The following is a 72,089-nucleotide window of genomic DNA, read 5'->3' as shown; positions in this document are numbered from 1 at the left end:
AGAAGTGACCTGGGAGCCTCGGCAAGTACGGGGGCGCTGGGATCACGTCGGGGTCATCTATTGAAGGCAAGTCCCTGAACGCTCACACCAGAGAGAATACAACCCGCTAGGGAAGAAAGGCCCAAATCAATCTTGAAAGGATAACAAGTTTTAATCTCACACACAGATAAGAGCAACAGCAAAGAACTCTGATACTAAGAACGTCCTGCAAAAAAATGGTACAAGCAGAATCTTAAAAAGAAAAACATCATCATATATGATGCAATACATAGAGTAAGATCCTACGTTGCAGGTTGGTGTGCACCTATAACAGATCTGCCTGCCCCATAAGGGATGCCAGGTCATTGGTTCCAGACCTATCCATCCGTCTTCCGTCATGTGGGTGCTGCGGTGATCATCTTCTCATGTCGAAGGTCAAAGAACAAATTAATTATACTCCTACCATACGACTACTTTATCACTCATACTGTGCACTTGGCAGGACTTAAGATGGTCACAAAGGAGGTTCTGGAGCACTAATCTTCACACACACAATTCACTCACTCCCTTCCACGCCATCCGGCTCCAAGGTCTCCACCCTCATTGTGAACTATAATCTATCCCTCCCAGTACCTCACATTACAAATCACATGGATGTCGCTTCAACAATGTGCCCTGTCCGTCCTCTTTGAACATTTCAAGATTTTTTACTTTGGGGTAGGTGGTCAAGGGGCACCTGGTGCCATGGAATTCAAGGGTCTTAAGTTTTAGTCAGTTATATGAGCTATAATTCATGGTCGCCTGGGGATGGGCCGGGTCATGCTTTGGCCAGTGTGAGATAACATGCACACCAGACGCTGGTCTGTGATCACAGCCTTGTAGGGCACATTCTTCTCGAGCATCTTTGCAACACTATTAGAACAACGAATAGGCGTTGTGGCTGTCGTGGGTGTGGGCTGTCACCATGGGAGCTTGGGCATGGCTGGAGATTTCCCTTGTCTCGCAATTTGGGCCTAGTGCAAACAATACCACATTTGCCATGCAGGCATACCCTTCTACCTCTGGTTACTAATATCTATGCAAAATAGCAATGCTGCTCATGCCCTATACTGTTCTATGTGGATAGACAATATTTAGTTATATTGGAGTGGGGTCCTTTCATGCTGGGAGGTGGTCTTCTCACCATCCCCCATTCCCCATGGCCCATCATAGTGGTTTGAATGCATCTCTTCTCACTCTAGGGGTGTGGGGCGGGGCTGCCCCCTTCCCAAAATGGTTTAGAGTGTCACTAAGAAGTCACACTTCCAGATCCACTTGTTACTGCTTTACCTAAATATGCAGCACAAAGTGGGGGAAACCGTTGCTGTGGTGCTCTCATAACTGGATTACTGTAATAGCTTATACCTGTGACTTCCTTAAGGCCTGGATCATAAATGCCAAAAAAGGTGTGCTAGGCTGATTCTGGGGCAGAAACCTAGAGATCATATCAGCCCAGCCCTCGTTCTGCTGCACTCATAGCCTCTGTAAAAACATAGCACATTCAAAGCTTTGTGTGATATCCACCGGTCTTACTGGGGAGTTGGACCTGCCTATCTTTAACAGAAGAACATCAAACACTGCCAGGCCAGAGAACTATTAACTCTCCCTTAACTCTGGTGCAGGAAAAAGAAGTTTGGAGTAAAGTTACTAAAGACGACTGCCTTTGTCTTTGGAACAACATCCCTGTCAGCCTGTGAGCTCTGCACAACCACTTAATATGTCTTAAATAGCTAGACTTATCTTTCCAAATGCTCCTTCACCCTAAGTACCTAGGCAAGGAGGACTTCAATGACCCTCGGTGCGCAACCTGCTTCTTATTGCACTTAGGCCACTCCACGGGCAGGTATATAGACATGTGTTGTCAGTGCTATGTGAATTGATCTTATCTTAAAAGTCTCAAGAGAAAAAAACCAATTCACTTTGACCGATTTTCTTTTGATCTGAAAACCATCTTTCTACAGGTCTTTTTCTATTGAGACATTTAAAATGTGGTTTTGCCCCTTTTTTGGTATTTGGGGGGTTTCAACCGACCACCCCTCTGTTGTTCTCCCCCAACCCACCCTCTCCTGTGGGATTTCACGCGTGTTTGCTAATGAATGTTCCACCCATGTGTTCTCTTTGTCGAGTAGCGATTGTAGACGAGGCTGACCAGGTACAATGCTTAACAATTTATTATTAAAGTGTGTTTCCTGAATATTCAACTCTGCCAGATTACAAACAATCATTAAAAAGAGGAACACGTTAATCAAATGGCATACACTTTCGTTTAACACCTGAATATTAAACACTGCCTGATCACCAAAACATTATTAAATGGGAAAAATACTCGTCAAGTGGCATTAGTTTGGACCATTAATCAGCACTAATCAAATTCACACCAATAGGAACCTTACATTCTAGTTCATAGAAATAAATCACACAGTCACTTAGATTAAACTGATACTACATTAGAAAAAAGTGTATAATATGTGTACTTCCATACTAGCTGGCCAATTGTAATATGACAATCGGGGTCATTTTGACCCTGGCGGTAGGGGGTTAATGGGGCCGGTAGAGCTGCCGGCCCTGTTAACCCCCTACCGCCTCATTACGAGTTCTCCTCGCAGGACCCACTAAGGACGAGCATCCTTAGCGGGTCCAGCGAGCAGACCAGCATGCTAACAATGGGCCCATCATTAACGGACCGTTGTTAGCATGCTCCCCATTCCCATTGAGCCCTATGGGGGCTCGAATGGGGATGGGTTCCTGGAATGGGGAAATACCGGGCCCTTCCGACCTTGGAGGGCCCGGTATTTCCCCATTCCAGGAACCTGGAACCGGTACCCGGTACGGGGGTAGCCATTCCGCAAATAGCGGCATGACTACCTCCAGGGTCGTAATGACCCCCATTGTCTTGAAAAAGCCTCTATAGGCAAAACATATGTCGGAACCATCACGAATAGGACATTCTCTATTAGTGTTCATTAAGATCAAGAACTTTAAACAAATGTTTGTTAATAAATGAATATCTATTCGGATTGTTTTTATCTAATAATTAGCATGTAGCGTGAACTCTGAGTATTGCTGATAGTCAAGGGTTTTATTATGATTTGTCCCCTCCCCCAACTTGTCTGCCCACAGACTCTTCACTAACCCAGGTGTCCATAGCCCCTGGTTAGTTCTACCAATTAGTAACTCCTACAGTCTATGATATTTGCTTGTACTAGAGGTGGCCTCCCTAAATGTAGGTTATCTTAACTCCCTTAGGGACTTTCCCTCCTCTAACAAAAGGTTTGTGTTCTAAAAGAAGTTGGGATGGTGCCTCGCACTTGTTTTGTGTTAATCAGGCTGTATCAGTCACGCCCACTCACCTCTGCACTTCTACTATCACTACCACTCCCTATAAATTACTCCACCCTCCACTTATTCCTTCCTCTGAAGTTTCACTCCTACTACTCCTGCCCTCCACCCTTTTATTTAATCACTCCTATAATCCACTCAGCTATTTCGTCCCACTACCATCCTCCTGCTTCCCACTACTACTGACCTACTCCCACTACTATACTCCTCCCCGCTACTACATTTCTCCCTCCAACTACACAGACATTTTTCTTTCACCCAGCATCTTTCACTTCAAATTCACTCCTTACACTAAATGTTTTCTATTCACTTGTCAACCAATTGAACACACTTGTCAACCAATCGAGCACACTTGCCAAACAATCACGCCCACTCCTTCCTACTCCTGCTTTTCCTTTGGTCATCCTCCACTTCCACTTCTGACCTCACCCGGCAAACCCACACTTTGTATTTGTCCTCTCAACTACCCCTTAATGCTTTTGTATTGGTTCCCTTTCCCTAACCAATCCAGGCTGCTTTCCCTTCCCCAGGATTTGTATGTGCACAGGAATTCTTTAAAATGGAGTCTGTTAGAATAGATTTCTAAACTCTGTTCCGTGGAACAGATGTTTAGGAGGCCACCCTTGTTTAGTGAAACAGGGAACACTTCCTGGGAAGATAGCCAGACCAATTTACGGTAGCTTGGAGAGCAGTCAACGCTAAATCGTAGGAGGAGTGGGGGTTATCTGGGGTCTTTGATGAGCACACACAGTTAGACACCAAGAATTCCCTTTAAACAGTAGTATATGAAAATATACAATCTATTAGGCCCAAGAACAAACACAAGTTAATAATGAAAAACACACTAATATCACCACTCAAACACACACTGTGTAAAATATATACAGTCACTTTTGGCCAATGCGGTAATGTGCGGAATTCCACCGAAACCTGTAAGGAGAAAAGACAGGCAAACTTTATAACATTGACAATCTTCAGAGATGTATAACCCTAACTTTATAAGTCCATCCCTATGATGAATGGAGTGTCGTGCTCAGTGTTAGATGTGTGCGTAAAAGCGATCGGTTGTGTGTAAAGTCACAAAGTTCAATATCCAAGGAGCTGGAAAGGTTAGAGACTGGATTCTGAAGTGTGGAAAACAGGTTCCAGGAGTCAGGGGAGGATCTGCTGCAGAGAACAAAGATAATCCCAACTTTCAGAGGGTTTTAGGAAGCTGAGGCTACACAAGCCAAGGCAAGGACCACAAGGGATCTTTTTTGTGTAGAAATGCAGTGGATGAACTAGCCCATTGGTGAGTGGCTTCAGTTCTCACCGTCCTTAGCTCACTCCGGGTTCAAAATTGGCAGCTCTGGAGGGAGTCACCTGGAGTACGATTTCCCACCATTGATTTGGCTTCAAAGTGCAAAGCCGCTGCGGGTGTAGATGCGGGTCCGGTTTACACCAGGAGCTGTATCTCTCTCCTTGATTGCAGGACAAAGAAAACACTGATGCAGCTGGCCTCAGGTCACTTGAAGAAAGGCGGGGAAGTCACCAGCAGCAACTGTCACTGTCTCACAGTGACACAGCAGGTCCCAACTCTCAAGGTTTGACGATCGCTTCTCTCTCGTGGCCCAAAGAAGCTGGGATGACAATATTTGGCAAGAAGATGCTTTGCGATGCAAGCTAGTGTTCCCCAAAGCTCGAGACAAAACTCTATAGGACAACGCTCCTGCATGGGTGCCAAATTTCAAGCTGGACAGTTCACCAGATGGCCCAGGTACACTTCTGAGAAGGCTCTTTTGCAGGGCAACCAGGAAGCCTCAAGAAAAATTGGTCTAGCCACTCCAAGGGGTTGAAGCACCCTCATAGGTGTTCAGATATCGAGCACAAGGCAGGGCACCACCGGGACAACAGCAGGGTCAGGGTGGCAACCTTCTTCTGCATGGCTCCGGATAGTCCTTGGGTCCTCGTGGATCTTTTGGATATTTGGCTCTGTCTGCAGGTCAATTTGGACCTGTTGCTGACCCGCAGGTCTGCATCCAGGACCCCTCCTCATATCCACAAGTCCAGTGATGGCTCACACCAACTGGCCAATGAGGAGATCTGCCCCACTCATGCACGCCAGCAATGGTTCAATCATATCCTCGTGCACACCAGACATCCTGGAACCAGTAGTGTGAATTGGCACCAGACAGTACCAGCCCATGTTCTGGGTGCCGTGGCTTTCACGGGCAACTGCAAGCCCAAATAAGGAATTCCTGGGTCATAAAGACCAGGGGTAAGGCCAACTGGCAGAATAGCCAAAGGAGAATACAAAAGACCTTGTGGCACAACCATGACAGACACTTGCCACAGTCATGAGCCAAACACGGTAAGTGTGGTATGGCTCAGTAAAAGTTTATACAAATACATGATATGCTTTTGCTGCCACCAGTCTACTCATAGGCACATTGTCCAGTTACCAAAAAATCCTTAGTGGATGACTAGAGACCGGAAACGCAAGGACCCCATTGTGTGGTACAGTAATGTACTTTGCGCAATGAAATATATTTGCCAAAAGTGGCAACAAAGTCAAAAGACTAAGACTAACAAAGTTGGTCAGTACTGACAGTCTGAAGGACGTGTCAGTATCCCCATAATGATGAGCGAAAGCCCAGTGGAGTGCAGCAGAATGGTGTTCTCCACTGGTAAAGGTCAGGGCAGGAGGCTGCAACAAAAGCAAAATGTTTGAGGCGAGGGTCCACAAATACAGAGGTAAAATAGCAGGAAGTAAAATCTTCCCTAGGAGTCTAAACCCCACCCATATTCTTCATACAGGCTTACTGCGTATGGTCCATGGCTGGGCACCAAGTCCAAAATGACAGTTCATGTTCTTGTTTGTGGCATTAAGGTAGGATGGGTATGTAGAAAAACATTTGGTCTTTGGTTAATCCCTGGTGGTTTACGGGTGATTCTCTGTACACGGGACACCGCTGGTGCTTTCTGCCAGTCCTGTGCCAGACCTTTGATTTCTGCACAGGTCTGCGCTTTCCCCTGCAGCTCTTTCTCTTTTCCTTGCTCTGCTATCTTTTTTGTGCTTGCTCCCTGACTGCTGTGCACGCCTGCAGCTTTCTCTGGTGTCTCTCTCTTTCCTTTGGACAGCAGCCAGCTTTGTGCTTGGTCTCTGGAAGGTTTCCATCATGAGAGTGCGTAGTTACAGCTCTTCAAATTTCTTGGTGCTGATTGCCTGATGACCTTGACCGGCTGCTCATCTGAAACAATAAGAGAAACACTGGAAAGCATGTTGGTCAAGAGGCATGGTTGGAGATAAGGGTTTGCATACAAACATGCTGGCACAGCGGTAGGGTCAGGAATTTGTGCTTGCTTTATTGAATGTTCACCTAATGCTAGGGTTAGCTCTAGAGTGCCCCTTCACCTCCCGAATTCCATGAAGGTTGACTTTGTCCCCAACCTGACGTAGTCAAGTCCTTGGCCTTGTCACAGTATCCACACAGAAAGTCATGGAAATAGGGTTGTTATACCCCACCTGCAATAGGTTAAAAAAACATCTTAACCCCCTGGGCTCTGAGCAAATAGTCATCACTGTGAATTCTGGCATATTGAACACCTTTGACAGGCTGAGAGAGGCGGATCTGAAAAAGAAGGTGAATGCACCACATCCCAAACCCTCACGCCTAGTGGTAGATGACTTTGACCAAGAGGATGAAGGCTTGGTAACCCCGATCTAGGGAATAGATATATTGAGTCCCTTGACCCACCAGAGGAGAGGTCTGGCATACCACAATAGGGGTCAAACAGAGAACGCCCCCCAAGGTATGTCCATAGATACAGCAAACATGCAAGTGTTCATGTTCGAACCAGAATAATGTTTTCATCTGATGTCATCTTACTTCACTCCATCGCCAGAGTGATGGAGTATCTCAAGACAAGACTGCAGAAGGCACTCAAAAATCAACTTTGCAGTACCCTTAGAGTGCAATGTCCACAGCCAGAAATGAAAAAGCATCAGCAACTCCAGAAATAAATGTGAAAAATATCCCTTTCATAGGAGAATGTGAAATATCCCAAAAATGGGATTTATAGGGAGTATCACGAGCATCAGGATTGCTTGATGATGAAGGGCCATTGGCCATGAATCTGGACCTTGCAGACAAGAAGTTGACACCAGAATCCTGGTAGTTCCACATGTATTGGTAGGATGGGTGCAATGCACCTTCTGCTTCCTGGGGATTGCAAACTGTGGCATCTTGTCAGAGAGATGAAAGGGCATTATTTTTCAGATTGACGCTAAGCTACGAGATGGTGTCATCATAAGTAGGCTCATTCACACAGTGGCTCCTCTTTGCTGGCCCCTATTGTGAAGGAAATGTCCATGTTCATGGAAACCTATTCAGTCCTAGAGAAGAAGTAGTCATTCATAAAAAGGGTATTTTCTAATACGTTTTTCATCAGGCTCATGAGAAGCCGGGGCCACTCTTCTTGCTGCTATGCACTGGACTGCTGGCCTCAAATGAACTGAGCAATGCTGAAATACTAGCTGAGCCATAAAGTTCACACCTTCTTTCCAAACAGAGCGTGCAGAGGTAGGAGACGTGCATAGTGGAGGGAAGCCAAGCAACAAGCTCAATCCTCAGGTGAGTGCAATATGTGTAGCCACCAGTGGGAGACAAGACAACAATGTGTATGCAAGAGTGGATGCATCATAAGGCAATCCTTGGGTACAACTGACCATTAGAAGGTTCTGCCTGCAAATCCTCACAGAACCACGGCAATGCAGACACAATATTCCTAGTGCATTTTTCCAGAAGGACAGGACAATTATAGACAAAGAGGTTTCTGATCTAGTGCTCAAAGGTGAAATACATGCTACCTCCTGACTTCCACAGGGTTTTGTCAGCAACTTCTTTCTAGTGAAGAGGAAAGTAAAGGTCATCTAGACCTGAGGGATGCTTATTTAACAGTACCGATCTTTCAATCACATTTTACCTTTAAACTCTTGCCAGCACCTCAGTGTTTTAACGTTTTAACTGCCATAGGATTCCCCCCCCCCCCAGTGCCAAGGCCTTTTTAGGTGATGTTGGTATTTCACCATTCAATGCCTTCTAATGTTTTCTGTTTCATTAACCCCTTAAGTGTCAAGGACGAGGTATCTCATCCTTGGCAACAGGGAGGTAGTCCCAAGGATGAGATACCTTGCCATTCACACTAAAACTGATGAAGCATGTAGTAGTCAACCTCAGGGAGAGAGCTTATCATTTATTTAGAAGAACATTTCTGATATCACAAGATGGACACATGCTTCATCGACAGGAAGAGGTGGTAATGAAACTTCTCCAAGACCTAGGCTTATCTCATAAACTGGGAGAAGTCGGAGTTCACAAAAGAACAAGTAATGGAGTTTCTATGTTTCTCCATAGGCACAATGCAGGCTCCCCTCAAACTGCCAGCAGAGAAAATCAACACAATCAGGAGGGATATCCACCTGCTTCTCAGAAAATGAGATTGTTCTCTCAGAGAACCAGCCAAGGTGACCGGTCCGCTATCATCCTCGATCCAAGCCATCTTCTGTATGCCCTTACAGCACAGGGCTCTTCAGAGACTGAAAGGAGTGCACCTGAGGAAGAATTATGCTTGCTTTTAACCTGTTGCTTTCTCTCTAGAAGCAAGGGCAGTGCTACATTGGTGGTTTGATCACAGGGCGCCCTGGAATGTCAGAACCATCTTAGAGTCAACACCCAATCTGGCCAATGACTCAGATGCAGAAGAGAGGTTTAGGGCGCCAGAGGCGGAGAACTAAGATCAGAAGGGAAGTGGTCAACACATAAATTGTTTAGAGCCCTTCAAAGGCTCTTTCATGTTTTGAGCATTCGCCACAGACAGAGTGAGCTGCTGTACACTATTAAAAATGTATGAGGTCTCGGCAGTGAGAAATATAAATACTCATGATGGGGTGAGGTCAAAGATGATTTCAGAGTGAGCCAAAGACTTCTGCATTACTGCCTGTTGGAAAACCAGATATCAATCATGGCAGAATATCTTCTGGGTCTTTCCAATGTGGTGTCCGTTTGGCATTGCCTAGATCTACTGGATGACAGTGATTGGAAGCTGGACAATAATACATTCAAGAGATTGCAGCATCATGGGGGGGTGCAATTTTGCAGAGAGCTTTTTGCTTCATGTCTCAATGTACAATTGCCTTCCTTCTTCAGCTGGGAACCGTACCTGGAGGGAGCAGCTTCAGACACCTTCCTTCACGCATGAAGACCAAGGACAAATTAATGTTTTCTCACCGTTCATCTTGGTAGCATATGCACCGGTGAAGATCTATCACAAGTAGCTGGATGCATTATGTTTGTCTATTGGTGGACAATACAAGCATTCTTTCCAGTTCTACTGGAACTTTGTATGGATTTTCCAATCAAACCTCCACACAATCTTCACCTTCTGATGAGTGCCAAGGGAGACCAGCACCTGTTGGCAATCGGTGGGTTGCTGACACAAACAACCTGCTGGATTTCAGGACATGTTGGAGCATGGTGGCATTTGGACAAAAAATCCAGCCTCATCAGAGAAAGTTGCGCTCCTCCCACATCCAAATGTTACACAGCAGTTTCTGCAGTCTGGATTCAAAGGTGTATGCATGGAACAGGAAGCTTAATCCCATTTCAATGCTTTTAGCGATGCTCCTAAATTTCCTAGTTTTACTTGCTGAGATAGGTAGAGCATACAGGACAGTGTAACTACCACTCTGCAATACCTGTTAGTCACTAATAAGTGGAAACAGATCTCCCACACATAGCATTGTCAAGTAAATTGAGTGTCTTACTGTAGGTAGTATTCTGCAGAAGTATATAAGACGCACACACCATAGATTTAGGGGGAAGATATTGTCCAGATGGGGTGGTCTTCCACATCTCCAAACACACACAATGTAGGTTATGTGATTGTCTCATCCCAATTTCCCTGATCATCCTAAATTATACACAGTTAATTGCATTAAGGCATACAAGGATTCCACAGCTGCCCTATGCAGGGATCCCAAGGGACAATTGCTCATATCAGTGACAAAGCCTCGCAAGGCAGTAACCTCTCTAGCCCATGCTCATTGGGTGGATTGGGCTTTATCTTAGGCAGGAGTAGACACTAACTGCTTCAGCACCCATTCAGCTAGGTCAGCAATGCAGTCTCAGGCCTTTCAAGTGGGTGTACACTTGGAGGGTGTCATGAACATGGTTGATTGGTTTGGCAAATTAGTCTTTTGAGATGTTAATCTCAGACCTTTCAAACAGCCAGCTTTGCTAGTGGTTAGTAAGCTTTAAACTAGCATAATGCTCGCCTCCTGTCCTGTCATGGAATTACAATTTTCCTGAAGAACCTGCAGGAGGGTGACTGTGGAAGAAGAAGAAGAGATGTAGTGCAGTCGGAGTGGAGCGGGAGAGAAGTAGAGCAGAGAATGGGGAGTAGAAGAGCAGAAAGGGGAGAGTAGCAGAGCGGAGAGGGGTAGAGTGTGGAGAGGTGAGTAGTAGAGTGGAGAGCAGTGGAGCAGTGAGGGGAGAGTGGAGCATAGTAGAAGGGGGGAGTAGTAGAGTAAGGGAGCGAAGTGGTATATGGAAGGACACCGAAGGGTTAGGGAAAGGGAGAGAGAGGGAGAGGAAGAGAAGAGGGGAAGGATGAAACAAGGAGAGTAGATGGAAAGGAAAGGATGTGATAACATTAGGGCAAGGAGAATAAGAGCGTGAGAGGAGAAGACTAAGTGAGACCAGGGAAGTCAATTGAGGGTCACCAGGGGTTGCCCCCTTGAGGTCTCCCTTGCTACCCCTGTGGTCTCCTTTGTGTTTTAATTGAAGCTCCTGGGCTGTTGCCAGCACCATGTGTCTCTTTGTTTCTGAAGTGGCTGGCTTTCTTGTTAAGGCCCCTTAAAAAAAACAAGGGGTTCCACAAGTGTAACACTCTGAGCAGTGACCCTAAATAAGAAAGAATAGGAATAACAAATAATGTGTCTTTCTGGAATTCCATCCAATAATTGCTAGACTCATTAAAGGTTTATGTCAAGCCCACTTCAGGGGGTGAGTCACTGATTTGGTCTGTTCTTAAACACCTCAAATTCACAATGCAGACAAAAACTTCCAAAAAGCATTTAGAGTACAATAAGCATCCATTTCGGACTATGTATTTTGCTTTTTGCAAGTTGCAGTTATAGCACGTATTTTTCTGCTGTTGTCTCTCTTACGAACATCACAAGACGTTCCATCTCGGTGTCCTCGGTCACTTGACAAAACCCTTGTGCCTAAAAGCTTGTGTACAGTGGAGAAATATTTGACCGTAGCACATAAAGTGGCCCTTGATTTAATTGTGCCACAGTTAATGCTTTGTTGTCATGTCTCTATCTTTCCTATCTCCATGGCGTTCTGTTCAGGATGTTTGTTTGCGTGTATGAGGTAATGAGTGACCAGAGTATGGGGATCCGTGTGAGTGCGCTGCTTTCCCTGCGCTACTCTAAATTCTTTAATACACAGTTATGAACCCTGCCAATCGTATGTATTTTGCCAACCGATGAAGCCTGAAAAGTAGATCCTATCAGTCTTGATATGTGGGCAACTTTGCACCAGACCTGCAGATGAACTGACCTGCTGGTAAATCAAAGTTACCAGTTTAATGGTATCCACTCCAGAGTGTAATTTGCTTTCTGACTTTGAGAACACTCAGACATGTAATTGCAATGCAAATTCAGCATGTCATCCTTCTGAGATTGATAAATGATCACCAACACAGGTTGGGTGATATTGTATGTATATTTGTTCTATATAAAGCGATTAAGCATAGGTGCTATATAATAACACATCATCCTCTGCCCTAGGACATCTGCTTGCATTCACAGTAATATGGGATCATAAACACTGATATTAACGATACATATGGTGATCCATTCTTGTATGAAATGTATACAACATTACATTAATATCATAACCCTATTTTTTTTAATGTACTCAGGAACAATGCTATGTGATGCCACTTCCTGTTTTGTGAAGGGGTGACAGGTTGTGTTCCATCACTTCCTGTGATGTCACTTCAGGGTGGGGCCAAGTGACATCACTTCCTGTGTTGTCATCAGAGGCCAATGGACATGTGATGTCACTTCCGCTATCCCTGGCATTTTGGTGAAATGACTTCCCTGAGTGAGACCTGAGTGATTGAAAGGCAAAATTACTATTTTTATTGTGGGCCTGTGGTCAGGTTAATCCTAGAAGATCCCATAGAGTGTAAGGTAGATACAGCAATTACCTTTAAGCCCACAACAGTAGCCAGCCAACTCTTAGATAATAGGGGTTACCGATCTCTCGTAACTACCTTAGGATATAGGGAAGCCTGGATTAGGGAGGAAACGCCTACGGAAGAGGAAAGAGGGTGGGATGGGCAGCCTTTCGTGAGCCCCTTCGCAAACACTCTAATAAAAACCTTGGGACTGTCTTCGAGAGTTGCTGTGTCCTTGAAGCCGTCTGTGACTTCAGCTCCTGCGATCGAGCATTGCAAGCACAAGCCTCATATAAAAACTAAAACTGAAATATGCTGTATCTCACTCTTGTTAATATCCATGACCAGAAAACTGCCTGTTTCACATTTTAAGTAGGTCACAAAGAAGATAAAAGGCAGAAAACTGAAAAGCTACAAAACAGGACTTTTTCATAAAACTGGATCATAAAAGCGCACGGTTGCATAAAATACTTTGAACTTTTGATGTGCAGTAAAATCTGCCAGATCGCGTCTACGGCATCTTTTGTAATGCTAGTCAGGCAGTTCATTGGGTTAAAACATCTGCTGCTTAGATCGTTATGCGATACATTCGAATCGGATATGTGCTGACTCTCACTTTCATCATTCTGGATATGATAAAAGGAGTGGTGTAGTTTTACTCCAGAATGGCACCTGACATTTCCAGCACTATGAAATGGCATCATTGGGGCATGTCACAGACCCACCTACATTTGAAGTTCCCAAAATCCTCTGATTTCTGCTCTTTGCAGTGCGCACCTTACACTGCCCATAAGTATTGAAAATTCTGCCGTTGCTTCATTACAGGAGAAAAAAGCGGGTCGTGTGTCTCTGTGTCTGTGTTTCTCTAAACATACAGAACACGTGAACTACCAGGGGCTCATGTTCATGAGAGTCGTAACATTAATGAAAGGCGTAAAAGCTCTGCGTAAGGCATTAACTTCACAGCTAATTTTCAAGCATTTGTATGGCGGAAAGGGGGGCGGACGCAACTTGCATTTCCGCCGCCTCCTTTCCTCTCCACCATACAAATGTTCCAGCATTTGCGCATGCAGGAATGTTCATACCTGCGCAAATGCTAGAGATCCTTATGCGGTCTGCAGCTTAATGCACCAGCTGAAAGCAGGTGGACCCCATAGGGATCCATTGTATGTGAGCACGGCATAGGGATCCAAGCATGGGAGGCAGCGTGTATTATTGCAATTAAACCTTGCCCGACATGTGTGCATGTTGAGCAGCGTTTAATTGTAATTGTGAGTGCCGCTTTCCATGCTCGCACGGCAAGCAGTGTTCACAATTAAAAGTAAATGCTGCATGGTGCAGTGAGAAAGTGCAGGACAAAAGGCAGCATACACGTGTGTATGCCACTTTTGCCCTGCATATTTGCACTCCACCATACAAATGACAAACATTTGGCAGGAGAGGCCTGGCTATGCCTGAGTTCAAATGTACCAGGTACCGCCGTCAAATAACGCATTTGAGCATCATGAGTTCCCTAAACATTTAACAATGAAATACAATGGGCAACTTAGTAGAGCATCTATATATATGCATTATATATATATATGTTGTTCTCTGTAACACCACATAGAGGTATGCCTCTCACCACAGTCCATTTATACTCCACACCCAACTCACAATCATATTGCAAGGTACAGAGAAATAAATGGAAGTCCTACAGAAACAGCTGAAAATGCAGCCCAGAGACAGGAGAGAGTATTTGGTATACCAAAGTTCTCAGTGACTTTGAAAAAAATAACTGTCTCCTGTGGAGCAAAGAGAAGGTGCTAGAGAGTCCCACACGTGCTGGCAATAACTGAGAAGTACCAAACTCAATCCTAAACTTTACAGACATTGGCAGCGCACAGGCTGAGTGAACCCAAGGATTTCACTTCACGCAGAGCGGGCATTGTAAATTCATTTCTGGCAAGAGAAGAGTGCGCCTCTGCCATAAAATATCGATGTATAAGTCAGACAATGGTAAATTTGATATAGGACATCGCAGGAAAGCAATGGAATCTGGGCATAGGTTGAGATCTCTGATCTTTCTGGCCGTGTTTTACACTCTTTGCCAGCTCCATCGATTAGGGATGATTAAGCATGCTCCTACGGCGTAATACCATCTCAAAAGGACAAAGGACATCACTAGGCTTACTCTCTGTAAGAAGGCCAGATAAGGGAAAAATATCCTAAGAGATACCATCTGCCAATCTTCAGCATTATGATGACTTGAGAGGTTCAAGGTCAAAATGGTATCAATTATGATCCCAAGATTTTTTCACTTGGATACTTGGGAGAGGGAAATCAGCAAGTTCTGAAGGCCATAATGAAGGTTTCCACAGACTGTGTTTGGGTACCAAAAAATCACCTTAGTTTTAGAGGGATTTAAATGAAGGGTGCAGGCTTCAGGCATTGCTAGCACTCTTACATTAAGTGAATTGCTACTGCTCAGAAAAGGAATTAGGCGAGTGGCTGACAAGACCAAAATATTCTGTTGGGGTAATCAGCTGGGGTAAAAAGATATTAAAGAAAAAGGGCGACTTTGTGTATCCAAGAGGAACCATGCACATTACCGTGAAAAATGTTGTGGTTAAAAGGGCTCAGGTATACAGCAGAACAACCCTGGGCAAAGAAAGATATTCAGCACTCAGAAGCGGTACAGGACAGAAGTCTTGGGCACTGAGTCTGTTTTCCCTTTCTATGGTAGCCTTCGGGAGCAGACACGCTGGGGACAGAAGTGTTCCCAGCGTGTTTGCTCTTGAAAACAGAACAAAAAGAAGGTAAGTGGGGTTGGGTGGGTGGGGGGATCGTTTGGGGGTTGGAGGGGCAGGGGGTGGGGTGTCAAAAACTCTTACCTGAATCCCTGGCAGGGGAGGATGGCAGCCTCTAGCCCTCTGATGGCTCGGAGCGGGGCTTACCCTGTTCCAAGCCTCCTCATTGATTGAGGGGCTGACCCCCCCCCCCGCAGGGGATGTGAAGGTAGATAAAGCTTCAAGGGATTCTACGGTGGGTATGGACCGGGAAAGAGTCAATCAGATTGCGTGTAACAATCTGCCTCTCGTCTGGTACTAATGGTAAGTAACATCTGTTTTACCACTCTGCCTAATTATGGGCTTGGAAACTGTAAGGAGCCAAGAATAAGACGCGGACACAGGGGATTGATGGTTTTGGCCAAGGACTTTTATTAAAATGAAAAGAGGTTGGGAAATGTCTCTATGGGGCTCATTACGAGTTTGGGGGCAGCCATGCCCTTAAAAAGGGCATGGCTGCCCCCAAACTCGGGTCCGGGTTCCCTGAATGGGGAAATACCGGGCCCTTCCGACCTTGAAGGGCCCAGTATTTCCCCATTCAGGGAACCCGGACCATCCCCATTCCTATTCGAGCCCCATAGGGCCCAATGGGAATGGGGAGCATGCTAACAACGGGCTCGTTAATAACAGGCCCGTTGTTAGCATGCTTGGCTGCACACAGGACCCGCTAAGGATGCCTGGTTAAACCAGGCGTCCTTACCGGGTCCCGCGAGGAAACCTCATAATAGGGCGGTACTGGGTTAACGGCTCCAGCACCTTTACCAGCGCAGTTAACCCCTTACCGCCCACCTGGTAATGAGGCCCTATGTCCCTACTCTAAGAGGTGTTACCCTACCTAAAACAAAATTAATGGTCTGTCCAATGTCAAGATATTGGGTAGCTATATTATTTAGTGGTCAGTGTACTTTTGTGTTTGCGGAAGTATCTTGTGTACCTGGCACCATTTTGGGCTGTTTTGATGTGGAAATAATGCAGCATTTGTGAGTGGGTGATTATTAAAGTATACACTATGTCTTGTTCTGCGCCACAAGTGTTTAGATTTCATTGTGTTCCTTTTTTATTCTAATATGTACATTTGTAGGTAGGAACAGTCCTACCATTTGTGAGATGTCCTCTGTTTTACAGGTATGTTTTGTAGTTTGATTTTAACTATGTTCAATATCCTTTTCATGTAATAAGGTGTGTTTTAGGGGAACCATTTATGAAATGATATCAGCATCAGCTCTAGAGGTGTAGTTATGTTTTTTTCTGGCCAGTGGAACGTGATGCAACAGGTTTCAGTCAATAGTGTGTTATGCACAATTTGCCATATGTCTTACATTTCAAATTATTGCTTTTCCTACGTCCATGAATGCAGGAGTTTGTCTTGTTAGATTTTTGGTGTGTTTTACATCCAGGCCTTCCTCCCACCATCAAGCATTGTTTTTATTAGCTGAAGGATTCCTTATTTTGAAATGGATCAAATGATGCTCTGTGTGTGCAGAGATTACTTTTTCATCCATGGGTGAAATTATGTTCTGTCTGTAGCGAAATGAATGTTTAGGGGAAGGCAGGTTTTATAGTGACTCTGCAAATCAAATATTGCTCTGTGTGTAGCGAGAACTGTTTTTAGATAGTTATAGTTTGTAGAAGATGCACAAATCAAATGATGTTCCATATTTGGCAAAGTACTGTTTTTCATTAACAAGTACTTTGCCCTTTATGTATTTTTGTATACATCTCATTTTCTTGTTTTTATTTGTGTTTTATATATAATGTACCTGTGTGAACCTTCCCTCATTTTGTTTTCAAAATTGAGCCTTAATTATAGAGTTCATCATATTTGTTTGATGATGATTACAGTCGACTTATTGTGGCACTTTATGACTGTCAGGCTTTACACTGTTGACACATGTTGCTACTTCATCTTGCCACTGCAAAGTGCGATCTTGTTTCAAGAACTATAGAAAGACTAAAATGTTTGTTGAATAATGGCACAGGAAGCATCGCTGTGCATATTGATATTTTATGTTTCATCCATTGACAAGAATTGTATGTATTCACTAGTTTAAGTAATGTTTCGTTTTTTAATTTGAACTGTTCACAGATACTGAGTGGAACAATTGTCTGTTTGAATGTTGTGGCAGTGTGTGTTATCCATTGTTTTTGTAGTAAATGTTTCTGATGTGAGGCATGCTTTATTTTAGTGGTTGGTGTAGTTAGTGTATTTTTTTCGTAGTGCTCAGTGGTTTGTTGTGTGTTTAGAGTGAATGATATATTTGTTTAGGGAAATGTTCCTACAAGATGCCAAATGTTTTTACTTGCGCAGAGTACTTGCTTGTAAAATGGTCAGGCATATCAGGGAAATTACTGCTGTGGCTGTTTTTACAATTTGGGGAAATGGGACATGCCCACACTGAAAAGCGCAAGGTCCCTATAGGTACTGCCTAGCTAACATGTGTTGGTCTACAGGGGGTTGTGCTTGTGTATTGTGGGTATCTGAGTGGTTTACAAGTGTATTAACGTGTTTGCCTTGGTCAACATCGCTTTAATAGATATGGTTTTTATATCGTATTTTCTGTTTCAGTAGTTTGGATTATTCACAGAGGGGAAGTCCTTAAACGCAGAAAGCTGATAGCAGCCTTATGGCTATTAGCGCCATGACTCGCACCATTACCGGTACCGTGTCGCCCTGGTTCAATGGGGACTTACCTGTCTAGTCCGACCTTTGTGGGACCGGTAAGTCCCCATTGAAAATACCATTCCCCATTCCCATTTGAGCCCCCAAAGGGCTCAATGGGAATGGGGAGGGTGCTAATAACGGTACCGTAAATTACAGTACCGTTATTAGCTCTGAAGTCCCTTTGCGGGTCCCGTCTTTAACGCCTGCCAAAACCAGGCGTTAATGAAGGACCCGCAAAGGGACCTCGGAATAGGGTGCAAAGGGATTACTGGCAGCGGTGTCATTACCAGTGCCCGGTATCCCTTTGCGCCCGGGTCGTCATGACCCCCTCTGTCAGCAAGATAAAAGTGGATCTGGAAGGAGATATGTTTGTGTTCGCCATGATACTTGCTATAGTTTTTTACCCGGTTAATGTGTTAATGTTTTGTATTTTTTGTATATTTTTCTTTTTTCTTATATACTTACCACTGGTTTGTTGGGCTGCTACTCACTTTTGGTAAGTAAGTTAGATCTTGTTTTGCCTACTTAAACAGTTGATATTTTTATTAATACAGTGAGGTGTTTCTACTAACACTATATGAATGCATGTTTATCATTGTAATTTACTTTGGAGTTCTCCTGTAGCAGATTATGCTGAGTGAACCTTTTAGCAACTGAAAGGTGGCGGTCTTCTCAATCACATTGCTGAGGAAAAATAGATGCATGACTTGGAGATAGTTGGCCCGGTCATCCAGGTTGCGTGTCGGTTTCATCAGCAGGGGTAGGAATTTCCCCATTTTCAGCGCATCTGCAACAGTGCTTTGATAAAAGGGAAATATTGATCACATTGTGAAGTCGAGTCGTATGAGTGGTTCACCTTTGATATCATCTCACTGAAGGAGGGGAGAATGCCATTGTGATGAAATGACGACTGCCCTTCAGGAGTACAGGGATGAGTAGGGGCTAAGCGCTGCACTGTTTCTAAACAGCAGTAATCTAATCATAGTGGTGAAACAGGCACAGGCTGACAGGTATTACTTTTTCGGGCTTTTGGAAATGTGGTCCAAGGGCAGACTATACTCTTCAGCAGGAGGGGTGTGAGCAGGCACAGTAATAACCCATACAACATATTACAAAAAATGACAAAATAAAAGGTATGTCCAGTCATATGAAAAAAGGGACTTTAATTATAATACAAACAACTAATAAAAACACTAATAACCCACCATGTAAAGGAATACAAAGAGAATGAAGATTCTGGAATAAAGGGGAACTCTGGCTTTGAAGACAGGAGGAGGACAGGCAAGAATTGCAACAGTAAAAGTTCATGTTCAATGAACATATCTTTTAAAAGGTAGAGAATTCGGTCTTACAAGTCACTAGGGCCCTTTAAGGCAGGCCAGGGGAACAGTACCATTTCAATTACATTGAGTTCTTGTTCAAGCACTAAAAAATGCTTTCAATAACTTCCTGAGGTAGTGATTCGATGTTGGGTTAATAAACCGGTGGAGTGGTTCCAACATGGGGTGCGGTCCAAGCAGCAATGGCATGTGGCAGGAAAGGGATGTGTAGCCCACACACTTTTTGAGGTGTGAATCAGGTGCCTGGGTTGTTCCTTGACTTCTCAGTTGCTAGAAGAGCCTGTCCAGATTCTCCATGCTCCTGGGTAGCCCTTGCCCTGCACTTCTAGGGCAGGGAGGTTACCAGAGAGCACCTGCAGGAACTGCTACTTGCAGTGAGCAGGATGCTGTTTCCAGAGTTCAATCAGTGGTTACATCCTTGATCGGGACATCAGCTTTACCCAGATATGCCCTTGGGATGATTGGGGACAAGATATTGCCTCTGGCTTGGCGGTCCCTGGTCCTTACCTGTCTGGCTGAGGACTGTAGTCCAAAGCAGCTTCTAGGTGAATCTTTCTTAGTCAATTGTCCAAACATGAATCAACTATGGGGGGGGGGCTCCCCCATCTTATACAGCCAAAATACTACAGCATATAGGTCCAAAGCAAACCTTTAATTAAGGGTCCCTACCAAAATCCTAGATGGTGAGCAGCATCTCTGGTCTGGATTAAGGTCACTCCTAGGCTATTGTAACTCTGGCCTTTCTCTGTCTGCCTGGTTCAAAAGGACACCAGTAATCATAATCCTGTAATAATATAGTCATCGATTTGAAGTGATAGGGCTGTCATTCCCAGGCGATTTCCCAGGGTGTGTTCCTATTCCCTGGAGGGAGGTGACAACCCTTCTCAATGGAATTAAAGAGAGGGGTTCCCGTACTGGTCCCAAGATGGGTTTCGTAGTTACACCCAGCTCAGACAGCTTAATACACACCATGATCTAACATGAATGAGTAATAGGGCACCAGTTGACAATAATATGACATCAGCTGTTTATGACTATATAAATGTGTAATGATTTTAGATGTCAATATTAAATTGTTAGTCAATCATGTCATCCAAAAAGGAGCTGTTATTATAATGTTCAAATGATAATTGTTCTCAAAAAAAGAATTTCCAAATGTTTTGTTTTAAGTTCTGGTTCTTTAATGCAGCTCGATGGATTCACAGTAAAGTAATGCTAGCATTGAAAAAATATTGACCCAGCTGATAATTTAAGTTTTGAAGGGAGGGGCTTTCATTAATATACCTTGCGCACTAGTTCTGCCAGAATTGTTTATGAATTTTTCCGGCAGTTTCCAGTTTCCATCTGCAAAGGGTTTCTATGAAAGAGCCTAGGAGGGGTTTGCCCGCTGCAGAACGTTTTGCAGCCAGGTGATGCCTAGTTTCCATTCTCCTCCTAGGTGACTTTTTCCACGTAGGGGGGTGTATTTTGTGTTCTTTTCCAAGCTGTCTGCTGTAGGCCCTTAGGCCTCATGAAGAAACGTGGTACACAAAATAGGATTCGGTCGGTCGGGCAATGCACAAGATGGGACATGGATGCAATGAGCTGGTAAGTGAGAACGTAGGGCATGGAAATGCGAGGGGACAGAGCTCACTTTAAATGTTAGCATTGTTTCAGAGCCGTTGCCTTTCTTTGGATAGCACAGAATCATAATTTCTCGGACTGCCATACCTCTTAAAAGGACATTATCGTCGCTTCTCAGAAGCACCCCCTGTGGACAGTCTTAACGGTGAGCCCAAGCTTTCAGTGGATGTAGTGTCTGAGCTTTCCTACTAAGCTACTAGGCAAGTATAAACACATTGTGATAAAGAGGCAAGCTGTCATTGCCCTGGGAACCTCTCTCTACAGTGCCACCTGCCACCCTTTTCGACCTTTGTCACGTTCCTATGCTTTGAAACATACACTATTCCAGACTTTTCTACCTTTCATAGACATTGGCCTATTTGAAATTCAAACATAATGCGGAACAGAACTGCATGAAAAACAATGTTGAAAATATACCCCAAAATGAAAACTTTTATAATTGTAAAAACTAATTAGCATCAAGTCATATTGCTACATTGGGTCAATCCTCCAAATGAGGGTAATTGGCAGTGCTACGTTATTGCCCTATAGTGGGACATATATTATCGAAAAATGATTTGATCCTGCAAATGTCACCACACCACCCTTGACCTCCCCTGTGATGTCACAGTCTAGCCCATAATTTCCACATCATAGTGCCAAAACATTGACACCTTTGAGATGACCAGCGGATCTTTATTCATCTGCCGCCGGACATCTCCATCCATTTCTCATGAGAACACAACCGATCATGATACTACAAGAAGCTTGAACTGTTGACAAGTTACTGGCATAATGTTGCATCTTAGAAACTCTTGGGACCACTTCCTAGGCTGAGATGTGCTAAGGGGCGATTTGAAACTGCCATGGGACATTTTGAAACCACCAGTATACCAGTTTCATAAACTAACATGCTGAATTACAAAATGTTTGTGCATTCACTGCCTTCCCCGGCACCCATGATCTTTGCTTCCTGATCTCGAAAGTATCAAAGCCTGCTCATCTCTTACAACATGATCCTGGGAACATATAGTTTGCAATGTGCAGCTAGCTTTTATGGCTGCTAGGCAGATTAACACAACATGAATTCATTTCTAATGAAAGCAAGCTCCAAGCCTTGTTTATAGTACCTGGGTCTAATGCTAAGCCTTACATACCTATAATTCAAGATATACTACTTATAGTTCATTTATCTAGAACACAATGTGCTTGGGTCAGCTTAGTGCATAAACAGAACTGTGTGGCTATCAACAACGCCCCACCCCATTTAGTGGGCTAATCCTGCAGCTGATAAACTTGTGCCTCTTTACCATGCTGAACTTGCATTTTTACCACACTGGTTTGGGGAGGGAGCGGATAGATGGCATGTGGAGATAGAGAGGGCCTTGGCAGCGCCATCCTTCTTGCGGGTGGTTGTGCTGACAGCTCCCAGATGGTCATCTAAGGTAGAGAATATGGTAGAGTTGACCTGCAGTTCCTGGACTTGATTGAGAGGAAACACAAGGGAGAGATTGGTACTCATCTAAACTCCCGATTATTCATATCCCGGGGTTACCACTGACCAGAGAGCTTGGATTTGTACGATGCATGAAATGGCTGGTCATCTCCTGTTTTTGGGATCTTTTTCCAGATGGACAGTTCCTAACTGTGGAGGTGTAATGGGACAAGGGTGAGGTTACACCCCTAGATTTGATTTTATATTTCAGGTTAAAGGATTCCTTGAAGGGTCGATTCACCACCTTTCTAAAAGAGCCTGAGGTGGCCCCTATATTGGATGGAATGGTGGGAGGGGTAGATACCAGTACGATTGTGTCCAAGCTGTACAGTAAATTGCAGGAAACCGGAGTGGGATGGGCAGAGTTATCCCAGAAGAAATGGAAGATTTCCCTGGTGAAGGTGGTAACTGATGAAGTATGGAAGTACTGTTGTGTACAAACGAGGAAGATTGCCCTTAACGGTACATTTAAGTTGATTCATTTTGAATACCTGCATCAATTTTATTTCACCCCTGTACTGTTACACACATGTTTTATTGATGCTCCAGAGGCATGTGTTCGATTTGCAGCTACGCCAGCAGATTTCATGTATGTGGCATGGAGCTGCCCTCTACTGTCATGATTTTGGGAGGCTTTTTTTTGACACACTCAGTGACATCATAGGGGAGAGGGTGGGGCCTGACCCAGAGCTGGGTCTATTAGAAAATACCAGACATATTACTGGGCAGGTGCGGAAACTGTGAGGGTTATTATTACTTCTAGCTAAGAGGAGAGTGGCAATGGTGTGGGGGAGATCGAGGCGTCCTACTATATAGCAGTGGAAAGAGGGCTTGCTTTATTTTAATTAAATAGAAATGGAATATGGAAGTGTGCTTCACCCCAGTGCCAGAACTAAATACATGTGTGACCCTTATAAACAGTATCTTCTGTCACAATCCCAGGGGAATATGCCCAACTCTCTAGATGGGACACCCTGAATGAATATCAATGATGGACATGTGAAACCTTGGTGTAGATCTCTCTATTGCAGAAAGATTGGAGATTATTAGAGTAGGGGCACAATTACTGAAGATGGAATACCGGGATATGACAGGATGTTGATAGATGATTTGAATTGGCACACACACATGGCATTGGAAAATGACTTTGAGATATGATGTGGGTAGGAGGGAGGTTGTCGCTGAGCCACTGTTTTGTTCTGTAATGCAGGTTGTCGAAAACAATAAAAATTAAAAAAAATAAGAAACAAGGTTGACGACAAATGGGTAACAAGAAGAAGTCTGAAATTAAGCTTTGAAAATGAGATGTTGAAGTTCCTTCTAAAAAAACAAATGGTTGATATCAGCTCAGCAGAGAACATTTTCAAATGTGAGGGGCTGTGACCCCCTAAGGAGTGTTTAGCAAGTCTTTGTTTGAGAAAAGTAAGTATAGTACATTCTTTTTTTAGCATGAAAATCTCAGAGGGGGCCATGTCTGTTGAAACTGTGGAACCCGAAATACCATTCTGGACCAAGAAGACTGGAATCCTTCAAGACTTACCGCTAAACATCTACCTCGCAGGACGAAACTGTTAAGGCGAGGGACCAAGCATTGAAGGATCACCTGTGACTTTAAAAGAAAGGAGAGCAAGCTGTTAGGTCTGTGGTATCCAAAGCTACTAAGTGGTGGAGTGACATAAGGTACGTATCCCCTACGTTGGCAGTCAAAAGTGTCCTGTGAATGCATATAGCAAAATAGTCTGTGTCCTGTACCCAGCTCTCAAACTGGGAGCGATAAGATAACGAAGCAGTAAGGTGACCAGGTGGAATTTTAGTTTCTTGGCTAAGTTGCTACCCAGCATACTTGATATGATGGGTAAAATGGCCATTGCCCTAAAGTTGCCCAAAATGCAAATTGCATACATTTAATACAGGATTACCATTGCTTACCAGTAGTTCTTGTATACGTTTAATGGCACTCACCTATACCTCGCAGAACTGCTGTACTTTGGATGGCACAGTAGCTGCACATATTGTCAGTTTTAACTAAGAGCATAAGCATTGAATTGGCGTAAAGTTTGAGCTGCTTTATTACTCAGGATGCTGCACACTGGTGTGCGAGGGCAGCGTAAGATGTTTGCATTGCAGTGAGAGATCTGAATTCATAGTGCCCGTAATTTGTCATCTTTGACTATCTCACCTTTGCCATGCCTGACAAGTACATGATATAGACCTGTTTTGAGGTAAACACCGGCTTTTAAATCTTGTTTGCAGATAGGAAAGAATATTCAGGGCTCTAGCAGAGCCAGTAATGCGTTGAGTATATATGTTCCATGTGACTGGCACCGCCGTACCCATACTGGTTTGGTATTACAGAAACTTGGTACCGGTGCAAGTGCAAGTAGCTTTTCCCTGGTACAAAATACAGTGTTTTCTATGCATTTTTGCACCAGGGCTAGGGGTTGTGACGAAGGCGAACATTGCCCTTGCACGCAAATGCATTGAAAGAATGTTTTTTGCACTAGAACAGTGTTGCCCCATTGCTGACAGCACTTGTACAGCCCCTGATCACCCAGAGGCTCTGGTCTATCGAGAAATATAGCTCAGCCAGTTGAAACACCTTCTGCAGGGTTCAGTGTTTAAAGCATAGATCCTAGACTTCAATTCCAGTGATATAGCAAGCGAGGAGGAGGAGGAAGAGGAGGAGGAGGAGGAAGAAGAAGATGTGGCTACTGCTCTGCAGATCCCATGCTTGAATCCCAGCAAAAATAACGTAGGCTTGCACTTCTTACCCGAGCTGCAATTCCCCAAGTGTGTGACAACGCAGGAACTTCTCAGCATGGCTGGTATATTGCTTGAATGCTACAGTAGTAACCCTTGTCATCAGGGTGCTATCTCTGCTTTGGAAATGTACTTTCGTTTTTTATTGGCTTGATATAGATCTCAATCTAATCTGACAAGCTCTTCAGAGTACTCCTAAGGCAATATGTTTAATGCAGCACACCTACACTTCCCAGCAGGCCTTACGCTTTTAATATGACAGCACAGCACTTCCCGGCAGTGCGGCTATGCTTTTAATATGTAAGCCAAGCAATTCTCAGCAGGGCTCTTATGCTTTAAATTGCCGTCTGCTGCTAAAATTTAAACAAGGCAGTAGTACTTATCAGTAGGGTTGTGACGCTTATGATGGACAGACCTGGCACTTCCAGCATGGCAACTATTCTTTACATTTCAAATTATCGGCCCTTCTTGGTGGGGATGCTTTACTATTGTTAGTTCAATGTGAATACTTATTTTGCATTCTTAGGAAGAAGACAAAAGATTGAATGAGCATGATGGAGTCTGCACTCCCTTGCCTTGTGTAGCTCCTAAGAAGGTATTGTGTACACTGTTATTGTGCACATACATCCGATTTAGCAATCTTCCCCTTCCCATGTTTCCAAACATATTCTGAATGTCAGAGTTCAATGCCTTTGATGTCATGTATCTGGGCACAGAAGGAGAGCTAAATTTTTCTCCTGCCAGGCTGGATACACATGCCAAACTGATATTCCTTTAAGTATAACAAATCAAAACTCTTAAAGGAGCAAGGAGTGATGATGTACCACTGGCCAATAGTAAGGACAAAACAACATTCCACTTCACTGAAATGTTCCGCTAACATGATCGATGGATATGTATTTCCTGACATGTGAAAGCAATAGCCCTTACCTTTCCCTTCTATGGCATGAGCTCTTCCCCAGAAAGATTAATCACTCTTCAGCTATGCCTAAAAACTATGATAGGTTTCTTTAATTATCAATAACAGGGGTATGTGTCGTAAATCTCCCCCCATCTCACCTGTGATCGGGATCTCCCTTGTTCGGCCGCAGGACTCTTCCTGTGGATGGTTCGGGTCTTGAATAGGCTCGAGGTTCCAGGGTATCCAGGATTAGCGAAGAACGAGTAAGTAGGGGGGGAAATCCGGGAACAGGATAAAGGCAAGGAAGGAAGCAAGAGGATCAAGGAAATCAATGTAGAGAGTAAGCACACGTAGGGTCACTACCGAAGATAGCGTTGAGACGCGCGGACCCGCAGGGGCGTGACCAACTTATAGTACGTGCCACGACGTGAAAGCTAGTGTGTAGCACAGAGCTTGGTACGGCCATGTTGGGAGGAAGAAGGAGTACAAGCCCTTCGTGACAATGACCATGAGGTCCAGAAGGGGCAATTTCGCCGGGTCATGACAGTATGAGTGTGATGGTATATTGTGTGGGCCGTTCTTCCAGTGAGTCGCTCTTTGATCAAGCGTGGAACACTGACCTTCCTCTGCGCATCACTCTGAACAGAGAGCTCAGTTAATATATCTTGCTGTCTTCATGAACATCGCTCTGCGTGAGTTTTCTGGTGTAAGTGGTTTCCCTTCTGAATGAGTCTGTATTGCACTCCAGATGCTTTTTTGAAACAAGGGTGGCTTTCTGTGATTTAAGTCTTGTGTTTATTATATCTGTACTTCAGCAGATCATTTTGATTATGGATATATTCTACTGCACAATTCTATGAGGCCCCATTACGTAATGCAACATTATGTGGGCCTGGTCTGGCACAATATTCAGAGGTGTATTATGCTACTGCCATTCTGAGGTGCATTTTTCCAAGACACATCACTAATGTGGGGCATTATTTCTATTTAGTGGACTATACTCCTGATTACAGTATTTCTCTTGGTACAACATGTATATTGCTGTTTTTATTAATAAAGAACAATGTAATTGGTGGATATTATTTCTTATGGTACAATATTTATGATGGTAATTACTGCTACAGTGGATCAAATGCATATAGTGAACATTTCAGTAGAGAATAAGCTCTCTAAAATGACAGTGGCCAACCCTATCACACTTTAATCATACATTTGGGTATACTTGCTTCAAAATTAACCACTGGATCCTATGCTTCAGAAATGTCTCAAGTTGAAACCACTACCAATCATGCTTCCAGCGACGGTGGTTCATGTCGTATCCGTGCTAGTTCAGTAGCACAAGCATTGTACCCATCTCTTTGATTTTGGTATGGTATGATATGATATATGATATGAAATGATATTTCATTTATAACGTGCCTATGCACAAGTGTTTCAAGGTGCGACGAGGCAAGGGAGGGGGAACAGAGGGAAGACAGAGATAACGATCTTACTAGGTCAGGTGACATTGAGATAGCACAAGTACAGGGGAGGGGGAAGGGAAAGGTGCAGGGGTGGGATGCCTCCCCTCAACGAAGGATCCCCACAATGTGTTTAAGTCATATAGAGCCACATATATCTGCCCTCCTGTGCCAACAGTCAAGAACAAGGCTGGTGTATAGAAAGATATTTAAATAATAAGCTCCATGAATAATTACTTTACTTGATTACGCACACCATCTTCTCTGTGGCAAACAACACAGCTTCATTTACAAAACAGGTAAATAATACTTGGTAAAGTTTAGAGTGAAAATAAAGCATTGTTAACATGATGAAACTGTACACATGGGACATACAATGCTTTGTTTAATTTCCTGCACATTTTAAAATGCTTGCAGTTATGGAAACACAGACTTGGACAAATGCATATGGGAAATTGCACCCTGGTTCCCTTTCACCCCAAAATAATCTAAACTCGTTCTGCTAGCTGGGTCACTTACACACTCTCAGGAGAGAGTGTATATTGTTAAATGGAAATTACACTAGTTTCACTTTGCATAGCTCCTCCCCCAGCACCAGAAAACTCATGCATCAGTGATATCCAGCACCCCTCTATTTAAAGGCAAGGTCTAGGTAATGGGGACAGTTTAGGAATTTAGTCTGGGGCCAAAGGCAACCCTCTGTTTAAATACAATGGGCCTCATTACGACCCAGGCGGTAAGTTACCGCCTGGGCCGTGACTTTACCACCATGGCGTAAACTATGTTTACGCCATGGTGGTTGGCGGACTTACCGCCCCATTCCGACCTTGGCGGGGCGGTAAGTCCCCAATCCCCATTTACCCTTCCCCATTCCCATTTTTGCCCCATAGGGCATAATGGGAGTGGGGAAGGCGTTAATTACGCCACCGTAAATTACGGTGGCGTAATTAACTCCATGGTCCCTTAGCGCCATGGATTTTAACACCTGCTAAAAGCAGGTGTTAAAAGCGCCATGGCGCTAAGGGACCTCGTACTCAGGCGGTAAGGGTCGGCGCTGTTAACGCTGCCGTAAACCCCTTACCGCCTGAGTCGTAATGAGGCCCAATGTTTACGTAGTGGTGTCAATTGGTATTTTCATTTTAAGATAAGTATACCTATCATATACAAGCATGCTTTAGGAAGGGGTTTAGTTGGGAAGTTTGTTTTATGGACAAGGGTTTTTTTGTGTTAAAGGCAATGTTTGGTAATGGAACAAACACATTTTATTTTTAAAAGCAAGGTTTGAGAATGGTGACAATTACATGTTTTGTTGTTGTGTCTGGGACACTCCAGTTACTTTATGTGACTATGAAATTATTCCTGCTAGGAGAGAGGGTGAAAGTTTAGAACTCTTCCATGCTGCCCCCTGCATCAATCTATTTGGGAGATATTTAAATTAAAATACATTCAAATATTATTAGGGTCTTTAAAATGTGCCCCCCCACCCACTATGAAAGAAAGATATTGAGACAGGCAGATTTCCCACACACTTTCAAATGTATCTGGTCTACTTATATGTGACCTCTGTTTTGGAATGCTCAGGGAAGGCAGCCAGGCTCCTCTGTGGACAGCTCAGGGTATGGTACTTTCAGTCAGAAATCATCACCAGCTTTTCTCCCTGATCGGGCTCTCCTTGAGGATCAGAGCCTAGTCAGCTGTTGGCTTCCCCCAGTTTCTCTCTCCCAGGTCAAGTTTAAGGCATCTCAATGTTAAGGCCTCTCCACCCAAAATGTCAGACAGCTGTCTCGGGATACCCTGTTGTGGATTAAGGGCAAGTCCTGGAAGATCTTTGCAGCTCTCCCTCAAAGATGAGTTCTTAAGCCATCTTTTCTCCTTGTCTTCTGTTTCCTGCATAGAGCAAGTGTTTTTAATGTATAAGCCACACATCCAATTATTGCAATTAGCAGGTGACAGTTTATTGGTGCTAACTTTCCCATTGGAGGATCATTCTCTCTTCCTCCACCCAAAAGCCAACCCCTCCCTGCTGATAGGCTAGGGGAGCTCTGCAATTGAGGAGAAGTGAAGAGGTACACACCTCCTATCAATTGTATTTTTAACATGATGGTTGTTTCCTCAAAAAGTCTATATGTGGCACATTTTAGTAACTTACTGATAAATGCCATAATATATAGATATTAATATTCCCCCCTTCATGGCGGAATGGGAGAGGTCACTTTCATTTCGGCATGCCATAGCATGGGTGCTCTTTGTTGTTCGCCCTTTCTTCAAAAGGTATTTATTCATTTATACATTTATAAAGCAGCGCACAAAACCAGTGGGCATCTAGGCACTGGTTGCAGAAAATAGGGAAGAACAGAGAGTGGCGGGAAGGAAGTAGCCTGGCTACCAGAGGGCAGTTGCATGGGTAAGGATTGTCAGATGAACAAGAATGTTTTGAGAATCTTCCTGAAGCAGTTGTCGGAAGGTTCACGTCACAGTTGGGGGTGGAAGCATGTTCCAGAGGGCGGATGCTGACACTGGGAAGCTGGCACACCCAACTTTTTCAGTGGAATCTTCTAGTACTAAGGCGATGGGCATAGGCAGATCTTACTGTCTTAGTTGTAGAATGCTTCTTAGTTTTCTGGGACAGTTAAGCGTGAGCGTCATTCGAGGGGCAGTGATGATTGATGGACTAAATCTTGAAATTAATTCTGTCCTTCACAGGGAGCCAATGGATGGATTTTCTAGTTTGTGATATGTGCTCCTGTCTGCCAGTGTCAAGGGCAGCCCCGAGGGCGTTGTTTTGTATGACTTGTAGCTTGTGAATGTTTTTATCAGTGGTGCCGCATAGGAGCGAGTTGCAGTAGTCGTGTTTGGATCCTATATGGGCATGTGCTACTTCAAGCTGGCTCTTGGGTGAAAGGAAGTGTTTGCTGGCATTAATGAGCTTAGTGGCGTAACCTGATGATGCTGCAATGTTGTTGACTTGCGAGTCATGGTTAGTGCAGAATTCAGGTAAACACCCATAGTCTTGACAGCGGTGGCTAGTGGGATGGTGTGGCCCTCAATGGTGAAGGCTTTAAAGGCTTGGTCCAGTTTTGAGAGGCAGGCTGGGCAGGACGATGAGGAGGAGCTCAGTTGTCTCATCATTGAGATAAAGGCCGGTTGCAGCCATCCAGGATTGAATGGCTCCATAAATAGATGATATTCTGAGTGAATCAGAGGGGTGATCTCCAATGAGGTGAATAAGGATTTGTGTGTCATCAGCGTAGTTTGTATATGATATGCTGAGGGAGTCCAGGTGGACCAAAAGGGACCTGGTGTACACGTTGTAGAGTGTCGGGTGATATTGCCAAACCTTGGGGTTCACCGCAAGGAGTGGGTGCAGGGGAGGCAGTGGTGTCTCCAGCGAAGTCACAAGAGCTTCTGTTAGCCAGGAAGGAGGCAACCCATTTGGCAGGTTCTGCTAAAAAATGGGCAGAGGAGGTGAGGATCTGACACATGATTTCATGGTCAACAAGGTTGAACGCTGCAGACAGGTTAAGCAGGAGAAGAAGGGGGAGCTTGCCACGGTCATTGGCTTCATCAAACTGATTCTTGAGGTCTAGGAGGGATGTATCTGTACCACGCTTAGGGTGGAAGCCGGTCTACTTTGAGCGTAGTATGTGGTGAAGCTCCAGGAATGCCTAAATTTGTAGGTAGACAACTCTGTCCATAATCCAGAGGGGGAAATTGACAGTTTTTATAGGTTGTTAGTTGGTCGAGACAGCCAGGCAGAGTGTGGGGTTTTTTTCAGAAGGGGGGAGATTCAGGATTCTTTCAAAGTGAACGGGACGCTGCATGTGACAAAGGATGAGTTAATGATAACAGCTATGAGGGCGAGTAATGGTTCTACACTATCCTTCACCAATGAGGATGGACCGTTGTCTCCTTTGCAGCATGAGAGTTTGAATTCAGCAATGGTCTTCACAAGGGTAGAGAGAGGTGCACACAGGTTGGAAGTGGAAGAGAGGGGCATCACTTTGGGCGATCGGTGGAATGGATGGCGTGTCTGATGTGCCGATTAGCGTGGCTTTTGTCTTAGGTTGCAGCTGTGTGATTCTCCCTGCTATGGCATCTTGAATGGAGTTACACCAAGCATTCTCTTCTGTGATGGTGCAGGGTGGAGTGATAGGTTTTTCCAGTTCTCGGAGAATGGACAACTGGTCACGTGAGCTTGAGGATGGTTTGGAGATTCTCTTGTTCTAAACAGCTGCTTTGGAGTTCTGGATGGCAAGTTTGTAGTGCTGTGAAATTTCATAGAGGCAGGCCTTATTCGCTGCAGAAGGTTCTTTGTGCCAGGCAGCTTCAGCAGCTCCTTTGGAATCCCAGGTGGCACGGAGTACTGGGGTGAACCAGGAATTAAGATGTGATGGCTCCTTGGATCTCCTGGTTTTAAGGTTTGAGGTTGACAATCCTGCTGAGCAGAGCGTTTGAATGCTTAACCAGGAGGGTGGTGTGCTTGGTGGAAGGGAAGGGGGCACTAAGAAAGGGGATGACCTTGTCATTGATAAAGTTTTGAGTGCTGTGGGCTAGGGTGGTGGTTGGCCCAGTTGCTGGTTTTGCTGGTGCAGTAGGGCTGGGGATGGAGAAGGTGATGTGTGGTGTATAATAGTTATGACTATGAAATTTAACATCCAGATACCTAATTTAACTAGCCATCAGCTCAACAACTTTTAGGTTCAGGACTTTTTCGGGGTAGCTGAAAACACTTTTTTGATTATAGCTTGAGTCCCAAAAATTGCAATTGAATGAAATGTGTGGCCTTCAAATTATCTTTAAAATGACACCGGAATGAACTTGGTGCGACTTATCATTGCTGAGAAAATCACCAGTTATGATAGTCTATTTAAACTAATGGGAAATCTTCAACATGTATGCAAATCTTAACTCCCATTTCTCCATATAGGGTTAATTTCTCTTGAAATGCTCCCCCAAGCTCTGCAGCCTCATTTTTGTTTCAGACAGCGATAAACCCATCAACCTTTCTTCTCATGAGGGTTGATGGGCTGTGAAGATTCTTATCATGCACCAGATGGTCTCTGACATCAGGAGAATGTGCTGGCATCTCCCACGTTGTCCCTGTAATCTTAAGTTGACCACAATTTTGATCTAAGACTTTATATTTTCAAACATTTTCACGCAACCCGGCCGCGTCTGTGTTAAGCTTGTCCGTTGTAAGTACCAGCGCTTTGGCGTAAGGCACTTTATAAATAAACAAATACAAATACTTAGTGTGCCTCAGCTTCACAGATCTTTCCCTTCCAGATAAGGAGCCAGGCAGGCACTTGAGAATCTGCCCAACAACAAGAAGCACTTGTCTGTGTTTAAGGAGATTCACATGTTGTATCTGAAACAAAATAGCCTTTCCAAGTGTGGCCTTTTCTCAATGCCACATCTTACCTATTTAAGCAGTTTGCATCTTTCTGTTATGGTCCAATGACGTTTTTACTAATATGCTCATTGCTTCTTTCCTGAAGCACTTTTTATCAATGTGGCAAACTGAATGTAAAAGGGCTGCTGTTCATTTTGATCACTCACAAATGCATTTTTATTTACATGATGTCCTTTTTTTGTGCTGAAAAGTGGGTCTTAGTCCCCTAAAATCCAGGATTCTAACATAGATTTGCATTTCACAAGTGAGGCCCACTTTGGGCTCTGAGTTTTCACAGTGCACAGCATTTTGATGTGTGGCAGTTTCAATGAAAATTATGCATTTATCTCTCAGCCAGCAATGTGCCTTTCCAATCTGCAATCTGATTATACTTACCGCCTGGGTCGTAATGAGGCCCATTGTATTTAAACAGAGGGTTGCCTTTGGCCCCAGACTAAGTTCCTAAACTGTCCCCATTACCTAGACCTTGCCTTTGAGAATACTCTGTCTTTCAACTGCAGAAAGACACACACTTTCCTTTAATACACTGTTCCTTGTGTCATCTTCAGCAAGACATATATGTTGACTCACCAGGCCCTTTGCTGTGTTAAGGTTTGGACTGGCATGTATATGTCAAAGTGTCTTTTCCCATTAGAACAATGTATTTCAAAGAAGAGGCCTAACCCGGCTTTTTCGGTTATGTCATGCTGGCGGTCATTAAACCCCACATTAGAAATAGAAGTAGTAGCAATGTTAGCATTGTTAATATTTGGGGCTATGTCACAGAAACTCATAGCTTAGAAAATGTAAGCCTAAAAAATACCATTAATTGGGAAAGTCAGTGGGCCTCATTACACGGTAGGCAGTAAACCATGGTGCTGTTAGCACCATGGTTGCCGCCGGTACCATACCGGTACCACCATGGAGGAAAGGGGAATTACCACCCCATTCCAAGGTTGGCGGGGCGGTAATTCCCCCTTTCTCCATGGCCCTTCCCCATTCCCATTTTTGCCCCATAGGGCATAATGGGAATGGGGAAGGAGCTAATTACGGTACCGCAAATTAGCACCAAGGTCTCTTTGCGGGTCCCAACTTTAACGGCTGGTCTACACCAGCCATTAAGGTCGGTTCCCGCAAAGGGACCTCGTAGTAAGGCGGTAAGGGTTAACGGTCACCGGTATCCTTACCGGTGACCGTTAACCCTTACCGCCTTCCGTGTAATGAGGACCAGTGTCTGCATCTATCCCCTGCAGGTTAGGCACATACGTTAGACCATAAGTGGACTTAATCCAATTATTATTTTTAGAGATGACATCATCAAATACTCTGCACTGCTAGTAGGGCAACCCAATAACCTAATTCATACAATGACACAGAGCAACAGCAGCATCAGAACTACACCCACCTACTCATACATCATTTTTCTTTTTTCACACTGGTGAGTCAGGACCAATAGTTGCCTATGGAAAGCCCTCCAAGTGTAAAATATAAGTGATAGGAGTTGGATTGGGATATTGGTACCTAAAGGTCCTTCTACAGCAGCACTTAAATAAACTATGGGCCTCATTCCGAGTACGGCGCTAACCAATGGCGCTATTAACGCCTTGGTTGACGGCGTACCCGGACCGGCAGCGCCTTGGTGGATGGCGGAATTACCGCCCCATTCAACGGTTGGCGGGGCGGTAATTCCCCATTCACCAAGGCTCTTCCCCATTCCCAAATGAGCCCCCATAGGGCTCAATGGGAATGGGGAAGATGCAAATAACGGTGACCGTTCATTACGGTCACCGTTACTGGCTTGGACGCCCCTTTGCGCCCTCGACTTTAACACCTGCTCAAAGCAGGCGTTAAGGGCGAGGGCGCAAAGGGAACTCGGAGTATGGCGGTAAGGGATCACCGCCACCGGTCTCGTTACCGCTGGCCGCTATCCCTTAACGCCATACTCGGAATGAGGCCCTATATGTGCCTTCTGCCAAGACCAAGCAGAGTCACAAATTGAACACTGCTATTTCTCTAGTATCTTTCCATTAATTTTAAACATGCATGCAAAAAGTGATTGCTCTTTGTGGACCTTCACAAATTCTTCACATCATGTAATAAGCTGCATTCCTCTATCAATCAATGATTTCAAGCTGGCAGCATTGTCACAACAGTAGTTGTTTTAGCTGTGCATTTTGAAGTTTTTAAAGTACTATTACAAAAACATGATGAGGTCTTATAGACTAACATTATTTTTCATGCTGGTACTTTTGGGGTGGAGCAAACAAAGATAAAACAATTTTCTTTTTGCTTAACGTATGGATTTATGGATGTATTTATAAAATGATGTGTGTACTTTTAAGTAATCTGTTTGAAATAAAGTATTTTTTAGCATTTTTATCAGCTGTCTAAATTGTTACAGTAACACATTTTCTATCAGTTAGAGCTGTGTAGATACGTGGTCAAGAGTTTAAAGTGCAGACTGGGCTCAAATTTCACTTCAAAGATCAAGAAGGGTGTGTGATCTTGTGCAAATCATGTTATCTCTCTCTGAATATATACAGGCATATCTATGTGTGCATTGTGGGGTTTGGGGGGTGAGGGCTGTTTGGGGCATTGGGTAGGGAGGTAAGTCCTCTATGCTGGCCAAAACCAGTCGACCAAACTGTAGTATTTCAAAGCAAAGTCTTTGAAACATCATAGAACCATTCCAAGGGCGTCATGTCTTGTAGGCTTCACAAGCCAAAGCACTAGCTGCTGCTGGTACACGAGCTGGAGTAGCTTTGCTACTGTGGCTTGGCAGAGCAGTCTGGGCAGGCTTTTGATTTCTAGAGAGAAATCTGAATTGCATTACTTGGTAGCTCACAAGCACTCAGAAAGAGCACAAGCAAAACTGAAACTGAACGCCTCTGTCGAAAGAGTTCCCCTTTAAATCTTTGTAACAATGTATAGAGAGGGAATGAAGACTCCCTTTGCATTCTGCATGGACAGCGATCTACTTCCTCACAAAACAACAACACAGTTTTCATTCGACGTTCACCTCCTGCTTAAGTCTCTGCTGGGCCAGACGCAACAGCCAGATCAGAGATGTCTTTATGGCAGAGCAAAAGGGGAAATTGTTCTGGGCCCCCACCTTGTGCGGGGGCACTTGGCAGCCTTATCTAAATAGGTCAGTTCCCATTGTTCACCAGACTTAAATAGCACACAGCAGGGTATGTTATGGTGTACTGCTGAGGCTCTAAGCCTATTGTTTATCTGTTGTTGTCAAGTACATTCTGCTTTGATCAATTAATACTGTAATGTTTTCTGTGTCTCATTGTGGTATATATCATGTGTGAATTCACTGTGGCACAACTCCTGTAGCATTCTTACCTTTCTGGGAGTGTATATTGATCATGTGCAATAGAAAAAGTTGAAATGCATGTTGATAAATGTGATTGCCACAATGGTTCAGAAGATAGCTCAGTGTGTTAAACACTCATTTCAGAGACTTGTGTTCATATGCAAGATTGCAACACCAAATTCCAGCAAGGCCGACTCAGCCTTTCCTATGACTGAAGTTGATAAACCTGCATGTACATGTACTTGGTTTTGCAGCACAGCAGGTGCTTTTAACACCAATGTACCTGCACCAGACAGCAGTTGCTATAAAAACTAACATAGCACCAGTATGGTGAAGGTCTAGAAATCTGTTTACTGAGATGGGGGTAGTAAAACATAGCCACCCACCGCCAGTAATGAGCATTGGTAGTCCAGACAGGTGATAAGGTATCCAAATTTCAGAGTATGGAACCAAACCGTTCATGATTGTATCCTGGATTTGCCAGCAGCCAATACAGGAATCCTGGACAAATCAACTTATATCACTAACAGTACTATGTTGTCTTCTATGAAGACGTTGGCTTTCTCACATTCTGATGGCATTGATTAGCCCTTTACCTGACCATTGTATTAATGTAGGCCAAGTGGAAGGGATTCTAGACAGAAGAGAGCGACCCATACATCACAGGTGTCTGGCAAGCATATTTTAAGGTCTGCTTATTTGACACAATACAATTCAAAGGTTCTTCTGCACATCATAAATAACAATCCACAATCCCATATTTTGGGTGTATTTAAGACGTTAAATACAAACGAGAAGCCCACATGAAATTCTTTAAAATCACATCGATTAGTATTCTGATACTTGTATATTCCCCTTGATTATGGAGATAATAAAGCTAGAATCATTTCCATTTTGCTATGCTTCTATAACGTTTTGTTTTTTTAAATTATGTTTGGTTAGGTCATGCGTGCACGTTCCAAATCAATTCTATAAAAGGGGATTATTTTAATTCATGGTAAAACCTAGAAAAGAAACAAGTTAGGTGCAGAAATTTCAGATTGGCGCAAATTGCAGCTTCACCTCTTAACCAATGTCTGATCCTGTGCAACTCATTTAATCTCGTACTGCCTAACCTGTCAATATTGCCAGTCCCTAGACCTTTCAAAATTGTCAGCTTTTCCAAGTGATTTAATTCTCTGGTTATGATCTTCAAAATAGCCTCACACATGGTTTGTCTTTTGTTTCATCTATAATAATAGTGAGCAGTAATATATTGCATACCGCTGCCAGTTGCTTCTATGCTCTCTAGTGATAACACCTCTGGAAAACCAAGTCCCTCTTCCAATCTCAGTCTGTCTGGTTACAGACCCCTTCTTGATAGCTTCTATTCTGCAGTTACTATCTATGCTCTGGAATGTTTAGCAGCCTCCTTGCTTCCAATAGGTCTCTTGTATCCATGCTTGAGCTTTTTTTGCATTCTGCGAGGAAGCAAATCTGAGGCTTCTGTCCATTCTAGGTTATGTGCAATGTTTTCATATGATATGTGTCCTGCATTTATACTACAGCCTGTATAACTTCCTTGTGGATGCTGCTGATAAAAAAGTGTCCTGTACCTATGCTAGAACTTAAGTACCCTCGTCGTGGAGTGCTAATGCTGCCCTTGAAATGCTACTTGTTTATTATTCTGGTTACAGCAACAATGAAGAGGGTAAAGGGCATTAAAGGGGGCACCCAATGCCTATTTTGACTTCTCCAAGGCAGCATATCAAGCTGTGAGTTGTGATCTCAATGAGGTGAACAGGTCAGATATTCTGGATCCCTTAATTTCTTTGCTTCGCTGTAGTTGGGCCCCAGGCCCCAAAAGTGGTTAAGATTTAGACCAAAAGGTTTAAGATTAAGAATGGTCATCATTCTCTCAATGTTGCACATGGATAACATCTCTCGCAACTAGGAAGCTTCATTAAAACCTAATTGAATATGCTTTAATGTGAGTAAAAAAAGCCATGCTAGTCAAACTACCTATAGTAAAACGAACATTTCATGTATTGCCTGGTAGAACAACGTCAGGTTATGTGGTGTTGCTGAATATGCATACAAAGGGGTAAAACGCGCAATGTGGCTGTGAATGGATCAGTCACTGCCATCAGAAATGCGTCTGTGATTGTTGAATACCTTTGCAAGATGTCTGTCTTTTGGAGACTTTGCCCGGATATGATGACAATGTGATAAACTTTCTTCTCTGACTCTCTGACCATAATAATAGTCCTTTTCCCAATGAAAATCTGCAAACCTATATCTTCCCTTTCTGTGTTATTTTGGGGAAAAATCTGGCTGATGACGTACTAGGACCTAATGGGCACTATGAAATGGCTGTGTCGGTGGTTGTCGCATTTTTAAAATCCAATAAATTAACAAAATTGCTTACAATAGGGCATGTTGTTCCTACTGCACAAGGAACTGATGACAATTACTCTGAGATTTTTTTCTTCACTAAGAACAAGCCCAGTCCTCATGTGAACCTGTCAGCAGAGGCCTTGAGCTGAGATCACAAGGTCCCTGAGGGTGCTGCTCCAGAGAGCTGCAACGCGTGGACAAAACAAGGCTGGCACAGCAGCTTCACAAACCTCTGTGAACCTGCACGCTCTAATTAATCCTCCAAAGCCCTCATTCCTTTCTGCTCATTTTAATTGCTGTTAACAAAATAACCAGGGACAGTCTGCTGCTCCACACCCAGTGGGCTCTGCAGAGAAGGCCTGCCCTGAACACATCAGAAAAAAAAAAGAATTGCATTGGTAAGAAAAATGATTAATGCATGCATTATCATCGTTTTGTTTTTACATCCTCCTACTTGCATAGTTCAAGTACCAAGGTCACAATTTCGTGCCAGCCGCTGTTTTGCCAGTGAATGCCCAGTGGACGGGAAACAACGTATTGTGATAAACTAGGCGAGGACTGCATGTATGGCGTCGCTGCTTCGATGGGAGCGTGAGTACCCGAAAGGTCCTTGAAACAAATGTGTGATGTCCCCTGATCCCCAATCTCCATAAAGGTACCTTTCTTCCTGTCTCCTGCACTTCCATCACCTATTCCGAATGTCGTACTACTGACCAAGTGTTGTGGGGAGAAGCCTGTGTGACTAAATGACTTCTGCTCTGCAAAGATACAGGGATGACTATTGCCTAAAGCGCCTACTCAGCCCCACACTTCTACTAAACTATCATTGATCTCAACCATCAAGATGGAACAGGCCCAGCCTGATAGAAATACCTCCTCCACCTCTTTTGGTAACACCTATACCCATTCGAAAGGGTGTCAGCTGGCACAGATGCAACACAAACAAGAGTACAGTGGCACAAAAATAAATTAATATTCAACCAAGGTTCCATAAATATAGGATATTTAATTAAACTAACAAAAATGCATGCAACTAATATAAACACTAATGGCCCACCTCTGTAAAGGAAAACAGACTTTAAATTAAAGGAAACTCTGTGTTTGCAGACGGGTAGCTCAGGCAAAGATTTCAGGAGCAAAATGTCAAGTTTGCAAAAATGTCTTAAAAAAGGTAGAGAAGTGGGGCTTAACACTCACTAGAGTCCTGTAAGGCAGCCCAGTGGGACAGGGCCTCTTAAAACATCATATGTTCCTGTCTTTGGGGCTAGACAGCATAAAGCCAGGCTTTTCAGTGTTGAACCAGGGATCCTGATGGTTTTGGTGCCGAGCCAGAGTCAAGTCGAATAGTGGGAGCAACAGGGTCCTATGATGCAGTGCTGTCGAGCAGCAGCAAAGGCTTGTGGGCTGAAGATGCTGGGGACAACAGGTGATGTCGGGTCGGCAGCACTGGAAGACTTGATGGCCTCGGGTTCAGAGAAGCAGAGACTGGCCTTTGTCAGTGAGAAGGCTTGACTGGCAAAACATGGCATCAGAGCACTCAACCGGCAATTGCTCGGAGCTCCAAGAAGCTAGTGACGAGAAGTCTGTGTCAATTTCATGACAACAGATGATTTTGTGGCTCTCAGATGTGGAGATGACAAAGCAAAACTCAGAGATGCAGAGGCGATTGAGCATCGAGGATTACTCCAGTAGTTCCTTGCAGCAGCATGGACGGCATCAAAGGTGCCCAAACCAGCATTCAAGGTGGATTGCGAATTCAGGGACAGCCAGGGTTGCTTCCTGGGTCCTGTGGTTTCTGGGATAACAAGTCCAGGGTGTCAGGGGCAAGGTGAATGCTTTCTTTAGATCCTCCAACCAAAAAGCTATAGAGTGCACTTGCAGGGGTTTTGTTACCTCCAGTGGCAGGTTCCTGGGTAGCAGTGTCTCAGTCGCAGAAGGTCTTGTCCACACAGCAGTTTCACCAAAAGGTGCCCCTGAGATCGGTAGGGAGAAAAGCTTTTCTCGTCATTGGAGTCTTCTGTCTGCACCGCTATGGCAGAGTACTTTAAAAAAGACTGTATCCCCAACAGAGTTCCAGGGGAATCATTCTTGGTTTGAAAGCTGAATCAACAAAAGGGAACAATCACTTATGTAGAGAGAATTCTACAGTAGGCTGGTCCACAGTAAGCCTGTTGTCAGATGTACAATCTTGGCTGTTGTATCAAATGTTCTTTGCTTGCTGATGTCATACCCAGAGTTGCGTGCCTGCATGAAGTGGGGATGGGGCTGGATGTTTGGGGATCACTAGCAAAATCCAGGTTGACGAATCCACACTGTGGTTTGAAGCTATTTTCTGGTCTTCTCTAGCACCATCCCATTTCTCTGTTTTCCTACATCAAAAGGTCTTTAGTAATCCAAATCCTGGTGAAAACTAACGTGTGTACAGGGATGGCTGGCTTTGAAGCTCCAGTTCCCCTTTACCACAGAGGGAGACATCCTGCTTTGGAGAATAGATGCAACCCCCGCTCACACTGGAGCATCAAAGGGGATGGCTTCCTGGCCAATGCCCAACATGGCGCCTGGGTAAAACTCAGTCCAGACAAATTGTATACATGCCCCCTCCTGTCATACATGGATTACTGTTCACCAGTCTGACAATTAAATGACATCAAAGGCTTGTGGCTGTACAGTTGTGTAATCTCAGGAGCCACCATGTCAACCAGGCATGGCTTATCTGTAGATACTTCACCCGGGCCCACAGGACACACAGTTTTTACTTTGGAAAAGAAAAGAGGTACCTGTGGTTACAAAGGCAAACCCCACTCGTCCCCCCTGCCTGATGGAACTTTAGGCTGCAGTAGGACTTCCTTCAGAAATGCACATGACCTTTAGCCTGCCCCGTTCCCACTGTAGGCCAGTTGCTGGAGATTGCCAGCAGAACATCCCCAGTAGAGCTATATGGGAACACTGATGTGCAGAGGTTTTGTATATTATGCCTGACAAGATGATACATACTTTTGACACACAGTGACAACAAGCAGATGGTTTATAGCAAAAGCACTTACGGGTCTGTCTGAGCTTGTATGGGTCTTTCTAACCTTTAAACTTACTTAGATCTATTGTCATTTCAAGACGATCTCATGTTTTCCAGTGTCAGGTGTGATATAATTAAATATTCCAGACATTGAGGTTTTTAAAAAAGAAAAAAATGCAGGTTTGAAGTTTAGCAAACACTGAGAGCAGTTTGCTATGGGGGGGGACTCAAAGTCCCAAAAACATTATCCAGCCGTTAATAGGTATAATTTGTAACACAAAAGAACGGTCACTGGGAAAACAGTTTAGGAAAAGAGATAATCCTCCATAAGGTTTCTACGTACCCCTTACACATTCACACTGAACTGCTCTCCCTATCGGAAGAACACCCTATCCCTGTCTCTATAGTGCCTGGTATCCCTAGGTTACGTGTGCTCTAACGCCTGTCCAACAGAGGATAGGGAAGTTACTACCCTATCTATACTTCTTTCATACCTCCTTTCATACCGATGCTGGAAAATGCATCAATTCAGCTATTGCACCATGAAGTAATACAAAATATTAAAAGACAAAATACCAGAATGGGCAATGAACAACTAGTAGTCAAGAGACAAGATGTGCATTATATATGTCTCTCCTCAAATGGAGGAGTACTGTCCTCACTATAGGATTTGGATGTTGAGTTTTACTTGACCATTTATGGTGAGGCAGATCCTACCATTATGAGCCCTTCCCATATGGTTGGTGCTGTAGGTTTTCAGAGAGCACTTGCAGAGGATATCACCTCCCGTGAGCAGGTTCCTGGGCATCAGGGATCTCAGCTTGCAGTCGGTCTTGTCCAGCCAGCAGCTCATCCCAAAGGTTTCTCTGGGATGATTGAGCAAAAAGACCTGCCCCTTCCTTGGAGGTCTTTGTCTTTGTCTTCACCTCTATGGAAGAGCATTTTTGAGCAGACTCCCCCCCCCCAATAAAGTTCCTGGCTGCTGAGTCTCTTGCCTGGTGATGTCATACCCAGTTTGATGAGTCTGCAGGAAGAGTGGTGGATGCACAGGAAGTGGAGCGCTTCTATGGATGTGTGCTGCTCTCCTACCTATTCTAACAGTGCCCTTTCCTGTGTGCACTGCATCAAATATTCTCTGTTAACTACCACCCTGGTGTGTACTCCCCATTGGCTTGGCAGGGCTTGCATTTGAAGTAGTGAACATCGTCTGACCCCATGGGAGATTTCCTGTCATCCACAGGAAATGCATTCCCAGAGAGATCAATAGGGGGGTTGTTTATGCGGAAAACCAGTACCCAGACACTGCTATACATAAGGCACTGTCAGGGAATGAGTCACTATAAACCAAGCTGACAATAATATGGCAACAATAGGTTTTGGCCAGTATAACTGTTTATTTAGAGATGTATATGCTACTAGGCTCGGGGAGTGCACAGTTACAGAATTTAGGATTAGGATTACCCACGGTTAAAAGTCAGAACCTGACCTTTGGCACTTTGCAACTTCCATGTTGTCAAACTACAGGCAGTTGCAGAAAGGTGTCAGTACAATGACTCGGAGAAGTTATATATTTGCTCCATACTTTTCAGCATGGAGCATTATGAAACTGGGGTCTGATTAGGAGATGTCACTTTCAGAGACAAATTTACCTGCATCATTTAATATTAAAAATCAAAAAAGATCAAGCTATTTCACCATCACAGGGGTCCTTCTGTTAACTGCCACCCTGCTAAGGGGCTGTCTCATCATCAAAGTGAAGGTATTTTCCATGGCCACCTGCACTAGAATCCTGAGATCCAGGTCTGTGCTAAATATCCATATTCAACCATTCTAAGGATATGTCCTAACGTAGAAAAATTTTTTTTCCCTTCATGGCCATTAACCACCTAAGAGGCCTACTAACCGTTCAAATAGTACAGCAAGAGCAAAACAAGTAATGTTTATACAGGGCCTAAACTAAAGCAAATGCCTCTTTCTCAATTGTAGCCCCATTTCTCCTTCTCTTGGTCTGTTACCTGCTAATGTAGGCAACAGGTTGTTCAACACCTTATGAGTTTGGCAGTGCTAGAAATTGCCTCAATTCCAAATTCAGAGGACTAGTATTTTACACAAGCCATCTTAGAAGTATGGAAAAGTTGTTTGGCAGCTCTTAGCCTAAGTCACTATCATGGGCATTTCCTTTGATGTCAAACCATTCAAGGGAAAGGCAATGAGACCATACACCTTGATAAAAGACTGGCAATACTTAGTGAGGCCAAGGAACTCTATTAATTGGGCCTGAGTGGGCCTGAGTGGTAGGAATGTCCCAATCCTGATCCACCTGAACTTTTGCCCAAAGAGGCTGTTTCTTGCTGCCATCCACTTGGTGTACAAAGTCACAGTACCATGTGCAAGCTGACACTTTGATGCCTGGATAGTCAAACAAACATTCTGCAAGGCAGTAGCACCTGGTTCAGATGGAATAGATGGTCTCCCCAAGTGTTGCTCAAGACTACATCATCATCTAAATTGGCAATCCAGAATTTCCGAAGGCAGGTGGGACCCGGTTTATCATCCCCTGAAAGGTGATAGGGCATATTTAACTCAAATGGCATAACTATGAACTGGAGTTTTCATTTGGGTGTGGACAATGCAGACTTGTCAGTAAGGACATCCTGGTTGTGAGGTCAAAGGTACTCATGTACTTGGCAGCCCATAACTTGTCAATGAGCTCATCTGCATGAGGCATAGAGTGTGCATCTGTTTTCATTACAGAATGGAGCCCTATGTACTTGACACAAAAGTGTACTTCACTTTCCCCATTACTAGCCAAATTTACTAAAGGATGGATCAATGGCCCCCTAAGACCAACATATTGGAGATTTCCTAGTTGATCAGACATCCACTGAATTATCGTCTTCTCTAGCTCACTGTCTCCTATTTCAATATCATTGACACACTAGTCTTTGTGACCTGGAGTCAGTGAGAACAGGCCCAAAAATGGTCCTAGCAGACTTTGGCAATCTTGCAATTGCTGTTTTGTCAGGTCAGAGGAGATGTGCACCGATCTTGTCTATTTGTCTTGAAGTGCACTGGATTTGGCAGGTTCTATGCCCCAGACCAACTCTCTTGGAATGTACTCTCTAAATATATCCATCTGGTCATGCCAATATTTCCTCAACTCCTTGCTAGTCTTTAGATTCTTGCTAGACTGTTCCACGTACGGGCCCTTCTTGACCTTTACTAAAGTACATAATCCACTATGTCTTGGGAATGAGAAGGACTTTGGGGGTGACAATCCCATCTTCCTTGCACCAGACTTAGAGGACCCCTAACAGGCTAGCCATGCAGAAGATCAAACAGCATGAACTCTACTCATTCTGTGGCACCTCTCTGTAGGCGAACAGCAAGAATTAATATTTCTCCACAGGTGCTCTTCCAAGCCACCTATCATGCTTTTTCAGGATGCTGTCACCAGTGTGATGAACTGACTACTTCTCTGAAGGAGTACATGTGTAGGTAGTGGATAAAACTCCTACTCAGTCCTACACTACTACCTCCCACTCGTAAAGGTGAAACAGGCAGAGCCCGACAGGGATAGATACCTTCATTGCCTCTTTTGGTAACGTGGGCCGAGGTCAGGCTACACAGGAGAGATGTGAGCTAGCACACAGTCCAAGCAACGATAGTAAAGTTGTGCCAAAATAAAATAATGTCCATCCATAAAAATAAGATATTTTAATTCAAATAAAAATACAAACATACTAATCAAAAACACTATAAGCCACACCTGTAAGGGAAGACACCGAATATGCAAACCGTGTAGTGAAAGGAGGCATACTGGGCCTGAAGACAGGTGTTCATGTGCAATATTTGCAGCAGCAAAGTTAAGTTCAATGAAGATGTTAGAGTATGGGGTCTTACTAGTCACTAGGCCAGAAAGACTGAACATCATTAAATACATTTTGTGCGTGTTCTTGGGGCTCACAGCACAGGAATAAAAATCATACAGCAGCTTTAACGTCTCATGAAGATGCTGGGAGAGACCCATGAAGCTGATCTGCAGATTCAGTGAACAGGCCCTATCCAGCCATAAAACCTAATGAATCTCTAGTGGAGCACTTTGGAAGTCAGCGTACATTAGAGTTAATTGAAAGAGGTGCCGAAACTACAACGTATCCAACGTCATAAGACATGGAAGTGGATCCTTCACTCTGCCATGATCCAAAGAGATGAATAGATATTTAAAAATGCATCTTTGATACTAGATATAAGGGTGTTGCAACTGTTACCCTGGAGCAAGTAGATTAGTGGAAAATCTTGGTAGCCTCATTCCATAGAAACGTAATGATGATGTTTGATGAAATAGAGGCAAGTATGGACTCATAGCTCCCAGTTCAACATGTGTTGGGCTAAGGAGTAGGCTACTTCCATAGAAAACGAAATAAAACAATTCAAAAACCTCAATGGGCCCATAGGAGTTAGTTGAGTAAAACGAGTATTAGTATGGGAGCTGTCAGGGATGATAGCTTCCGCTTCGGGCAAAGTGAAAGGATGTAACACCACCATTCATATCGAATAGAATACAGAGAGAGGAAATAAGTACAGTGGGAGGGATTTCCAGTGTTAAAAACAACACTTCTTCTTTGGATGCCTGCGCAATGCCCTTATAATCCAGGTCTGAGCATTTATTATTGTTCTTTGAATCCTAGTAGACTTTGGTTAATGGTAGTCATGTGGGTGTTTGGTATTTGACAATACTTGTTTGAGATCATGAACGGAGCATGTGCAATAAGGGGTGCTAACCTCAGCACTTCAGAGGCATTTATAGGCACTTGGTAAAGGACACCCATACGCCATGCTTGGGCTGAGCACGTTTTATCCAGCTTCAAAAATGGTACCTTCTTTTGGGGAGGACATATGTAATGGGGCAGTGGACCTATGTCCCTCACTTGAGGATGACGGAACTGGAAGTCAACGTAATTGGTGGTCTGAATCTGAACTACTACGTCGTGTAGTGTCTGATGAATGCTGGAAACAGATGATGGACTTCGTCGAGGAGACAAGGAACATATTGTTTTAGGGAGGTGGGAACTGATAGATGAACCGGAAGTCCTGGTGAGACAGGGAGGTGAAACGCCTGGAAGGGTGTAATGGAAGCTGACTTGGGTGGAGGCTTGGGTTTATTGGACGTGCGGAGGTAGAATGAGATGATGTCTGCTTTTTGGAATAATAAAACCTACATGTTCATCTTCTGAACCCTAATCTAACTCTGCCCTGCCAGACGCTAACTTGCCTTTCCCGGAAGATCCTCACGCTCAAGAGAAGGTGCAACTCCAGGGGATGGGGCTGTCGTAAGAAGGATGTCAGGCCTGGTGAAACTGTACGGAGAACCAAGCGTATTTTTATAGAGATGGGGATGGACAGGAAAAGTGGCTGTTTGTTTAATGGATGAGCTGAAATGGGATGGAGGTTTTGGGGCGGATATATTGCATTGGTTGTGCGGTTTTCCTGTTTTATTGCAGTGATTCTAGTAACTGTTTCTTACCTTTTTCCTGAAATAAATCTAGCAAATACTGGAACTAAATTGTTAGGTAAGTTGGGTTTCAGTATTTGGTTTTTGATTGACTAAATGTATTCAGGTCCTGTTAAGAGATGGTCCCTGTAGGAAACCTCTCTGTTATTTGTATTTGTGTTATTGGTTTAGATAAGGAAACAATAAAAGTGGAAAATGCTAAAGGCCGATTAAATAGGGGCAGATAGATGTTTGCAATGTGAGAGCCCCTTTCCCTTTCAGGACTCCTCAACAGTAATCACTCTGCCCCCTTTTCACCACGAAAGATGGAGCCAAAGAGTGAATAGAGCAGGGCTGCCTGGGTAACCGAGCAATTGGAAATCGAGGGAGGGATAATAATAGGGGCAGAGATGGGTAAAGAACAATCAAAGCAGCTGGCGGAACCCCCAAAGAGTTCCCTTGCCACTATATGTTTACCCATTCAATTGCTCTTTATGAGATTTTTTGAACTGTTGGCACTATCCAATACTACAGAACAAGCATACCCAGTTTCCAAATGAAGAGGCTTTTAAGTTAGACAAGTTGGCGACCCTTAGACGGGCATTGGCAGTGCAAAAGGAAAATATTGGGAAGCATTTGGGACTTAGGGGAGGGGACGGCTTGAAGAAATTTAGAGGACTAAGGGACGTTAAAGAATGATAGATTGCAAGGGCAGATAAAGTACTTGAGGTTGAGAGGGGTGGCAGATAAATACACACATTTTTGCCCTACAATAGTGGACAAAAAAGGAAAAGGAGAAGGAGAAAGAGAAGGACAATGAAGGGGACCAGGATGAAACGGAATGGGGCATCGTCTGAGGATATTATTTAATTCTTTAATAGCATGCAAGTGGCAGTGAGAGCTGAACAAAGATAGCCCAACAGGGGGTGCCAGGGCCAGAGGGGGCTCAAGCTCAGACCCCTTTACCAATCTAACCATCCACACTGAAACTGCTAGAACCGAGTGGTCAGGAGGCAGCAGTGGGACATATGTTAATTGATGCACCTCCCTCATATACCCTGTCCGTGACAAAGGGACGCAGAATTTATGAGAGAGACCCTCAAATCTTTCAGGCCCCCCCTTAGACAAGTGCTGGTAGGAAACGAGGAAGAAGGGCAACACCAACCAACCCTTGTTACAGTGCACATTCCAGGGACGCCAGGGGACCTGAGAAAACTGGCAAAGTAAGGCCCAAACATTAGAGGAAACACTGCGCTTTGTGGAGGAACTGCAGACAGTTCTCCAGTATTACAATCCCATTTCGGCATATCAGCACATGAGAATACTTATGCCACCGGAGGTGCGAAAAGACTTGTAGAATGTGCCATGTGGTCAGCCTTAGGGCCCGGGACCGTAAACGCATTGATCCAGGATAGGGAAATGATAGTTGCTGCGATCTCTGAGATATGGCCGTGGAAAAAAGATTGGGCCAAGATAGAAAATTGTAAGCAGAACAAAGGCTAAGTCATTGCGAAGCAGTACATTGCGTGTCAGGAACAGAAGAAAGAGACACTTGAGGGTAAACTCATGACTTTAAAAGCGCAGGCTGCAGGGACAGATGCAGGGACGGATGCAGAATTCACATGCACTTGCCAAAGAGGCTGGAGAGGGCCTCCGGTGGGATCAGTGTTGCAAGGGTGACAACCCAGGGCAGCAGCCCCAGCAGGGACAGTGGGCTCACCAGATCATCACAGGCCAAGGTGTTCAACAGACAAACAATGGCCAGCAGTTTGGCCAATTAGCAGGGGCCAAGGGCACACATGCGAGGCCCGTTAGCCTGTAACTATTGCAAGCAGGTAGGGCACTGGAAATACAAGTGTCTATCCAGACCACAGAGATGATATCCACTGCAAAGTATTGGACCAAATGAGGTGCCCACACCGCCACAGACGGGTAGCTCCTACATCAGAGGTCCCACAGCGAGCTCCACCTTTATTTCACAATCCGACTGTTGAATTCGGTGACATGCCCGGTAGACATGGAGGCTAATAGATCAGCTCCATGGATAGATACTTTCACAGATGTCCCTGTGTCCAGAGAAACTAGGAAAGCTATATTTTGAATGCCTCATTCATGCACCCGGTTACAGAGCCCCTTACCATTACACTCTGACCCATTGCTGATCAACAGTCATTCCTCTCAAGTTCAACTGCACCTCTTAGTATGTTAGGGGGGGACCTCTTTCCAAACTCAGGTGTATTATACATTGCACTATATATGGAGTATTTTGAGTGTTTCCTTTCCAAATGGCGAGGCAGTCCTTGCGCTCCTCCAGGAGGAAAAGGGGTGGGGGTCAGAAAAAGGGAAAAAGGGAAGGTTGTATAATTTGAAAGCACTGATTGACTCTACACCTACCTCCCTATGATCCGCTCATGATCATGAGGTTGGGTACATACACCTGTGAACCTGTTAAGATTAAAGTAGATCATTTTAAGAGATTACCTCATAATCCTCAGTACCCCCTGAAGCCTGAAACTGATTCTTGTATTACTCCCATTATCGTATCTCTCTTGAGTCAGAGAATTATGACTCCCACTAATAGTGCATGTAACACTGTGATTTTGCATGTGAAAAAGCTGAATAATGTTCCTTATAGCTTTGTTCGAGAGCTGCGGGCTCTCAATGCAGTAGCAGTCCCGTCATTGCCTGTGGTGCCGATTCCTACCTCCACACTTTTGTGTATTCCCCCAGAGGGCACTCATTTTATGGTAGTGGGTTTGTGTTCAGCGTTTTTCTCCGTCGCTATACATAAAGATAGCCAGTGCTTGTTCACATGTTTGCATAAAAGAGTCCACTACACCTGTAAGAGGTTACCCCAGGGGTAAACAGAGTCCGCTATCCTCTTCTCACAGAAGCTGAAAAAGGATTTAGAAGAAAAAAAGTTTCCTAGGCAGTTAGTACTTATCCAGTATGTCGACGATTTGATGATAGCGTCTCCCTATTATGAAGCTTGTACACGGGACACTTAGGTATTGACTGCTCTGGCTGAGAAAGGACACATGGCTTCTAAACAGAATTTGGCTTGGAGTGGTGGGCAGTGGTTGTATTGCCATCCTGGGGGTTCTCAGACTAAGCAATTATTTTGCCTGGATGTTACCCTTGGTCGGCAAACGTGTTTTTTCTTTTGCCTCTGTCTTCAGATTTTTTAAGCACAAAAGACCTGGCAAGCAGTTAAGCTCTGTACAAAACAAAAGTAGCAAATATAGAAACACATTTCCCTATGTATGGTATTCATTCAGTGCGTGACTGGCTGAAGGTAAAGGAGTGTTGTGCAGAAGGTGGAGAGTTCACAATGTGGGCCCAGGTGTGCATGTGTGTGGTTCTCAGGAGAACTTTGTGGAAACTGCATACATACCCACAGGGCTGGATGCATCTGGGGATTGGACATGTAATGGTCGAAAGTGTGGGATGGCAGCAGAACTGTCCTCTGCCTATTGACAGAAGTGCTTGAGGCTGAGGGAGCCTGGAGAGCTGGGGAAATTTGATGTGAGAATTGCTGATGAGAAGGCGCAGAAATATTATAGCCACAGGTGTAAACCCTGTCTACATGAAATGAAGGCCTGATCTCTCATGTACCCGAAAGTCCAGATCACATCTAAGTGTGGAAGCAGGTAGGCCTAGAGGACCTGAGGTGAGCATCAAGGTAAGGAAGGAATCGAAGATGATGAGGTCCGATGGGGTTCAGGGATCAGATTTGCAGTATGTGACTCTGGCCCTTGGGTGCGCTAGTGTGTGGTTTTCTATTGGGAGAGGCCTTTGACTGCCCTTCGTGGAAAGATTGTCTTCAGAGAAAGACTGAATCGGACAAATTGCCCGAGCACAGATAAGGCAGTTTTTCTTTTCCTTTTTCGCAACAATCCTTTGGTTTTGGTTTAGATTTCCGTACTCGAGGGAGGTGGTCAGTGATTTGGTATATTGTCTGCTCTGGGGCTCTCAGGGATATCTGGATTTTCGGTAATTCTCCTTCTCTGGGTATGAGATGGAAAACATGAGACTGAGTGGTCCCGCCCTTCCTCTGAGTGATGGAATGGAATGAGGCTGGTTTAGCTATGATGTTGGAGTTGGAATGACAACACGTTTACCAATCAGAGGCGGCAAAGATGTTGAAAGACCACTGACCATATTACAGTTCAAAGGATTGGCCACATCATCAGGGCAGAACAGATAGGCCCAAGGATTGGCCTGCTCTCTATTTTTTTGTGGTATAATGTTGTTACTATGTTTACTGATTGTGTTCACTATTTACACAGCCGTTTACGTTTTCATTTCTATTTCTTAATCCGTCCATGAACAACCTTTACTTAGTGCTTATTGTGTTTCAGCACATCAACAACTTTTCAGGTCAGCTCATTTGTTCATTTTATGACCAGGGCCTCATTATGAGTACGGCAGTGTGGCCAAACAATTGTAGTAATGCGGTGGTAACTGAGATACCACTAAATTACCGCTGCATTACCACACCACTGAACTATGGATTTGGAGGTAAAGTGGAAGAAAAACCTCCAGAAAAATGCTGGAGGTAATTCTGCCACCTTACCGCCAAATAAACAGCAATTTCAACAGAATTATCTGCTGAAATCCCCATGGAGACCTATGGACTCCCTAAATGGGGACTTTACTGCCATACAGACACTTGTAATCTGGTGGTAAATCTGTTTGACCAAGTGGCGGTAATGGTAAATCCGTTTGAGGGTATCCCAGTGGATTTACCACTGAGATACCACTGAACTCGTAATGAGCCAAATTTGTATGCATGTAATGCCTATGGGGATAACCTAAATTAAAATAATCAGAGAGATTAACAATGATTAGGACTGCTCTTTTATTTGTGTAGTGCCCAGGGGTGTCTTCGCACCATGGCATAACATCATTAATAAGCAACTACAAATGTATAATACATGATATGGCTTTTGGTCGACAACAAGTATCCAATGTATTTCCCTTGTGGTTATCATCTATGCCATCATCCTACACCGGGCAGTTAGGCTCTGTGAGAAGGCACACTTCGTATTTCTAAGAAGATCATGAAACCAGCAGTTCTTGACCTGAAATTGGCTTTGGTGCCGCTCCTTTGTCCCTCTGTGTGATGAAATAGAAGAGGCTTTTTACTAAGCCAGTAAATCCAACCAGGATAGGCAGCTAAGGGTGCATTTTCATTCAACAGACAGGAACATACTTCTATGTTTATAAAGCATTGGGCTTTGCAATTTAAATGGACTTGCAAAGAGATTAAACTATGTCAGTTCATCGCTCCATCTGGAATTGGGAGGGTTTCACTGGGTCTCGCACTGAACTGAGTACTCGTTGTCAAGAACAATCAAACCATATTGACTCCCTCTCCTCACATATTCACTCCGCTGTTAAAAGGCTACTTTTATTGCCATTAAATGCACCAACAATCCCGACATTATTGGCGCTTGGCCTGAAAGACATCTCTTACAGGGACGTAATTTCACTAAAATGCCAGAGGTAGGGGAAGTGACATCACACGACCCTTGACCTCTGATGACATCACAGGAAGTGATGTCATTTGACCCCATCCCGAAGTGATATCGCAGGAAACGATGGAACACAACCTTTCACCTCTTGACAATACAGGAAGTGGCATCACATAGCATTGTTCCTAAGTGCACTATGAAAAATGTGGTTACAATATCACTATAACGTGATATACATTTAATACACAAATGGATCGCCATATGTATTGCTAAGATCAGTCTTAGGCCCATATTGCCAAATTACTGTGAATGCAAGCAGACGTCCATGGCCAAATGATTATAATAATAATAATAATTTTGCATTTATATAGCGCAATGAACCCTCAGGTATCTGAGCGCTGCTTATTATTAGCCACGGCGTGTGGTGCTATTTATCGACCTCGGAAGGACGAAAGGCTGAGTTGAGGTGTTAAAGAACTGACTTAATCAGTGAAGTAAACATTTAATGAGTCTAGCAATTATTGTATATCATTCCAGAAAGACACATTATTTGGTATTCCTATTCTTTCTTATTTAGGGTCACTGCCGAAAGTGTTAGACTTGTGGAACGCCTGTTCATTTTTGTAAGAGGCCTAAACAAGAAAACCAACCACTCCAGAAGCAAAGAGCCACATGGCGCTGGCCAGAGACAAGGAGCTTGCATACATTTCATTTTTAAAACCATTTAAAAACAAAAAATTTAGGAGTACCAAGGGAGACCACATGGGTAGCCAGGGAGATCTCAGGGGTCGCAATTGCAACCCCTGGCGACCCCTAAATGACGTCCCTGATCTCTAATACAGCGAAATTAAAGACACTGACATGCTGGGTAAAGATGTTAACTAGTGACAGGGGTGCACTGACCTACAGGGTACTCTGGAGATTTCCCAGTAGGCCACTGCACCCCCAGCCTCTTTTCTGTAGTATTTCCACATGTTCCTGGTCTGATGAAAATGTGTAATATGGGGCCACTTTGAAAATGATTTTCAGGGCCTCTTTTGGCTTCCAGACCACCCCTAACTATCGGTACTCTTAAGGATTATCTCATGATCTCAAATAATCACTTAGAGTCCCCAAGCGCCTCCATGTTGCCCTGGTTAAAATGCGTAAAGGAAATGCTTGGTCCCCATTCCAAAATACATCTAATAAGGCATTGATCAATGGGTCGATACAGAGATCTGTCGCTGGTCAGCAAAGAGTAGTTTGGACATGGAAAATTTCCACAAGAATAAAGCTAACAGGTGTGAGGCCTATTTAGCTAGGTGGGACGCTAGGAACAGATTGGTTTTCTTAAAACTGCACCTGTGGATTTTACCTGTGGGTGATATCTCCTCAAGATGGGGTTCCAAGGTTCGAAAGCATTGTCTTTATTGTAAAACAAAAGATTAAACTATTTTGCGCTTCCTCTTTAGCCCCTTATATAAGTCTTTTAGGTTTCGATGGTTGAAGCCGCTCATGTTAGAAGAAGTTATACAGAATGCGTATAGCGCATCAGGTGAAAGAAGGTTCGATTCTATTTTAAACTAGGACCATAAGCTATTTTCTTTTTTACCTGTTTTGAATGATGTAACTGAAGTGATCTGAACAAATGAAATGTTGCTATATTATTTATTTTATTAGGAGGGCATCGTGTATTATCAAATCTCAGATGATTATTAATCGTTTCCTAATGTTCTTACCTCTGTTTTTAACTTTGTATATTGTGGACGTATACTTTTATGGTTTTGATGTCGAAATAAAGTAAGTATGATACTCTGGTTGGTGACACAATACAGCAACCTCCAGACAGCCCTACGCACTCTACACTACATTGATGATTTGGTGCAGCATAAAGGCTTCGTAACATAACAAGCAAATTGATAAAATAGTATTTTGAGGCAGGTGCCTGAGGAGACCAAACTGCCAGGCTATTTTGCAAGTCGATGCAAAAAGGATGAGCATACTCGTCCTTGGCACTTAAGCGGTTAATTAAAAGAAAAATGCAAAGGAGCAGGTGTTGGGTGAAAGTCAAGTTTAATCTTCACAAGCTTAGTATCACGCCCGAGGAAAAGCTGAGAGGGGGTAATCCTTGGTCAATATATGCTAGGCAAGGTCAATATATGCAAGGCAAGGTCTAGTTGTGCTACGTGTAGAAGAGTTAGACTAAGGTTATCTGCATAAGAATTTCTAGGACAGCGTAAAGAAGTATTCATGCATTGGCAGAGCCGTGCATGCAGGGCACGCAGCCTTTAGTAGGGTCCTTTTATCCACACTTGACGAGACAGTGGTAGACGTGCAATAGGGACTGCTAATCACCAGATTCGAGAAGAAAATGGTGGGCTAGACGTTACATGGCCAAATCATAGGTTAGTAAAAAATGCCACTTTTTGGAAAACATGACACATAATATGCAGTGTTGTTCACAATATTAGAAATGAAGATGGTGTACTAAAAGAACTGTGTGGGCCGCTCTAGGGGTGAAAGAGGCATGCATGTATGAGATATGAAAGTTATAAATGAATACACGTTTTTCAATCTTTTGTCTCTGGGAGATGTTATTTACAATGGCCTAAGAGAAGTTCTCCTAGCTAAATCCAAACACCTAGGGTATATGTAGTCTGCAAATCCCATGCCCAATCACCAAACATTTTCATACGACACACACCTTAGTACCATTGACCAATTGAACATCCCAGGCTCAATCCAGTATGGGGATAAACGGTAGATAAGACAGGACCGTAGAAAGTTGTGGGATTCCAGAGCATCAGTAGCAAAATGCAGATTTGAGTGTGGCATTGTGGTAAGGAGGAGAAGAGGAGAGACAGGAAGTGTAGGTGATGGAAAGAAGTGTTGACGAAAGACAGAGAAGAAAGGATGTGGGAGGGAGAAGAGCAGAGAGGAGGGAGAAAAAAGCATAGATGGAGCAGAGAAAGAAGACAGTGCAAGTGAAAGAGGCCCCTAGGGGTCCCTCGTGTTATGGAAACAAGGCAAGTCACCACACACGATAGATACGCCAGACACGAGGTTGTATTCCCAAAGCTAGGGTTTATTGCAAAGCAAATAGTCTCAGTTGGCCAACTCGGTTTCACGCCCCGCGACGTGTATCTCTAGATCTCGAGGGACGCAAGAGAGCGAATTACGTACATCAGTTACATGTATACAAAATGCATATCATACAATCAGCTGTGACATATTTAACACCCCCCTTTATTGGGTTTCTTTGAACTCGGTTTGATGATGGACAATTTCGACGAATATGACACCTTCAAATATCTATTCCAGCAACAGTATGCAACCTTGCAAGTGCGGAGACATATTTTTTTGTTGAACAGAACACAGTGCTTCTGTTCTTGTAAGCGAGCTACATACGGGGGAAGAGTCACATTCCAGACCTTGCTATCTATGAGGTGCTATTCGTGTCCTGGGAGCCGACACGCTCTACAGGGCTCGAAAAAGGGGGGCCGTAAGAAGAGCATAATTCAAGCCTTCAGCTGCTTTATTCTAACATATTCTACCATACAACGAGACTGGCTGGCAGCTGTGAAATGATTAAATGCCCTGCGGCTCTGCTTCAAGGCTACATTCGGGAGGGAGCCAGGCATTCCTCTCCAGAGCTGCCTACGTTGCGTTTCAACGAACTCTTATTAGCCTTGCGGCCTTGCGGCCTTGTCCTTTCATGTTCAGACAACAATGTTAACAGTCGAGCAGTGTAACCAGAAATGTGCTGCGAAGCAATTTGAACAGAAAGCAATGAGCAATCGTTAGAAAACAAAATGGCGATCCTTGTTACATCAAAATGGCTGTTCATTGGTCAAACTCGGAAACCTGTATTTCTATCGTTACGTACATGAGACGGTTGGCCTTCGGGTACCAAAATGCGTTTGCCGTCCATCGTGAGAGGTGTCCATTTTTCCTAGATCGACAAACCCTCCTTTTGGCCGTCTGCCAAACTTCTCATTCATTCATTGTATCCTCCTCTGATGACGATAAGTCTGAAGTACTTATGTCTGAATTTTGCATTCTATTATAAGCATCATCATCGTCATTAATATCTATAGCCATTAATTCTTTCACTGTTTTCATTTCATTTGTGTCTCTGTCATCCCGGCCATAAGTTTGTTTTCTTTTTGTTATCATATGCATACATCCCTTAGTACATACCTCAGTTATCTCAGTGCAAACTATCGGTGCAGTGTATGCAACAACAGCACGTTATGAATATTCCAAACACTACTACTAATATCGCAATCAACTTCCATCCCCAAGAACGCAGTATTCCCCAAAACCAGGACTCTATTCCCCAGCCCCCTTCTCCAGTAGGGAGTTCGGAGCTTAGGACATGCATTTTTTTTATTGCTTCAAAAATCGTAGGGGAGCAGTCATCTACGAATACGCAGCACGCTGATCCCACAATTTTGCAAATTCCCCCACGATCAACCAGGATTACATCGAGAGTCATTCTATTTTGCAGCATCATTAACCTAATTCCTTTTTCTTCCAACGTCATGTTAAGTAGTATATCTGTCGTCGTGTTTATCGTATCCTTTAGTATTCTGGACAGCTGCCTTATGTTATAGGAGTTCACTATTTGGGACAAGAATGGTACGAATGATTTTGCTACGTCCTTCACTATCAAAACACCTTTGCTACTCCTTCGGGTTCTAGATCTGGATAGCCTGCCTATGTCTGCTGTTTCTAAGAGGAACACTCCCGGGAACAGTAGACCTAGGTAACATGTACCTCCCCAGTTCCTGGGCAACCAAGGATATGCTTTTTCTCCACATATAAAATAGACAGGATCTCCCACATATTCTGGTTCTATTTCCCATTTTAGTACCGCTGTATTCGTGCATCCAATAAATGTTCCTACTGAATAGGAGCCTTTCTTTTTCAGACAAAAAGGGACAGTTCTCGGGTTGTAATTCACTGTGTAAGAAGGGGGAATTGCATCTTTGTTCCCATCTGTTCTTACACGAAACGTCATCACAGATGTTTTAACTGGCGGGGACAATCTATCTTGTCTATTTTGTCGTGTTATTTTTCACGCACTTCTAAACATAGGTTCTGGGGTTATCACTTGCGCTTTATGGAATATGGAACAACCCACAGGCCTCATAATTATTTCCTCAAACTCATTCATGTTTGTTCTATCTAATTGACCTGTACTACTCTTATTCCACATCCCATAAAACATTGCACTTAAAGATGCGCTGCATGCAGAACTTAATGGTAATGGTTGTACATACCAGCCTATTCCTTTCCCCGCATGCTGCGGTAAATGGGCGCATACCCAACTATTATTTTTCTTTAGAATTGCATGTGTCATGTTCATGATGAGTAAAAGCGTATTGTTCCCATACCCTTCTCTGTGTCTCTCTTCCATTGGGGACAAGGTATAAGTAATCACCTGAACCGGGCTTTCAGTAGTGGATATATTAACTATTGGTAAAAACATCCCCAATGGGTGTATAGACTCCACAAACCATAACACAAAGGCTGTCGGTATTGGTGCTACCACACTCATGAAGCACATGATTATTGTCAAAGCCAGCATACAATTTTTTTTACCATGCGTTTTCCCTAATTTTACAGTCTTTATAACTAACTCATTCTCAGCAGTGGTGCAAGAGGAGGCTGAAACCGGTCCCGACATTTTTCTCACAGTCCTTCTTCTTCCTGACAAAGTTCGTCGTGGATATCTCTCTTCGTCGCACTTGTCCGGATGTCAATAAGTTCAAAGGAATTGTCAACAGTTTAGTCTGCCAGCCCTTTGCAGTCTGGTTTGCTTATTTGTTCTAGGCAAGATCACTTATCCTCTCTCATACTGCTCAGAGGACTTCTGAACAGTTCTCTATTGCCTTTGTACCATGTGCGCCGAGCTTGTCCGCTCTGGTTCAGGACACATGTACTTTTTATGATCGCACCGAGGAACCGCGAGTCTTGAATTGTCCGACTTGCACAATTCTCACGCTTCTCTCCTCTACACCTCTAGTTCCTACTCCGTCCATGAGCGGAACCAGAGGTTAGCATAAACATCAAAGAACTGTGGATCACTCTGTCTTTCGAGGCCGCAAATCATATCGCCTCACTCCTGGTATTGTGTGATCCGTGAACAGTGCCGGTGCACTTCCAGATCCAGGCTCAGAGTCAGCCTGTGGCGCAATGGCAGATGCTGGTGTGCGCCGCGACAGTGATGCGGATTCGGTCTTTGGCTCGGGCGCAATGGCAAGTGCTGGTGGGCGCCAAAGGGGTACACGTTTAGTATCTGTCGTTATTTGCAATGCAGATTTCGTGTCGGCCAACAGTGATGTAGGTTCCGCTGGGCAACGTTGGGGCACTATTTGCCCTTCCCCCTTTTTGGCAATCTTTTCAGGCTTTGTTTCGAGTTTCACTTCTCGCTCGGAGAGATTTAGCGGCGGTGGACTGGCAGCAGTTTCTTTCGTTTCTGCGACCGCTGTCTCTTTTCGGTCGTCCGGATTGGGCAAGTCTTTCAGTGAAGATGGGATCTTTTTGGCATGGGTGGCATGGATCCACGACTTCCTCACATCCACCCGTATTGCCGTCTGCGTTGCCAGAAGCACTTGATAGGGGCCGCGCCACCTGGGTGCTAACGATGACTTTCTCTCAAAGTTCTTAAGCAGCACCCAGTCTCCTGGCTCCAGCGCGTGCCCTGGACCAGTATATCTTACAGGTAGAGCCTCCTGCACCAGCTGATGAATCAAACGCAATTTCTGCATTAAAAGGCCACAATAAGTGCTAAGTACAGGATGTTCCACTTCACTCAGTCGTTTTGGCTGAGGTGCACACCAAACATTCGCCGGCCTCCCCATCACAATCTCATACGGGGAGAGCCCAGTTCTAGCCTGTACAGATGTACTCATGCACAATAGCGCTATCGGTAATGCATCCCCCCAACTCAACTTGCTTCCTGCACATATCTTGCTAATTTTTGACTTGAGGATTCCGTTGTGCCTCTCAACAAGACCGGCCGAACTCGGATGCCTCGAACTATGAAATCAATCTGAAGACCCGCACATATCTGTAATACCACTGCGCCCACAAAATGTGGACTGTTATCTGACCATATGACACGGGGCAAGCCAAAACGGGAAAAGTATTCTTTAAGCATTACTTTGGCCGTACTCATTGCTGTGCAGTCTTTTAAGGGATATGCCTCCACCCACTTGCTGAATGCACAGATCACCACTAAGACATAATTCAAGTTTTGGCAGCTCTCCATCTCTATGAAATCAAAATGGATTACCTCAAAAGGCATAGAGGGTGGGCCAAAAACTGCCTATTGGAGTCACCGTTCCCTTTCCTACATTGTGTTGTAAACACGTAATGCAGTTCTGCACCAACCTCTCTGCATTCTTCTTTATGTTTACATTCTGCCATAACGTAGATAGGTGCTGTATTTTTATTTTTTGCATAGATGTGGGTAGGGCTGTGAGCCATTGTGACCATTGCAGTTACATAAGAATTTGGCAACATCCAGTTTTTAGTTCCCTTGTCCACCCACCAATCCTCTAAATCTAACTCAGCAGAGCCCTCTGCCCACCCTTGTATCGCATCGGCCGTGGCTTCAGCCTGCATCTCTTTGACAGTGGCAATTCCATCTTCTATCATACAGGGTACTTCCTCAGTCTGGACTGTCATCATTTTATTATTCAAATCAGTGGCAGTTGTTTTGCAATTCTGTCTGCAAATGCATTTCCCTCTCCCACTTTGCACGTTACCTTTTTATGTGCCTCGCATTTCACTATTGCTAGGCGCTTTGGAAACGTGAGTGCAAACAGCAATCGTACAATCAAAGGGCCATGTTGAATTCTGACCCCATGCGATGTCAAGAAACCCCTCTCAGCCCAGAGTCGACCAAAGTTATGAACCACCCCAAAAGCATACTGACTATCAGTATAGATATTCACGTTCAAATTTTCAGAAATCTCACAGGCTCTGGTCAATGCTATTATTTCTGCGGCTTGTGCCGAGTTGTAGGAATTCTTTTGCTTTCTACAACGCTCTCTAGGGTAGTGATAGAGTAAGCGGCAGTTGACGTGCCATCAGGTAGTTTAAAACAAGAGCCGTCACAAAATAACTCTTCATCGGGCTTCTTTTGTGGGATGTCACTTAAATCAACTCTCCCCTTCATTTCTTCCTCAGTGACCATTAAGCAATCATGGGGTGGTGATTTGTTGTCACCAATTTCTTTTATGGGCAGTAGCATTAATTCTGCAGGATTCAAAGCGCTACACCTCATAATTTGGATATGGGGCGCGAATAAGACAATTTCATATCTTGTCAGTCTAGCAGAGGTGAGGTGTTGCGTCTGTGTCCTATTTAATAGGACATCTATGGCATGTGGCACCATCAGAATTAAAGTATGCCCCAATAGCATCCCTTCCGTTTGTTTCACCGATGCAACAGATCGCAAACATCGTGGTAGTGCGCGTGCTACAGGGTCCAGCGCAGAAGAAAAATAGCCGCACAGCCTATTTCTTCCACCTTGTTCCTGTGTCAAAACAGCCAATGCACATCCTTCATTCTCGCATACAAACAATCTAAAAACTTTTTCATAATTCGGTGTGCCCAAAACTGGAGCAGAACATAATGCAGTTTTCAATTGATCAAACGCTCTCTGACATTCTTCATTCCACTGCAAAGGCATCACCGCATCCTTCTTAGTTAATAGCACCATTGGCTTCACAATTAACGCAAAATTACCGATCCACTGCCGGCAATAAGAAGCCATGCCTGTTATGGCTCTGACTCCTTTCTGTGTCTTTGGAATAGGCATACAAGAAATACTTTCTATGCGTTTTGGCGTTAGCCTTCTCCCTTCTTTCGAAAGTAGGTAGCCCAAATAAGCTACCTCCTTTTGATTATATTGAAACTTTTTCAAACTAGCTTTATGGCCATGCGCCGCTAGGTGTGACAGTAGTAATACAGTGCTCTTTTTACAAATCTCTTCTGTATCAGCCGCGATCAACAGATCGTCTATGTATTGCAATAGCACACACCCCACTGGTAATTCTAGCATGTCTAGCTGCTCTTTTAACGCTCTACCGTATATACTCAGACTTTCCGTATATCCTTGTGGAATGCACATGAATGTAAATGATCGTCCCCCTAATGTGAACGCGAACAAATATCTACTGTCCTTGTCCACCGGAATGCTAAAGAAAGCGTTTTTTAGATCAATTACACTAAAGTATTCTGCTGAGGCAGGTATCATTGTCAATATTGTAGTGACGTCTGGGACCAAAGGAAATTGTGGATCTACTACTTTGTTTAGCGCACGCAAATCAATTATGAAACAATATGGTACTTCATTGCCTCCTTTCTTAAACACTGGAAGAATCGGGCTGTTACATGTACTGCCTGTAATTTCTTCAATCACCCCCAATTTCACCAAATCTGAAACAATACTTTTCAATCCTTTCTCTCCGTTTGCCGAAATTTTATACTGGGGAATTCTTGGCAGTATAACTCCTTCTTTCAAAATGATCCTCACTGGTTCTATCTTCAAGCATCCTACATCGTTGTCATGCATCGCCCATATACAGGTTGGTACTTTTCTTAACTCTCCTGGCAAGGTTTCAGACATGAATTCTGACACAGGAGCATCTTGTGGCCAAATCGTCAGAAACACCCCGTCTGCCGTACAATGTATAATCGCACCTAGCTTTTTCAACAAGTTCAATCCCAACAAGTTCTCCCCACAATGTTCTGTTAGGAGAAAGGGACAATGTTCAGTGAATGGTCCTATAATAACTGGGACTGGTTGGGACACTGGGTTTATGACTGGTGTACCTGCGAACCCTACGGAAACATTCTTTTGCCCTGACAGTTGTATATCCGGAACCAAGTGATGGTCTATTGAACACTTTTGCGCTCCTGTATCTACAAGGAAGCGGTGCTCCTCATTCCCGACTCTCATTTCTACGTAGGGTCCTCTCTGATTCACGGGAATAGACACTGGTTCCGACCCTTGTCCTGGGCTGTCCTATTGGGGAAATAACACATCATCCGATGTGTAGTTACTACTATTACTGTAATACGTATTTGGCTGCGTATTAAAAATGTTCCCATTCTTCCCTCTATTTCCCCCACTCTGATTCCCATACTGTTGGTTTTGCTGGCCCTGACTCTGGTTAGGAGCACTTTGGTTTTGGGCTTGGTTTTGATTACCTTCATTATTGTGGTGCTGCTGCATACTATTCCTATTTGGTCCATTCGCTCCTTGGTGCCCTCTGTGCTGTCTTCTCTGACCAGGTCCATTTCTATTCTGTAAATGTGGACATTGCGCTCGCCAGTGTTCTTCCTCCTTACAGTATGCACACTGATTTGGTCCCAATGGCCCCCCATGCATATTCAAATTACTCCTCCCTTGTGCGTTCCCTCTTCCTCTATTATGTCCTGCTACTTGCTGCAGTAACATCCTTGTTTTCAGATTTACTCTTATCTTTCTCCTCCTGGTCCTTTCCCGCATTCACTCTCGTCTCATAATATTGGGCCATGTGCAATACTTCACCCAGCGTTTTTGCTTGCCATGCACTTTCTGATGTCATTATTAGGTTCTGAATTAGAAGTCTCAACCCCCTCACATATTTATCAACAAATAGCCTCTTCCCCGCTTCCGAGCTCACATCCTGCCCACTGAAGTCTGCGAATTTTGAAATAATCTGTTGCTAACTCATCCTTGCCTTGCACACATGCAGTCAACTTGTCCCATTGAATTCTTTTCTCTGGGACAATTTCTTTTAATCTCTGTATTATGCATGCTGGTAATGCTACCATGTTCGCGCCTGGTGTCCCTCCAACCGCTTTATTCCTGTCTTCTATTACCAAGTCCGCCCATGTGGCGCCATAGGCCGTTACGGCATCCACCTTTCTTATTTGCTTCCATATGTCTGTTGGCAGGATCACTGGGAATATTAGGTCTATGTCACCCATGGTAAGCACGGATGATTGCAGGCAGGACTCTACTTCCTTGTAAAATCCTGCAGGATTCTTTCTTATATCGGGAATCGTCTGATTTATGTTGTTCACCTCCTGTCTGGAAAAGGAGACATGTACATACTGGGCGGTACAATGGGCTGGCGTTACCTGCGCCGCTACGGTTCCCGTTGCGGGAACCTCTGTTTTTGGCACAAAGGTAGGTGGGACCTCCCTCATAGGGAATGCCCCACTTACTGTCCCTCCCCCTTCTCTCATGTGTAATAATATTCCCAGATCAAGCGATAGGGCTGTTTCTCCTGTCCCTCGCTCTAGTGCTCTCCTATATACTGCCATTATTTCGGGTGGGCTGGCCTTGCCGTTTTTTATATCTTTGTCTATTAAATGTTCAGCCATCGACTGCAGTGCTTTTCTTTTCATGGGCATGGAATATTCATCAAATATCTCATGTATCTCCATTGTGGGGATACTGGGATCCGACATCCATCTGAACGCCTCTTGTATACATACTTTGAATTTGTCGCCCCTCTGTACTGACGACATTGAATGTCGTTGCTGTATATATGGCTCTACCGCTTCCTTCCTATTTCTCCCGATATCCTTAACCCTGTACCCAGGTGCAGTAAACATTTCAGCATAGTCATTATCCAATTCATTTTTAAGCTCAAAAAGTCCATACACATATTCCCTTACTTCTTCATCTCTTTGTCTACAGCGTGCTAATGCATTCAAATCTAACAATCACTGCGGTGGAAATTTCCCAATTAACTGTTTCCAACTCTCCACGAAATATTCACCCATGCATTCCAACACTACCTGTCTTTCGTTGCTTCTTCGGAAGTCATACATCGAAGCCAATGCTGCCGTCCCATCATTCCCGTCTATATACATTTCTGCCTGTTGCTGCAATTCCACCTTCCTTTCTTTGCTGATCGCACTGCGAGTTACCCTTGTGCATCCACTTTGTTCAGTCCTGGCTCTTGCCCCCGTGGTTTCAACTTCAACCCCTGGAGGGACGGACGGTACCAAGTCTGTATCTAAGGCGGGAGGTGCGGATGGGACAATAGGAACGGGGTGTGTCTGCTCTGGGCCTGGTTGGCTAATAGGAAGTATTACGTGCGCGGTCAGTGGCTGTGGGAGGGCTTGAGCTACAGCAGGGAGAGTTTGAGCTACGGGAGGAGCTTGAGCAATAGTTACTGACGTGTTTGGCCTCGCTTCTGATCTTGGGCCTTGTTTTGTATGGATCGATATGTTTTCCATCACTTCATCTGCTATGTTCAATTCCCGTTGTGGGTATATTTTTTCTATATTCAACTGGTCACGTCTACCTGACCTCCTTAGACTCTCAGTCCACTCCTCCTCCTCCTTTTCTTCCGCTACTTCACCTTTCGATTTATGCCTGCGCGCATGCTTCACTCTACTTCTAAATCGGAGCACTGCTTCCCTTCTCCAGTCCTTAACGATATCAAATGCTGCGGGATGCGCTTTCTTTCTTATCAACACCCTTTCCAAATTATCTATTCTCCCTATCTCAAAACTACCATTTATCGGCCACTGATGGTCTTGTTGCTTTCTGGTTTGCCTATGCCAAGTCTCACAGAATATTATCGCTCCCACACCATACTTCACATACATCTCATCCGCCGGCGTTCCCCCAGGTGGTGCAATTTGGCCATCTTCCAAAGAGTGTCTACCGCAGCGGAAAAACCCTGCTAGGGTGGACAATACCCCAGGCATGTTTCAACCTCCCCTTGGTTAATCAACCTTACCTACGGCGTTTGATTTTGCAAAGTCAACTCTCAACCAATATTAGGATTATTTTGAACCGGGGTATGACTCACCTGATAAATCAATTTGTCCTCGAGGACACAATTCGTCTGTATACAGACGCAACCAATGACATTGTGTCTGCGTTTCTTGGCTTCTGCCTCGTTTCGGGGAGCGCTCGCCTCCTTGTTCTCTGGCCAGATACGTCGATCAGGGATCAGATGTGTGCAGATCTGCAAAGGAATCTCTCATCACTTCTACAGGGCGCCCCAAACACCTCTTGATCCTGGCTCGATCGTCCGATCCTCGTCGTTCTCCGCCTTTACTCAATTACAATGTACACGATGGAACAAGTGGGGGAGGGTCCCTATTCGGGTGCCATCTTGAAAGGGGCCCCTAGGGGTCCCTCGCGCTATGGAAACAAGGCAAATCTCCACACACGATAGATATGCCAGACACGAGGTTGTATTCCCAAAGCTAGGGTTTATTGCAAAGCAAATAGTCTCAGTTGGCCAACTCGGCCTCACGCCCCGCGACGTGTATCTCTAGACCTCGAGGGACGCAAGAGAGCTAATTACGTACATCAGTTACATATATACAAAATGCATTTCATACAATCAGCTGTGACATGTTTAACACCCCCCTTTATTGGGTTTCTTTGAACTTGGTTTGATGATGGACAATTTCGACGAATATGACACCTTCAAATATCTATTCTAGCAACAGTATGCAACCTTGCAAGTGTGGAGACATCTTTTCTTTGTTGAACAGAACACTGTGCTTCTGTTCTTGTAAGCAAGCTACATACGGGGGAAGAGTCACATTCCAGACCTTGCTATCTATGAGGTGCTATTCGTGTCCTGGGAGCCGACACGCTCTACAGGGCTCGGAAAAGGGGGGCCGTAAGAAGAGCATAATTCAAGCCTTTAGCTGCTTTATTCTAACATATTGTACCATACAACGAGACTGGCTGGCAGCTGTGAAATGATTAAATGCCCTGCGGCTCTGCTTCAAGGCTACATTCGGGAGGGAGCCGGGCATTCCTCTCCGGAGCTGCCTACGTTGCGGTTCAACGAACTCTTATTAGCCTTGCGGCCTTGCGGCCTTGTCCTTTCATGTTCAGACAACAATGCTAACAGTCGAGCAGTGTAAGCAGAATTGTGCTGCGAAGCAATTTGAACAGAAAGCAGTGAGCAATCGTTAGAAAACAAAATGGCGATCCTTGTTACATCAAAATGGCCGTTCATTGGTCAAACTCGGAAACCTGTATTTCTATCGTTACGTACATGAGACGGTTGGCCTTCGGCCAACAAAATGCGTTTGCCGTCCATCGTGAGAGGTGTCCATTTTTCCTAGATCGACACAAGTAGGAACAGAATAATGGAGGCGAAGGAGTCAACAGAGGCAAGATCAAAAGGGGGAAAGAGAGCGGGGAATAGGAGAAAGAGAAAGAGGAAAGAGAGAAAAGGCTTAAATAAGTGGATAACAGAAAAAGACAATTAGAGCTAAATGAAAGGGAGATGGGAGTGAGGTAGGTTAAGGAGGAGAAAGAAGTGGAGGAGGAAGAACCAATCAAGAGGAGGTGGCAGAAAGTGAGATAAGAGTAGCGATGGTGGAAAAAGAAGAGAGATAAAAAGACAAAAAGGAAGAAGAGAAAGGCAAAAAGAGAAGTAGTGGAGGAAAGGAGCAGAGAAAAAGTGAGATGGAGCAATAGGGGGCTGAGACAGAGTTTCCAAGCCTATGATCTGAAGAAGATTAAAGCAGTGTTGGAAAGGTGTCCTGCTACCCCGGAGGACCTAGGAAATTTGGTATCAGGTAATAATATCGCCACATATATGGTCGCCGTAAATAATATCGCCGGGAAAATGTTGTGGCGATATTATTTGGGTGACCATATATATGGCGACAGGGGCAAAAAAAATAAAAATTTACAAAAAAAAATAAAAAATGTGGGGGTTGCGGGGGTGTCCCCCGCATGTTCCATGCAATAATGTTGCATGGAATTATTACATGGAACTGGAAATTTACCAGCAAAATAATCCATCACTGGCAAAGGGAGAAAACGCCTGATAATCCCTAGGTCAAACATTTTTTTTCAAAGTCTGATGGCTGACTCGGGTCCAGATGACACAGGGCACCGGGATTGATGGTACCAGGTATCCAAGGAGAACCGTCGAACCATTGAGACTTCCTGTTAAGTTCAACAAAATCCAAGAAAGCTTCTGCAAACATCCAATAAGGAAGTGATGGGCACAGTAAACCCCATGGACTGTTTTCCTGACAAGAAGACAAATTTGTTTGGTGTGAGAGGAAGGATTTATAACCGCGGTCATAAATCAAATATGTCTAAGTTGCTTTTAACTTATAAATCCAACATTTTAGGCCCAATTAAACCTACTTCTCTATTTTTGGTTGTTCCTAACAAAAGACATTAACCTCATCTTTCGGCACAGAATTGTCTGTCGATCCTTCGGCCAGGGCACTACACATTGGAGTCGACATGAGATCTCATGGTCAATTGTAACCCTTCTTATTGAAGGAAGACTCTAACACAGTCCCACAGAGCAGACAACGGCATGATGCCACCAAAGAAAACACGAAAAACATGGAGTGTGCAGATTTGATTCACTCAGAGAGGCAACAGAAGCCATATTACGGACTGAGAATCGCGGTTGCCAAGGGAAATTGCCTATCAACTTGGAAACAAATACACATGGAATACATTAATCATTAATGAGTACTGTGGAAGCGACCTTATGGCCGATGGCTGGTATGGAAGAAAAGCAGTGGTAGGAGTAGAAGATCTTTGTTACTCCACTGATACTTTAGCACTGCATGGCCCAAAATCTTCTCAAGGCTGAGCTTCGCCTTGAACACCTTAGTGACAGGATCAGAGATACCTCCCAGGGTTAGAGGTGGGGTCCTTGACAAGTTCTTGGAGGATGTCCTTTAGGAAGAGGAGATATTTGACTATGGTACTGGTCCAGAAGCAGTGGGTATGAAAGATGCGATGGCCAAAGAGCATTTAAAAAGGGATGCAAATAAGAAAAAACTCCAGTTTGATGGTCAGAGGATTCTGCTTTTCTTTGAAATGAGTAACGGTTTGCATAATTGGAAAAAGGACATCCTGCCACTCAGAAGAGATTTTGCCTGGAGTGGCGTTCCTACAATGATTGCTTACCATATCAATCCTTCTCAGAAGTAGGGACAGCTAGATTGTTGTTGTTGGAGGTATTTCTATGCACAATGGAACGTTAGTTTAAATTTAGGGTAAACTGTTGAGGGTTGTATTATCAAAAGGTTACGTGTTTATTTAGTTGAGAGGCCTGAGAATACACCTGGTGGCCTGGAGTTTTGGGGCATTTACTGTTATTTTAGAGCCTGATATCAGGGGGTGTACAATTAAGGTCTGGATTCCTAGTCCAGTCATTTCTCTCTTCACCCTAAATGACTGCTCCCCACCCAAAGATGAGGGCACACCGGTAGGTTTTTTATAGGCACCGGCAGAATTGTTGATGGTTTTCTCTGTGTGAATGGTGAGGCCACTTGTTATTTTGAATTATCTATCAGAGTTTTTTCTGTGGTGACAGTCCCCTGCGTCTTCTTTTTCAAATGATTTGGGGAAAAAATATGCGTCCCAAACATATACAAGGGGCTTCCATGGAAACCACTGCTCTTTATTGAGGCCCCGTTCAAACGAAAAAATCTGTCAATTATACAGGGCCAATATAATCACCCAAATGTGAATTCTAGTACATTTTGATAATCTTGGATTGCGCAATCCGACATCACAAAGTTCTCCACCCCCACTCCAATACTCCCCAAAACAAGCCAACATGTCTTGTTTACCTATTTCTCTGGGGTAGGGTTGACTCTGTAGATACTAAAGAATCAGGGTACTGCATTCATGTCCAAAATGGTGGGGGAGGTCACCTCTATTTCACACATTAAGACCTTGCACACATCTGTGTTTTACTCATACACATATGGCCTAGTTGAGCAGTTTAAAAGAACCTTGACACACCTCCTGAGGGAATTCGTGGACACAGATGGCTGAAATTGGGACCTGTCACTACCCGGATTTGGTTCACTGTCAAAAAAACTCCATTTGAGGTGGTTACTGGCAAACGTTTCTATGTGTTGCACTTGTTTAGGAGTAGCGTGAGGAGCAGAAAATTCCATTTACAATATTGCTGAATCTGTTAACATTCTGTTTAAAAGTCACCATCACAGAGAGAAAACAGCAAGCCGTGGGGCCATGCTATGGGTGGTCTGGAAGGGCTGGCAGCTGAATGTAAAGGGAAATCTGGTTTAGTGACTCTGTCACCAGGTCAGACTCGTCAGATTAACTACGTGTGTCAGGACTGTGACGATGGAGATGGGGAAATGTTGACATCATGGTACACATTTTGTGTGTGTCGACTTTATGATATAAGATGTGTATGTCTATGTTATGACTGGACACCGTGACCTGCAGAGTGACAGGTACGTCCCCAGCTCTGCCAGCATTTCCGCATTTCAAATTTTCTCTATTCCACATCAAAGGAGAGCGGCCTTGGAATCGGGCGCGTGCCTGACTGCTTAGAATCTCGTGGGCGACGTGTATAGAGAAATGTGCTTGCACTGGGGTGTCACAGAATGCAGCGAACACGACAAGCTGCGCGACAGATACAGACATTGCGTGCCGTGCTCTGTTTGCGTGACTTTCTGCAACAATTCGTCGGAAATTAAATTAGCTGCGCAATGAAATTGTTTCTAATTACTCCTAGTGCCGGGAAGAATGGCACAAAAAGAGCCATTTAGGCAGAGAAAGAGGCTGTAATGAGATCACTGAACGTTTCAGAATAAAGCACCTAATTACATCGCAGTTCTGCCTGACTAATGCGGACAAAGACTCTCCTTATTACTTTTAATAAGAGACGTTTTTAATTGTGTTAGACGTAATTATATTGCATTTACGCCTGGCCGGTGCCGGCGATAGGATTTGCCGGTGAGTTGCGCAGAGTTATGGATTTGATTCTCTTCACATTAGAGGAAAAGGTGGATGGACAGTTTGTCGATAGGTCACAGGCCCTTTCCCCATCATTGTCACTGGTCGAATCCTTTCATTGAATTTAGGAGGTAAACATGCGGCAGAATTCCCATAGAAAAATCAGTGAGTCCATGGCACTAATTGCCTTTGGATGGGGACTTAAAGCCCAGAGGGGTTTGAGAGGAGGCGTTATTTCCAAACCTGGCAGCCGACCAATGCTGTGGTGGTGGTGCTGCCGTGAACCAGAGTGTTGTTACATCATGGAATAAGCATAGGGATATCGTTAGCATGCAGGGCTTTAAGTGAGCCAGGGCTAGCAGTCTCCATATATTGCAGTTGAGCTGGGAATCTGCAGGGCCAAATAGATCTCTTCCGTGTAGTAATGGAAATGAAAAGCTGAGTGACAATACTGCTCTTTGTCAGTAAATGCCACTAACAGTCATGTTTATTATTACAAGATCAGTTAAATGCAAGATCAGTTAAATGCTTTTTGAACTAAGTTGGTTTCAAAAAGTTTTTATTTTTGCAACACATTATATTAAAGTATTGTCATTACAATGATGTGAATTAGTACGTCAGAATCGCTGATTTCTTTCAAAGGATCTGTAGGTTGGGGTTCGTGGCTAGGAGCCGACTGATGAGGATGTGAGAGCTGAGTGCTCTGCACCCGGTAACCCAAAATCTGTGAAATGTTCCTGAAGTACTTGGCACCGGAGAGACATACTGAGGCCATTAACCTTGGGGAAGTAGGGAAAGCGACTGGCTGCATCTACGACGGATGCTCTGATCCTTAACGACGGATGTTTTCGACCGTCGTGGTGAAGGGGAGCAGGCACCTTGGGCCAAGCTGGGCGGCAGCATTCGTAGCACCGGAGAGACACTGGAGTTACACCGCAGGGAACATGCACGTGTAAACTGTTGCCATCTGAGAACGGCAGTACCACAGAACGCTCGGGGAGCAATGGCATGGGTGTGTGAACACAATATGAGGGGTCTTCCTTAGGCAGAGAGGCCTGGTGGTGGTCCTGACTGAGGGGGATTAAATACGACGGTGGCGCACCGGTGGTGGAATTGAACATGAGGGCTTTGTTGAGCTTCTCTCCACTGGATGATACAGGGAGCATTGAAACGGGGGAGTGCTCCATCTAGGCGGGCTGCCGACGGCCCTGGAAGGCGGCAGCATAGAAGGCTGGCAAAGGCCTCGATCAGCTACAGTGGAGCATCAGAGGTTGACTGTGGTGAGTGGGCACCTTCTCCTGGATGGTGTAAGATGGAGTGTAATGGCTGCATCCTCACTTGTGTATGGGCGCGTTATAAATGCCATATCATATAACATCCTGGTGATTGCCCATGACACCGAAAGGCAGCAACACAGGAGCGTCTGCCCCAACTCTGTTAGGGACTAGGGCAAGTCTAGGTAAATATAACAGGAGGAGTCCCAACAGGAAAGAAACAAAGCTTACTACCAGTGTTTAAAATCACTGTGTATGTGGAAGAATCTAGACATCAAGTAATATTGTTTTTTCACAGTTTGAGGGCATGGCCGGGCCAGGAACTTGCGTGGCTGAAGTCTATCTAGGCAATTTACTTTTGGAGCCCACAA

Source organism: Ambystoma mexicanum, chromosome 11 (assembly GCF_040938575.1).
Source record: "Ambystoma mexicanum isolate Mex_15411 chromosome 11, UKY_AmexF1_1, whole genome shotgun sequence".
NCBI lineage: Eukaryota > Metazoa > Chordata > Amphibia > Caudata > Ambystomatidae > Ambystoma > Ambystoma mexicanum.
Note: the sequence above shows the minus strand (reverse complement) of the source record.